This window comes from Neoarius graeffei, chromosome 26, assembly GCF_027579695.1.
Source record: "Neoarius graeffei isolate fNeoGra1 chromosome 26, fNeoGra1.pri, whole genome shotgun sequence".
Taxonomy (NCBI): domain Eukaryota; kingdom Metazoa; phylum Chordata; class Actinopteri; order Siluriformes; family Ariidae; genus Neoarius; species Neoarius graeffei.
This window is the reverse complement of record NC_083594.1, coordinates 32,191,105-32,252,052: the sequence shown is the minus strand read 5'-3', so window position 1 is coordinate 32,252,052 and position 60,948 is coordinate 32,191,105. Positions and strand designations below refer to the sequence as shown.

At 39.9% G+C, this 60,948-nt stretch overlaps 2 protein-coding genes across 6 annotated transcripts; both read right to left on the bottom strand.

Annotated features, from left to right (window-relative positions):
- Window positions 1-1,295: 1,295 nt before the first annotated feature.
- On the bottom strand, window positions 1,296-50,415 carry cpne1 (copine I). Of its 5 annotated transcripts, none has more exons than XM_060909936.1 (16): window positions 50,330-50,415; window positions 25,105-25,236; window positions 24,787-24,966; window positions 24,570-24,644; window positions 21,270-21,341; window positions 21,079-21,162; window positions 20,883-20,972; window positions 18,398-18,496; window positions 18,217-18,303; window positions 17,908-17,967; window positions 12,140-12,273; window positions 11,988-12,042; window positions 11,855-11,906; window positions 11,629-11,762; window positions 2,907-3,143; window positions 1,296-2,748 (listed from the first exon to the last, which is right to left on the bottom strand). In XM_060909936.1, exons 2-16 carry the CDS (start codon window positions 25,234-25,236, stop codon window positions 2,635-2,637), a joined length of 1,605 nt encoding a protein of 534 aa, XP_060765919.1. In that variant the 5' UTR covers window positions 50,330-50,415; the 3' UTR covers window positions 1,296-2,634. The 5 variants fall into 5 exon arrangements, with proteins under 5 accessions (XP_060765919.1, XP_060765918.1, XP_060765921.1 ...); XM_060909935.1 differs by lacking the exon at window positions 50,330-50,415 and adding an exon at window positions 42,843-42,926; XM_060909938.1 differs by lacking the exons at window positions 18,398-18,496; window positions 50,330-50,415 and adding exons at window positions 18,553-18,648; window positions 31,351-31,460.
- rbm12 (RNA binding motif protein 12) lies at window positions 38,217-42,926 on the bottom strand. Its single transcript, XM_060909933.1, has 2 exons — window positions 42,843-42,926; window positions 38,217-41,931 (listed from the first exon to the last, which is right to left on the bottom strand). Exon 2 carries the CDS (start codon window positions 41,907-41,909, stop codon window positions 39,246-39,248), a length of 2,664 nt encoding a protein of 887 aa, XP_060765916.1. The 5' UTR covers window positions 41,910-41,931; window positions 42,843-42,926; the 3' UTR covers window positions 38,217-39,245.
- Window positions 50,416-60,948: the final 10,533 nt, after the last annotated feature.

Here is a 60,948-nt window from a genome sequence, read left to right as displayed (position 1 = left end):
GGCCTGTTTTGCTGCATCTGGGCCAGGATGGCTTGCCATCATTGATGGAACAATGAATTCTGAATTACACTATATTGCCAAAAGTATTTGCTCACCTGCCTTGACTCACATATGAGCTTAAGTGACATCCCATTCCTAATCCATAGGGTTCAATATGACGTCAGTCCACCCTTTGCAGCTAGAACAGCTTCAACTCTTCTGGGAAGGCTGTCCACAAGGTTTAGGAGTGTGTTTATGGGAATTTTTGACCATTCTTCCAGAAGCGCATTTGTAAGGTCACACACTTGGACGAGAAGACCTGGCTCTCAGTCTCTGCTCTAATTCATCCCAAAGATGTTCTATCGGGTTGAGGACTGGCCTGCACAGAGTCCTGACAAGTTCATCCACACCAGACTTTGTCATCCATGTCTTTATGGACCTTGCTTTGTGCACTGGTGCACAGTCATGTTGGAAAAGGAAGGGGCCAGCTCCAAACTGTAAAAACAGTCTGCATGCCTAGGTGCTTGATTTTATACACCTGTGGCCATGGAAGTGATTGGAACACCTGATTCCGATAATTTGGATGGGTGAGTAAATACTTTTGGCAATATAGTGTATACCAGCAAATTCTAAAGGAAAATGTCAGGACATCTGTCCATAAACTGAATCTCAAGAGAAAGTGGGTCATGCAGCAAGACAACGACCCTAAGCACACAAGTCGTTCTACCAAAGGATGGTTAAAGAAGAATAAAGTTAATGTTTTGGAATGGCCAAGTCAAAGTCCTCACCTTAATCCAATCGAAATGTTGTGGAAGGACCTGAAGCGAGCAGTTCATGTGAGGAAACCCACCAACATCCCAGAGTTGAAGCTGTTCTGTACGGAGGAATGGGCTAAAATTCCTCCAAGCCGGTGTGCAGGACTGATCAACAGTTACCAGAAACGTTTAGTTGCAGTTTTTGCTGCACAAGGGGGTCACACCAGATACTGAAAGCAAAGGTTCACATACTTTTGCCACTCAAGATATGTAAAATTGGATCGTTTTCCTCAATAAATAAATGACCAAGTATAATATTTTTTTTTGTCTCATTTGCTTAACTGGGTTCACTTTATCTACTTTTAGGACTTGTGTGAAAATCTGATGTTTTAGGTCATATTTATGCAGAAATATAGAAAATTCTAAAGGGTTCACAAACTTTCAAGCACTACTGTCAATGAAATTTGTAAATAACATTAATTAGCTATTGAGAGAAGTTATGCAAAGTCAAAAAGAAAAATTTGCACTTAAACACACACACAATGATTACATTCCACAAAGCTGCGACAATTTATTTTATTTGTAAAAAAAAAAAAAGGGAAAAGGCACAAAGCTGACAGCTGTGTAAGCAAAAAGAGATGCAGATGATAACTGTTGAGTGGCATTTTTCCACACAAAAAAAATGGCACATAAGAGAAAATGTCTGAAAAATACTGTCAAACCATCATTGCTCACACCAAATCTAGACAGAACACCACTAACAGCAATTCTGATCTCTAGTCATACTATTTAAGGCAATAAGCAGAGGTACAAGTGTAAATATATTGAGTAGAATATGTGATACTTTAATTAAGGCATGTCAAGGTGCAAGCATTTGCATATATGTTGGTGGCAGGGACTAACATACTTCCTGATCTACACAACTGCACTCATTATGCATAGTAATGGTGTTTCAGTTCTGGTGACTTTTTAATAAAGTTCAGAACACAAGCTATATAACTGCATGCCATTTATAAACATTTTGCTTTAGATAGGGTAGACAGGGTCATTATTAAAGTAAGCATATTAGCAATATTGCAGAATCTATAGTGATTGAGAAGTGCAACAATTATTATTTAAGGCTCCAAGACCTAAAGCTGATCTGCTATGATCATGATCTGCTATGATCATGATCTGCTAAACATCAAATGAACACAACAAAATATTACCAAATATTTTCCATTTCAGATTAAACTTAAGTGGTTGTTTATCATGTAAAACCAAGTGCATTACTGTAACAGAAGGAATTTTCATAAGCTCTAATTTGGCTCTAGGTTCCAATAAACATTGAAACATGGTTGGTGTACATGGTCAGTTAATGTGTTATAAATGAGCTATAAAGTGCAATTACTTTTAAGCCAGCATCCAAGATTTCTGTATCTTTGGGAAGGCCTACTGCTACACAAGATGAAACATTTCATTCCAACATTGACCAACATACTTTGTGGCATGCCAAATCACTGTCATTTAATACAAAGGTGACAAATTCTACTTGGCTCTTTTTGTAGAACTCACTATTTATTATAAAAAATATATATATTTAAAAAAAAAAAAAAGGCATTGCTGTTCCCTTTAAAATGCATTTGTTGAGCAGTACAGCATGTACAATGTAGTAATTGCTTTTTACACAAGTCTATAATCCAGAACTCAAAAATCATCATGGATGACCGTTTAAACATTTGACGAAAGTTCAATTGGAAAAAGTGTAATTACAGTGAAAAAGCAGAAAAGGTTTGCAGAAAGTAAGACTAACGAAGGCTATTGTGCGGTGGTTTACTTTCATTGCCTTATATAAAAAGGTCTTCGTAATGATTTTTTCCCCTGAACTTGGTGGTCCTACTGAACCTGCAAACACCTGCCTCTATTTTTTTGGAGCAGGAGGATTGACAGGCATCAGATTCCTCATCTTGAAGTAAGACACCAGCTGATTGGGCACTTCAGCAAGAACACTTTTGGCCAGAGCTTCTTTGGGACCCTGAAGCCAGAGAGAGAGAGAATGTTTTTTAAAAATTGCAGAATTTATCATGCTTTAAAGTTGGTCAATTTCAAGCACTCATGCATCTGTCTGCATTACATTATTTTATATTAACAAGCAATTAGTAGCCAAATTAAGGGATGCTACGAGAGACATACCTTGACAAAGTCTTTGAAAGGGACAAACTGTACTATATCTCTTGCCACTGGTTCTCCCGTGGGAGATTTAAGGACACCGTTATCTCCATCAAGTACCTCCATGGCCTTAAAGTCTGCCTCACCGACACCCACGATAATGATGGACATGGGGAGCTTGGAGCTGTTCACTATGGCCTGCTTGGTCTGGTCCAGATCAGTAATCTCTCCATCCGTTATGATCAACAGCACAAAATATTGCTGAGGATGAGAGCAGTAAAAGATTATTAGATGTGAAGACAGGCTAAGAATAAGCTTTGAAATAAATCCATGTTTGGTCATATGATGCGGAAGGAGTTCCACAAAAAAGCTGAAAAAAAAAATCTTTACAACAGGTTTGTGTGTTAACGATCTGTAAACTGCTGTTTTATTTGCTAAAATAAGCTTACCTGGTACAGACCAGAGGTTGCCAATGTAAGGGTTGTGACCATGTGGGGTCACCTGATTTACCAATGGGATCATGAGAAAAATACCCATTTTAATTCATTTATTTTACAGATCAAAATAAGAAATATTGTTCCAACAAAGATGACTGATTTTGTGCTACTATCTATTAAAAAAAAAAGTGTTACCAGGAGTAGCATATATACAAGCTGTACAAAATATAGTTTGGTCTAAAACTATCAAAGGTAAGGTGGAATTGAGATTTATTTTATCTATTTCAAAACAAAGTATTTTATGTATAGATGGGTGACAAGTCTGCACTGTGCCATTATTACATTTGCATGCCATTTGTGAGGTTTGAAATAAATTATTTTTACTATGATTTTTAAAAATAATCACCTGTGTAATTTAAATGGGGGGGGAGAACAGCTTCCACCCATCAATTTCAGTTAAGCACTGTAAGGTGGGCCCATGCTGTACAATGGTAGTCGCTACCCTACAGATCTGCTGTGAATGGTGGGTCATGTGAAAATGTTGAACAGTAGTGTTCCACACATCATTTCAGTATTATTGTTTCTCCAAGTTCACATGAACCAAATAAAACGAGGCTGCAGTTTAGATGACAAAACAACTTCTGACCGTTAACTGTGGTTCGTCTTTCACACATCATTAGCCACGCATGCTAGCTCGTACCTAAACGAATGGACACGTGTTGATGCGTGATGTAATCATGTAGGCAGGTCCTGGCAGATAGCTATACATGTCCTTGTAGATATATAGCCTTCATTTGCAAGGAGTAAAGGGTTATCACAGAACCAAATTTTTTTTTTTTAAATGAGTATCCAGTACCTGGCGTTTTGGATTCGGTTCCAATGTGGAACGGAGTTTCCGTTCCCAACCCTAAACTTGACCCGACGCTTTTGGCAGCCATCAACAAGCTTCTGGCAGACTTCTGTTTGGATATTTGACCACTGTTCTTCACAGAGTCGGTAGAGTTCAATTAAATGTACATTTCTTGGAATGGACCCTTTGAAAGCACAGTCCACATATTATCGATAGGGTTGAAGTCAGGACCTGTTTTAAAGTTCATGTTAACCTGCTTTATCCATTCCACATCCATCTCTGATGTGTGGTGGGGGGTTGGTTTCTGTCCTGTTGGAACACCCAATTGCATCACAGTTTGGGATGGTTTGAGGTTATGCTAAAGAACTCTGAGATAGTCCTCCTTCATAATTCCATCCACTTTGTACAATGGACCAGTTCCACTGGCAGCAAAACTGCACCAAAGCATAATGTTACCACCATCATGCTTAACAGCTAGTACGGTGTTCCTCTGTACATCTGGTCATTGTGGCCAAAAACTCATTGTGACTCAAAAACTCGTCTCATCGGACCATAAAACTTTCCTCCAGAAGACTTGTTCTTTGTTCATGTGGTCAGCTACAAACTTTAAGCTTGAATGTGTCAGTATAGATAGTTTTCACAAGACGTCAGAGTCGGGGATTCCCTAGTGGCGGCCATCTTGGGGGTCCAGCTTACCATACGGGTGACTGAGCACACATTGTAACACGCGAGTACAAAGTCTTCAAAAGAACCCAAGCAGGCTATTTAAAGCTAGCAATGGTGCACACCTGTTGTATTCACGGCTGTCGTAATAGGTCAGATGATGAAGTCAAGCGGAGCTTTTATGGAATTCCCACTGTACGGGAGCACGAAGGCGAGCAAACAAACTCAGCAGACAAAGGAGAAATCTATGGCTTGCGAGAATCAACCGCAAGGATTATCAGCCTTCCAAACACAGCAAAGTCTGCTCTGATCATTTTATAAGTGCTAAGTTGTTTAAATAAACAATCAATTGTGTTTACGTTTGTTTTTGGAAACCAAAACATCATGTGAACAATCTCTGGAGAATGCCTAACTGGAACCGCTGAGTGTACGTTTACATTGTAATGTACACTTAATATCGCTTGTCTGTCACGTTTCTATTTGAAACTTGTCACTTCACTCACGCAAGCGTCATTTTTGAAAAACATTTTAGGTCTATTCTGTATGATTTGATTTGTGTTTGGGATGCAAACAGCGCGCCTTTTAGCGGATGCCGCCTGAATCGCGCAGATCCGATTTTTTTTTGGGGGGGGGGGGGTTGGAGGGTCTGATTATAATTTCAAAGTAAATTCTGTATTAAAATTACTAAATAAGCAAATCCATTACAGTCCATGAAACAGGAAGTATAAGGATGAGAAAAAAACAGTTTAAATAGGAAAGCTGCGCACATTTGCGCAGCCCGAGCGGTGTGCAGGACTGCGCAAATGTGCGCAGCTTTCCGATTTAAACTGTTTTTTTTTCCCTCATCCTTATACTTCCTGTTTCATGGACTGTAACGGATTTGCTTATTTAGTAATTTTAATACAGAGTTTACTTTGAAATTATAATCAGACACTCCAACGCCCCCCCTAAAAAAAATAATCGGATCTGCGCGATTCAGGCGGCATCCGCCAAAAGGCGCGCTGCGAATATATAAAGTTGTATATATCAGACAGCCTTTAAAGTTTGATGAAGTCAGTTTCAGGCTTTGGAGCAGGCTTTGGCAGTTTCAGGCTTTGGCAGCCCTGCATAGTCACTTGAAAATGCATCTTTGTCCACTTCGTAGGGGTCAATTCCCCCAATCAAGGCCAGTTTGGCTGCATACCGTTGTCGTGAGATGTCGTCTAATGTATCTATATACTTCTGTTTGCTTGATTTTGCCAACATTGATCTTTATTTTAGAAAACTGACTATATAACTTCATAAATTCGCCCGAGATAACATAGCCGGTAGTGGCGATGGTCCGTTTTGTTTGCCCCCCAAGATGGCAGCTGGGGGGCGTTCCCCGGAATGTCGTGACATCAGTGAAAACTATCTATTGTAGCAGGGGCTTCTTTCTTGGACCGTGGCCTCGCAGTCCATGGTGATGTAAAATTCGCTTGACTGTCGACAATGTTCCAGCAGCTTCTAGTTGATGGTAGGCCTATGCCTTGATGGTTCCTAACCGTGTAAACCAATTTCCTCTCAGCTGAGGAAGACCGTTTGGGTCTTCTTCCAGCAAAGTGGTTTGGCAAAGTGGCTACATCTCCCAATAAATTACACTTCCATACAACAGTATGAACTGAATGATCTTGGAATCTGCAACTGTTTATAAAATACCTGCAAGAGACCTCTTGGAGTTGTCTAAATCTATGATCCTCTTCCTCAGATCGGCACGGAGATCTTTGGACTTTGACCATTACACCATGTATTGGTCACTCCAATGAGTGCTCAGACTCACTCCTTGTGTTAGCAGATAGACACTATCAGCTGGAGTCAATCACCAACAGGATGTCAAAAGGTCTCAGCAAGTTAAGATATTTAAGAACTTTCAGCACCACTGAATTAATCCAAATGGGTGTATTATACTTTTGATCCTGCATGTATAAATTAACCATGTGTTTTCAGAAAGCCCAAAATAAATTAAGGCCGCAAGCGGCCTCGACGGGCCCTCGCGCCAGCGGCCAAGGGGGGCGGGGGCATGCGTCCCCGCGAAATACCTTCCACAGCGTCCTCGGCAAGAGACATTACTCCCACAATGGCGACAAAGCACAGAATTGGACACATGGCAACAATAGGGTCTCGCACTGTACGGTGCTCGGGGCCTAATAATAATAGCGAAAGTGCACAAAATTTGGCGTAAATGTCAGGTGAGCTATGAAGAGTTTGCGTATGAAGTTTGATGACAATTGAGTAAATAGAAGATGAGATATAGATTTTTGAAGAATAATTTTTTTGGTTTTTCCCATGTCAGTAGGTGGCGCTATGCTGTACATGAGCGATAATGAGTTGGAGAAATAAGTGTCTACAACAGCAACGTACTATCACAAGGTAGTGGTGTGAAGGAAAAGCATTATGGAATTATTTCCCAAAAACCCGTTTTGGAGCAATTGCATCGGCCAATAACAGCGCCCCCCATGGACGAAAATTCCCAAAATGTGGTATACATGACATGGGAGGTAGTAAGAGGGTGGTCGTGAAGATCGACCAAATTTGAGGAAAGATTGGATTTTTTGCCCAAAAATAGCGCCCCCAGTGGCAAAAGTGCACAAAATTTGGCGTATATGTCAGGTGAGCTATGAAGAGTTTGCGTATGAAGTTTGATGACAATTGAGTAAATAGAAGATGAGATGGAAAAGCATCATGCAATTATTAACCAAAAACCCGTTTTGGAGCAATTGCGTCGGCCAAAAACAGCGCCCCCCATGGACGAAAATTCCCAAAATGTGGTATACATGACATGGGAGGTAGAAAGAGGATGGCCATGAAGTTTGACCAAATTTGAGGAAAGATTGGAATTTTTGCCCAAAAATAGCGCCCCCAGTGGCGAAATATCACAGAAATTGGGTAACATGTCAGAAGCCCAATGAGTGATTTGCGTTTGAAGTATGAGCAGTTTTGAGCAATCAGAAGATTTGTTATGAATTTTTAAGCATGTAAAATTTTGCATCGAAAATTGATTGACGTATAACTTCTGAACGCTTTATCCTACATGAAACGTATTTAGTAACTTTTGTCAGCCATGTCTGTAGATGATGTGTATCAATTTTGGTGACATTCCTATGAACGGTCTAGGAGGAGTTGCGCCGTCTTCGTGGCCATGCATTTCGCACAAAAGTGAAATTACCTCACTTCCTGTTGGGCGTGGCTAATGCATTGGCATTACATTTTTGTCCGGCTTAGTGAGACACATATGCGTACCAAATGGCATGCCACTACTACAAACTACATGGCACCCAGGCACCTTAAAGCGGGAGGCCAAAATCACAACAACTTAGGGGGCGCTATAGAGGCCCTGAGCCCCGGCCAAGTTTGGGCTTCTGGTTCTGAGTAGCGGTGGCAATTCTCGGAAGTGGCGCCAAATTTCGTGCGTTTTCGCCCATGGCAAGTGCCCCGAAAATGGCCCAACAGCGGAGAAAAATAAAGAAGAAGAAGAAGACGGAAGAAGAAGAAGAAGAAGACGGAAGAATAATTAAAGCCGCAAGCGGCCTCGACGGGCCCTCGCGCCAGCGGCCAAGGGGGGCGGGGGCATGCGTCCCCGCGAAATACCTTCCACAGCTTCTTCGGCAAGAGACATAACCACAAGGTAGTGGTGTGAAGGAAAAGCATTATGGAATTATTTACCAAAAAACCGTGTTGGAGCAAATGCGTCGGCCAAAAACAGCGCCCCCCATGGACGAAAATTCCCAAAATGTGGTATACATGACATGGGAGGTAGTAAGAGGGTGGCCGTGAAGTTTGACCAAATTTGAGGAAAGATTGGGTTTTTTGCCCAAAAATAGCACCCCCAGTGGCGAAATATCACAGAAATTGGGTAACATGTCAGAAGCCCAATGAGTGATTTGCGTGTGAAGAATGAGCAGTTTTGAGCAATTAGAAGATTTGTTAGGAATTTTTAAGCATGTAAAATTTTGCAGTGAAAATTGATTGACGTATAACTTCTGAACGGTTTATGCTACGTGAAACGTATTTAGAAACTTTTGTCAGCCATGTGCGTAGATCATGTGTATCAATTTTGGTGACATTCCTATGAACGGTCTAGGAGGAGTTGCGCCGTCTTCGTGGCCATGCATTTCGCACAAAAGTGAAATTACCTCACTTCCTGCTGGGCGTGGCTAATGCATTGGCATTACATTGTTGTCCGGCTTAGTGAGATACATATGCGTACCAAATGGCATGCCACTACTACAAACTACATGGCAACCAGGCACCTTATTGCGGGAGGCCAAAATCACAACGAGTTAGGGGGCGCTATAGAGGCCCTGAGGCCCGCCTGGATCTGGGCTTCTGGTTCTCAGTAGCGGTGGCAGTCTAAGAAAAAGGAGCCAAATTTCGTGCGTTGTCGACCGTGGCAAGCGCCCCAATAAGGGTCTTGTAAAGAGTTTGCTTGGCAAGTTTGACAGATCAGAAGCTGCAATATAAGTTTTGCCATAACCAGCACCCCCAGGGGCGAAAGTGCACAAAATTTGGTGTAGATGTCAGGTGAGCTATGAAGAGTTTGCGTATGAAGTTTGATGACAATTGAGTAAATAGAAGATGAGATATAGAGTTTTGAAGAATAAATTTTTTGGTTTTTCCCATGTCAGTAGGTGGCGCTATGCTGTACATGAGCGATTATGAGTTGGAAAAATAAGTGTATACAACAGCAACGTACTATCACAAGGTAGTGGTGTGAAGGAAAAGCATAATGGAATAATTTACCAAAAACCCGTTTTGGAGCACTTGCGTCGGCCAAAAACAGCGCCCCCCATGGACGAAAATTTCCAAAATGTGGTATACATGACATGGGAGGTAGTAAGAGGGTGGCCGTGAAGTTTGACCGAATTTTAGGAAAGATTGGAAATTTTGCCCAAAAATAGCACCCCCAGTGGCGAAATATCACAGAAATTGGGTAACATGTCAGAAGCCCAATGAGTGATTTGCGTGTGAAGTATGAGCAGTTTTGAGCAATCAGAAGATTTGTTATGAATTTTTAAGCATGTAAAATTTTGCATCGAAAATTGATTGACGTATAACTTCTGAACGGTTAATCCTACGTGAAACGTATTTAGTAACTTTTGTCAGCCATGTCTGTAGATGATGTGTATCAATTTTGGTGACATTCCTATGAACGGTCTAGGAGGAGTTGCGCCGTCTTCGTGGCCATGCATTTCGCACAAAAGTGAAATTACCTCACTTCCTGTAGGGCGTGGCTAATGCATTGGCATTACATTTTTGTCTGGCTTAGTGAGATACATATGCCTACCAAATGGCATGCCACGACTACAAACTACATGGCACGCAGGCACCTTAATGCGGGAGGCCAAAATCACAACGACTTAGGGGGCGCTATAGAGGCCCGGAGCCCCGGCCAAGTTTGGGCTTCTGGTTCTGAGTAGCGGTGGCAATTCTCGGAACTGGTGCCAAATTTCGTGCGTTTTCGCCCATGGCAAGCGCCCCGAAAATGGCCCAACAGCGGAGAAAAATAAAGAAGAAGAAGAAGACGGAAGAAGAAGAAGACAGAAGAAATAAATAATAGTGAACTCTTACAAGAACAATAGGGCCTTCGCCCTATAGGGCTCGGGCCCTAATAATAGTGAACTCTTACAAGAACAATAGGGCCTTCGCCCATAGGGCTCGGGCCCTAATTAACTTGTACACAAAATTCTTAGTGTATTTTTTCCTATTAAAGATGCAGGTTATATAATCATTCTGCTACAGAAAAAGAATGGCTCAATCATTGAAATCCCAATATTGCCATGATATTCAGGTCCATAAACTTTTGACTGCAACTTCACCCTTCCCACAGTCAGTGCAAGGAATATATCCAATTTTAGTCACTTATGATGCACATATAACTGACAATGAAATGTTTAGATACAGAAATGTTCAGTTAAAGTAGTCCTAAATTATACAAATGTGGGCTTTAAAAACTGGAGCGTGGTCAAGGGCAAGGTTTGGGGTTACAAAACATTGTCATTTTCACAATTTGGGGTCATTTGGTCATAAAGAAAGAACCAAAATGTGTGGTGCAAGGAAACTTCCAACATTGGGAAATACAGGCAGAGACTGTCACAATTTGGTAATTGCATTAGACTGTTTTCATAAGGATGTTACACCTCTTGCCACTGACTTCAAGAGTTTCCAAGTCAGCAGTGTTTTTTGGACAGACTATAACTTGAGATAACCAATCAGCCAGTCTGAGACTGTTTGGCACACTTTCAGTCACAAGCATCCAGGCTGACCAAGGTGGAGGAAAAGAATTGCTTTTGACAACTCGCATCCATAGCTGTATAACTAGCCTCATTTCAGCACACTGCCACACAATGTGTGCACAGGAATTCATACCTTTTACGTTTGGATTCAGATCACAAGCGTGTTAATAGCTAACAAATAAAATGCTAAAAGTGGTCTTACAAATGAAAGATTAGCGCAAAAAAAAAACCAAAAAAAACCAGTAATGGATAAAACTAATACATAACGGACCCACAAATATACAATGTGAAACAGTGTACAATTATAGGTCTGTACTTATTCAGAGCCCAAATTCTAAAATGTGATTAAAAGCCATTCTAAATGTTATCAGGCTTGCACAGAAAGCATTATTAATAAATAATCCGCAGTAATTTTCTTTCGACAGTTTCTCAGTCATGTGGGGAAAAATTATTTCTGTCTACAGACACAGCTACAACAAACCAGTAATACTCATTGCTTATGCTGAAACATCCTTGTGAAAGCAGCTTTACAGGTTTGAACTTACCGCTGCAGTTGGCTGTTGAGCTGCTGTTGCAGCAATACGAGCCACATGGTTGATGATGGGGGAAAAGTTAGTTGGGCCATACAGACGCAGCTGTGGCAGAATAGCGCGATACGCCTGGACAATGCCCTCCACTCCTGCACGTGCACAAAGAATGGAATAAGCCTCAACAAAATGATAAAGATCACCATTCATATAAACACAGTTAGCCAAGACTAATGACTCGTACCTCTGCAGTAAGGATTACTGGGATCGAAATTCAGAGGAAACTCATGCGACACCTGTAGGACAAGATCATATTTATCTGTGCGTGTCTAAGAAAAGTATATTTAGTGAGATGAGAACAAGGGAGCACAACTAACCTCAAACTTTGGAGGCACCTGAGCACCAAACCCAAAAGCAGGAAACAATTTATCCCTATGGAAAGGAAGAAAATCACATTAAATAAGTTGTACTGCCCTCAAATGGTGCCAAAGCAGAAACACAAATATAGAAGCTAAAGTCCTGCTCTTACATGTCATAATCTTGGATGACAAGGCCCACAGACCAGACTGCTTCAAGGTACTGGTTTATCCCTTGAGGACTGAGGTAGTGCAGAGAGTCTGGGGAGCGAGGGTCTCCGTTAGAGCCGGTGAAATCGATACCCACCTATATGCAAAACAAGTCTGAGATTTTCCCGATAGAACTGGACTACTGTCACAATGGGTTAAATTTTAGCAGGGCAGTTGGAGCTTGACAACACAATACACTGCACACTATACAGTGAAGACATGTGGGTTTAAGATCAAAAGATAAATGAGAGATGATGGATCAGAATTTCAACTTTCATTTACTGATACTTACATTGAGATGTTTAAAATGGCACCTTTGGAAGCAGACTACCCAATATTTAAGTGAGCAAAAGTATAGGAACATAGCTTTCAAAGGAATTAAAGGAAATTACGTTTAATATTTGGTTGCACATCCCTTGCTTGCAATAACTTCATGAAGCCAGCAACCCACTGACATCACCAAACTGGTGCCAAGTTTCCCAAAAGCATTCCAGCACAAAGATCACCATTAAATGGTAGCACGAGCAGCTCTCTCCCTCTCTCCCCAAGTTAAGATGCTCTTAGCCTTAAGAGGCTTTTGGGAAACCCACCACTGTCCTTCTATTCTGCTGCTACCATCAGAAGTTACATTGAGCCCATTCCTGAAGCAGCAATGCAAATCCGAGCCATGAGACGACCTCCAACGTGCTCGACCAATGAACTGATGTTTCAAATCATGAGCAAATCCTTTCTTTCTCCACAGCAAATGCAGTCTTCACAGGCAAAACCCAGGGCTCAAACCAAGAGTAGACATTCAGAACTATTAACTGTTAAACAAAATCAGTCTAACAGGGCACACCTGGGCAGCAACAAAAAAAAAAAAAAAAACCCTGACAGTCACATGTTCCAAAATTTTTGATCACTAGAAAAATGGGTGAGTTCAAACAAATAGTGTCTTGTTAAGTTGTTTAACACATCTGGATGTAAACATCAGGTAATGAAAGCTGAAATTTGAGCCATCACCTCATTCATCTTTTGATCTCAAACCCAAAACGTCTTCAGTGTACAGCAAAAACGAAAGCATTGACCATGCCTTTCCAATACTTTTGGAGAGAATTGTAAATTCTCAACTCCACACTTGTATGTACTCAATGAATATTCTATGTTGCATCAGTGGATGTGAGGACCTTCTTGCAATACCAATAAGTACCAGTCAAAAGCTGGGATACACATTCTAATTCAGTGAGTTCTCTTTATTTTTATTAATTAAAAACACTTCATGTCTTAAAGTAATGATGGACGTGGTTTCTCTTCGTTGAGCAGTTTTTGACAAATGGATTACTACAATTGTGGAATAGAGCTATTTACTGCACGGCTCGAAATTCGTGGTGGTCCGGTCGCCCGAGGCGACTTAATTTGTCATTTGGCAGGTAATTCCTGTCACAAGCCAGCCCAGCTGGCTAGTTGAAAAGAAAAAAAAAAAAATTATATATGAAACAAAGATTCAGACTAGGGATGCAACGGTTCACTATTCCCACGGTTCGGTTCATACCTCGGTTTTTGGGTCACGGTTTCGGTTCGGTTTCGATATGATTTGAATACTAGAAAAGCAAGAAAACCTGAAAATTTCTTTTATTTAAACAAAGAATTCAAACTTATTCAAGTAAGCCAGGTATACTTTGTGTAGTGTAAAAATAAAATATTTTCAGCTATAAAAGAAACTGCATGATAAAGTGCATGATATTCATCCAGTGCATTACACTAAATAATTTGGAACTTAGTCTTCAATACTGAAACAGTCTATAAAAAAACAAAAGTTAAACTAAAGACTGTCAGAAGTGCACTGGTATCAACATCAGCCAGGATTTTTTTTTTTTTTTTAAACAAGAAACTTTTTTTTTTTTTAAGATATAACAACAGAAACTCATTCTGAGAGTTAACTCCCTGTTGCCCGGGATGTCCAGCTATCAGTGGTCAGCACGAGGCTTTGTGTATTAGCCAAGTCTTGCTCAATACATTTGCGCGCTGTTTCATAAAGGCCAGGCATTATTATAGTGTTGGTGAAATGCGTGCGGGAGAGCAGCGTGTAACGTGAATCAACAGTTTATCAGGTACCGAAATCCCACGCCTCCAACAGTAGAAAATGGCTGCAGATCTTTACAGATATATACGCCAACCGCATGGCTTGTGTGTTTGTGTTTTTCTGAGCTGCTGTATACTTTTGTTGAATGGCATTTGAGAGAGACTGCTGTTTTTTTTATTGGGGTTACCTGCTCGAATGCTCTGCTTCCAGAAAGCGATATACTGGGGTGGTGGCGTCTGAGGTGACTAGCCATGTTAGACGTGTTTCCCGTGGAGTATGGGAGGTGGGTCAAACAATGCTTGCAGACAGTCTTACTTCTGTTTACCGTTTTCACTCCGTCCTCATTATAGTCAGCTGCAAATCTGAAATGTTGCCACACCGCAGATTTGTGTGAAGCCGGAGCATCTTCATAACTCTTCCTCTCGTCAGCAGTCGCCATGACTGAGTTTCTCGCCGTAGCAAACTTTTGGCTTAGCTCAGTATCACAGCGGAGGGGGCGGGATAAACCTATGATTGGCTATTAATTGTAGCGGGGAAGGGTTCTCTGCTGTGAGTAGCTTGTTATGCTGGAGCAGGCACATGGAGTGAGACGTATTCTAACGCAAAAATATTAATAAGAATAGTAATAAAAAATAAAAAAACCCCGCAGTTTAAAGGCATACTGAACCGTGTAGGGCGTACCGTACAGTTCGGTTTTAAACCGAGTATTGTTGCATCCCTAATTCAGACACACCGTTAACTAAAGCCGCCACATATTAAGCGTGTGCCGTGTCTGTGTTCATCGATGTGTTTATCGGCAGGACGGTAAATATCGAAGAACTCCGAATCAGGCTGTTGGTTTTTTCACTACTGCGCATGCATATAACGCATCTCGTTGAATATCGCGGTAATCACGTTATCAAATTCAATAGATGTGGCCACATTATTGCCCATTTAAACACGTGTTTTTGTTTACATCTACACCTGCCAAGGCTACGTTGCGATGTGGAATTTTCTGAAAGGTGTACAGAAACCGCCAGAGACAAAGCGACCTCAGTCTGAAGAGGAGAAAAAGGCCGCCAATAAAGCGTACGAGGAGAAACGACAAAGGACTTTTAAGCAAACGTGGGAGCAGGGTAGGCCTTGGCTGGGATACGATTTTTATGGAATAATTAATTTTTTTCAAGTTGCTTCCTAGTCAATATGAAGCTCCTAATGCTTTCTCTCTCAAATGGTTAAATACAGAAAGCATGTTGGACATATTTTGGGTGCTATAGTCATGATAGCAAGTATATTTGTTTTCAATACTCATACACCAAGTTGCCAAGTTTTCCAATATATTATTTTTTGATATTATATTATGGTGCTCCGTGTTGTTCTCATTTATGTATTTAACAACATTATCAAAATACTCAGGTCTTGAAATAAATGCACATTAGTCATGAACAATGGTAACTACTCTCTTTGGTGTTATTTTTGACAGAAGTAGTAAAATTCATACATGAACAAATTTTGGCTAGTTAACCCCGCTGACAGTAGTCGGAGGGGTTATTATTTTCATCTGCGTCAGTCTGTGTGTGTGTGTGTGTGTGTGTGTGTGTATCTGTCTGTCTGTGTGTCTGCAAGATATCTCAAGAACCAATGGATCGATTTGGACCAAATTTTGTACGTGTTGCCAATCACCCAGGAAGGAAACCATTAAATTTTGGAGGTCAAAGGTCAAGGTCGTGGCAGAACTTCGAAATTTTCGCCCAATGTATTTTAATAGGGAAAAGGCGGGGTTTGCACTCGTTAGTGTCCCTGTCTAGTTGATTTTCTGTTTGGCTAGTTACTTTGGAGGGTAACTAGTCCGGCTGGCTGGTGAAAAAAAAAAAAAAAAAAATTTTTTTAATATATATATGAATATGAATTTCTAGGCCTGTACTGTATTATTTACTGTTTGATCTTAAAACACATTAAGAATGCAAGAAACTCCACGAATTCACTTTTGACAAGGCACACCTGTTAATTGAAAAGTTTTCCAGGTAACTCCCTCATGAAGCTAGTTAAAATAATGTCAATAGTGCACAAAGCATCAAGGTACAGTGGTGCTTGAAAGTTTGTGAACCCTTTAGAATTTTCTATATTTCTGCATAAATGACCTAAAACATCAGATTTTCACACAAGTCCTAAAAGTAGATAAAGAGAACCCAGTTAAGCAAATGAGACAAAAAAAAATTATAATACTTGGTCATTTATTTATTGAGGAAAATGATCCAATTTTACATATCTTGAGTGGCAAAAGTATGTGAACCTTTGCTTTCAGTATCTGGTGTGACCCCCTTGTGCAGTAAAAACTGTAACTAAACGTTTCTGGTAACTGTTGATCAGTCCTGCACACCGGCTTGGAGGAATTTTAGCCCATTCCTCCGTACAGAACAGCTTCAACTCTGGGATGTTGGTGGGTTTCCTCACATGAACTGCTCGCTTCAGGTCCTTCCACATTTCAATTGGATTAAGGTCAGGACTTTGACTTGGCCATTCCAAAACATTCACTTTATTCTTCTTTAACCGTTCTTTGGTAGAACAACTTGTGTGCTTAAGGTCGTTGTCTTGCTACATGACCCACCTTCTCTTGAGATTCAGTTCATGAACAGATGTCCTGACATTTTCCTTTAGAATTCGCTGGTATAATTCAGAATTCATTCTTCCATCAATGGTGGCAAGCCGTCCTGGCCCAGATGCAGCAAAACAGACCCAAATCATGATACTACCACCACATTTCACAGATGGGATAAGGTTCTTGTGCTGGAATGCAGCATTTTCCTTTCTCCAAACATAACGCTTCTCATTTAAACCAAAAAGTTCTATTTTGGTCTCATCCGTCCACAAAACGTTTTTCCAACAGCCTTTTGGCTTGTCCACATGATCTTTAGCAAACTGCAGATGAGCAGCAATGTTCTTTTTGGAGTGCAGTGGCTTTCTCCTTGCAACCCTGCCATGCACACCATTGTTGTTCAGTGTTCTGCTGATGGTGGACTCATGAACATTAGCCAATGTGAGAGAGGCCTTCAGTTGCTTAGAAGTTACCCTGGGGTCCTTTGTGACCTCGCCGACTATTACACACCTTGCTCTTGGAGTGATCTTTGTTGGTCAACCACTCCTGAGGAGGGTAACAGTGGTCTTGAATCTCCTCCATTTGTACACAATCTGTCTGACTGTGGATTGGTGGAGTTCACATAATTTTGCCACTCATATGTAATATTGGCTCATTTTCCTCAATAAATGACCAAGTGTAATATTTTTGTCTCATTTGTTTAACTGGGTTCTCTTTATCTACTTTTAGGACTTGTGTGAAAATCTGATGTTTTAGGTCGTATTTATGCAGAAATATAGAAAATTCTAAAGGGTTCACAAACTTTCAAGCACCACTGTAAATGCTGGCTACTCTAAAGAATCTAAAAGATGAAACATTTTGTTAACACTAACAGTTTTGAGGTCTTCAATATTGTTCTACAATGTAGAAAATGTTCAAAATACAGAGAAACCTGTATGAATGAGTAGGTGTCCAAATTTTTGACTGGTACTGTATTTGGTGTAGTACTGTTAAAGATTTATTGTATGACTTTGTAATCACAACAATATATTTGGCAATGATAGTCAAGTTTTTGGACTTTAAAAGCTGTATATAGAGGCAATAAATTTTCTTACTGTGAAATTAATTTGGCAACCTCCCATCACATAGTCCAAGAATGAATACTGTGCCTCTATCTGCAAGCAAATATAAAAAAGTTGGACATAATATACAAACATACACCAACTAAACAAACAAGCCTAATCTAAAGAGACACCTAGTGTGTGTGTGTGTGTTGGGGGGGGGGGGGTTGTCATAAATAGGGTTTGATAGACTGACTTCTAATTCGTAAGAACACTATAATGGTTTTGGAAGACATCTTGCTGAGCTGTGTTTTTGTCTGTGTGCAATATCATTTTGCTCCATATGTGGCAAAGCATACCCACCTTGCAATACTTGAAGCGGACAATGCCGGAATTCTTGTAGCTCTTTTTCTTCTTCTGCTTCTCTGGATGAATACACTCAAACTCCACCTAATAACATCACCACAATGTTCATAACAGACAACATGACCAAGGTTATGCTGCTGGAGAGATTAAAATAAGCTGTTATTGAAGACAGTCTCACCATAGAACCACTGTCTACTTTCAGAAGCTCAGCCACTTTAGTTTGAAAAACGCCAATGAGATCATGTGAGCCATCGCTATCATAATCAATGCAGTGGACCTAAGAGAAGCAAGTCAGAGACAAGATATTTAGACGGGAGTGATTAAGCTGCTCACCCCCTGGTCCTTAGCCTCCAACAGTCTGGCTGCAGTGCAAGTGAACTCTCCTATTAGGTCAGAGCTGGTGTCTTCATCCTTATCAGAACAAGCCACCTAGCAGTGAGACATACAGGGACTAACTTAATGCATTTAACATAAGTACACCTTCTGACTGAGAAAACTGGAGGCAAAATACATCACACACATGCAAATAGGGCTAAGCAATTTTCTTAAAGTTTCCAGATTGCCTCTTTCCTCTCTCTTTTTTTTGAAGTTTATTTATATTTGGAACCATGTACAAAACACGTCAATCTCAAACAACAAGAGATGTTTTCTACCAGATTTACCAACTAGCTAATTTCCATCTGTAGTCTCCGGGCAGGTGAAGGGAGAAATAAAACAGCACAAAGCCCAACATCAACACAAGTAGACCAACATCCGATTCATACCCATGCAGACACGTGCGTGCACACACACTAATATACCACATGGAAATAGACAAAACGAAAAATATACAACCAAAATCATTAAAACAGGCCATAGGCTGTTTAAGACTTAATATCAAGAATGTCATAAGGTTGGCTACTTCAAATCCAAATTTTAACTTCACAAGAGAAAATATGGAAGTCTGTGCAAATTTTCAAATTGACGGAGTTTATCTTAACCTTCATCTTCTCTTGGAGTGCAGCTATCTGTAGGCCTCTTTTTCTCCTCAGTGGACTACATTTTTATTGCTTTGAGACACATTCTGCAGAACTGCAATTATCTATTAGTAGGCATTTCAGGTGAAAATTCAAATTCAGTCCAAATTGTTTGAAACTGCTCTCACTGAACTCAGAATTGAATGGAGAATAACATACTTTTTACAGAATTAAAATGTGTTTATCCATTCTTGAGATATTACAAATCAAAAGACTGAAAAAATGGCTTAATTTTTAGAACGCTATTGTAATATAGGATCACATGGTCCAAAATGGGCCTCATTAATGAATGAGATAAAATGCTTTTTTCTTAATAATTCTTCTGTTTTTCCAAGATGTTTACATGGAAATTGGCAGGCACATAGATGGTTGTATACTGAATACAAAGTCTGAAAAATTAGTATAAACAAGTTCTGCAAATTAGTATTTAATTAGCGTTAATTCTAATTAGGTAAAAACATTAAAATCGGTACACAATACAAAAAATAAAAGATTATTTCTAATACCCTCTTTGCGCTCTGTTGGGCTTTGTATTTCTCAAAAGCAAGGCCTACTAGTGTTTATATTAAAGAATATAAATGATATTCACAGCTTTCAAGGCCAACCTCGAGAGGAAGGAAAGAGGAAGAAAAAAAAAAAAAAAAAAACTTGACCCACATCCAATAAACAATTCCAATTAATTGAATTGAAATTGACACTTGCGTTTCTGACTTACGGTTTTTTAAAATACCATCCTGACCACTAAGATCTCAATATTTTTCATCAAAACAACTAGTTATATTCTAAAATAGCGATTTACATGAATCAGTTTTATTAAAAAAAAAAAAAAAGCAGATAAAGCTATGAAAACTCACTTCAAAGTCTCCCATGAAGTATATCAAAGCAAGCTGATGAAAAATTTTGCTGAACACTTCATCAGAAACCGTGAGAGCGAGAGAACATCCCTATAAAAGTTATGATTGATATTCATGAGTAATCCAGTTGGAAACTGATCAGAAGAAAGCCTGATCACTTTCCCATGACTCAAAAAGCACTGGCAGTTTCCTGACGTCACGCGAGCAGAGTGTGTACCCTGTTGTACCAACTTCAACTTGCAGTTACTCCCAAAGTACTGAACATATCTTAATGAGATAAACTTCTTTGGAAAGCAGAGAAGCTTTTTAATGACAGTCTTCACGATAGAAGATATTCAAGAGTTAAACAGTGACAGTTTTGGAAACTTTGATGAGCGTCTGCACGCACAATTTTCACAGCACGGCCAGCAAGCGTCTGATATGCCTACTATTACGAAAAGGAAAAAAAAAAAAAAAAAAACCTGCAATATCACAAGTGTACTGACTGCACTAATGCTACTATATTTTCAGCATCTACAAATAGTTCAGTAGCCATGTAATATGCTTGTAATTTTTTTTTTTTTTACTGCAACACATTCCCATTTTCCATTGAGCATGGTGTCCGTTATACTGAATGTACTGGTTTTACAGCATGAAATAAACCAAGAGTCACATGAATAGGTTCTGAATAACTGGACTTTGAATACAAGGGTTTGCGTGTAAATAATACTCTTTACATTCTGGCTCACACCATGCTTTATGAGTAACAATGTAGGATGTGTATTGGAACAAGGCCTGTTGTTGGACCTCATACCTTAATTGGCTTGTTCAGGTCTCCATTACAGAATGCATGTAAAGAAACTAGGAATTTTTTCCAAGATGGGTTTAAATTATTCTTAACGACCTGAAAGAAGTGTGAGAGAGAGAGAAAGAAAGAAAAGACATTATTCAAAGCCAAAAAGGCAGTAAAATTCATAGATTTTTGATAACAATGGGAAGTGAGTCTGCACCTCAGTCCTGTGGACTAGCTGCCACGAGCCATCATCAGTCTGCTTAAAGAACTCCAGGAAAGGATCCGATTTGCCAAACACATCCTACAAAATTATAGGAAAAAACAGAGGGAGAAAAAATATTTCAAAAGTCAATGACTGACTTTATAAGGCGGCAGTACTGAGTAAAGAGATGTGAATAATCCACTTACCTTCTTGTCCAGGTTTTTGGCTTCTATTTCCAGCACAATGGCTCGGTTATCCTTCACTTCTTCTGCAGCAACCTACAAAACAAATCTTCAGCTTCATGGTGAGGCTAAACGAGTTAAGTGTCTGTCAGTTAAATTTATTCAGGTATGTTTTGTGTCCCCAGATTCAGCTCTTGGTTGGACACATGGACAGTAAGCTAATATCACTAACTGCTAAATTATTAATAACTCTGGAGTCTGCGAGTACATTTTAAACAACATAGCACCGCAGTTTCAGAGTAAATATTAAATTATTTAGTTTGGTAAGCTGTTGTAGAGGTTTCAAAAGTAGCCAGATGGCGGCGGCAAATTGCCGTCTGTAGTAGGATTTGCTGCTGTCTATTTTTCACTGAGTAATAAAAAAAATAATAATTTGTTTACATATCTGTACAAAACTGAGCAGCGTGTGATGTGAAACTAAGTTTTATTCAACTAAATAAGGCCACACCAATTTAATTAATTGGTTCTCGGATTTTTTCAGGAAAAATATGAAGCGAGCGGGCGAAATTAAAAAAAAAAAAAAATGCTCTGATGGTAAAATTAGCGGTGGAAATAGACCAAACAATACAGGCAAACCAGTAAACAGAGAGGCTAAATAAATGATTGAATTACAGTCAATTGAACATCTACAATGCACAGAAAAAAAAAAAAAAAAAGATCTGACCAGGAGTAGGCTACTTCACAAGTCTTTAACGAAAGTGAAAGGGGTGATTTGATTGGTTTTCGACGTCATGTGGCCTTTTCTATTTCCGGGAGTTTGATTTCGATTTTTTTTTTCATTTTGCATTTTCTTCAAGCAGCGATTCCGAGAACCAACTAATTGAATTGGTGTGGCCTAATGACCATATACTAACACGTCCGTAGGAAATAGAGGCAGCCATGTGCTGTAACTAAGATGTAATCTGATTGGCTGACAAGGTGTTGACAATCCTTCATATGCTGTAATTGAGACGCGCTACCACATGGCTAGAAATGGCTACTAAGAAGCGGAGTGGCACATTAGATGCCTGGTTTTCAAAAAGGCCTCGAACCATGGGTAAGTCTGTAATTTTAGCCATCACTATGATTAACGAGTGAAATGTGTCCATGTATAAATGCTGGTAGGCTAAATATTAAATTAATATCGATCGCTATCCCATTATTGTATACGGCCCGTTTTGGGTCAAACCCGCCCACTCGGCATGCTTGGCACATTGACACTTTATATTTTGACTTGCAACAGAATGCAATGTATCTTTGTAGGGGAGTCACATAGAGACTTAACATTAACTGCATGACCGATGCCAATGGTAATAGTTAAAATTATAAATGAGTTTATATGTATTTATTTTCATATAGCTGCAAGAACAGTCACTCGTTGCCAGGTGAACATAGATTCACTTATTATAACTTATATAGTGCAATGCCAAATGAAAATACTGTGATTAATTTTTTTTTCAAAATATCTGAAAAATCTTTTGAACTCAACCTCCTTAATATAAAGGGGATATCACATGCTTTTACACACTACCGTTCAAAAGTTTGGGGTCACCCAGACAATTTTGTGTTTTCCATGAAAAGTCACACTTTTATTTACCACCATAAGTTGTAAAATGAATAGAAAATATAGTCGAGACATTTTTCTGGCCATTTTGAGCATTTAATCGACCCCACAAATGTGATGCTCCAGAAACTCAATCTGCTCAAAGGAAGGTCAGTTTTATAGCTTCTCTAAAGAGCTCAACTGTTTTCAGCTGTGCTAACATGATTGTACAAGGGTTTTCTAATCATCCATTAGCCTTCTGAGGCAATGAGCAAACACATTGTACCATTAGAACACTGGAGTGAGAGTTGCTGGAAATGGGCCTCTATACAGATGGAGATATTGCACCAAAAACCAGACATTTGCAGCTAGAATAGTCATTTACCACATTAGCAATGTATAGAGTGGATTTCTGATTAGTTTAAAGTGATCTTCATTGAAAAGAACAGTGCTTTTCTTTCAAAAATAAGGAAATTTCAAAGTGACCCCAAACTTTTGAACGGTAGTATATAACACCTGATTTGAATTCATCTGAAGTGAATAGAATTGTGCAAAAGGTAACAGAGTGGCTCCTTTCAAAGAAAAGATAAAGGGGAAGACAGAACATGTAAAAAACCTGAATCAAGTTCAGTACCTGATATCACTACAGACACCGTTACAGAAGCTTTAGGATTAGATCAATACTCAGATTGTTCAGAAATTGAATAATGAATCAAAAAGAAATCTGACTATACAAAACATTTTATGTTTACAAAATCAAGTTATTGTAACTGTTACCTGATTTTGTAAACATTAAAAATATATTTAAAAAAAAAAAGTTTTGTATTGTCAAATTTCTTTTTAATTCATTACTGTATGGTAGTTCTATTAAAATTTTTAGTATTGATTACCATCACTTCAAACTCAGTTTTGCTGTTTACAGTAAATTGGAAATTCCTCCCCAAATGCCTTGAAACTGTGTCTCAGATAACCCCAGTTTTCCATTTTCCTCACCTATGGTTCATGGTGAAGAGCTTCAGCTTTTTTAATTGTACCCTCCTATTCTCTGCCTCGTACCCTTTTACTCCCTTAAACTTTGAGACCACTACTGTTGATAAAGCAGTTAAGAAATGGCTCCATTTTAAGTGTGCAATAGTTTATCAAAACAACGCATAAATACATTGTACAAATAATCTTGCATCATTAAAAACCATGCTGCGTTTATTTTTATGAACGTGCATCTCAAATTATTTTGTGACACCATCATCCCCAAGACAGAGGATCACGTAACAGCACACCAGATTTTATCGCCAATTCTAAGAAATCATACTGATGGTACACAGTCACACTAATGAAACACTCACACCAAAGCTGTCCATAAAAAGCACTGCACACTAGGGGTGAAAGAGTAAAGAACTGTGCTGAACAACAGGAAAAGTGACTGTGTACTCTTCAGCAATACATACATTTCCCTTTAGATTGACATCAACAGACATACTACTTGGCTTGTAAAAGTTAAAAAAAAAAAAACAGGCTACAATACAGAACCTGTAAAGTGAAACAGATCAAGATTTCACACAAACATGCAAATGCTGTGAGAATTACCAGTGTATGTGTTTGGAGTGAAAGGCCTGCAAAACATCACCATTAAAATGTTTCAATGATTACAAAACACGTATAAAATAAAAAAAAAAAAAAAAGTGTTGAATGAATTATTAAATGCTACTTATCAAATTAAAGAAGGGAAAAGCATCAAGACATACAGTTATTGTGCCTTTGCCTGCTGGTTTGCCTGGTTTGAGCTGAAGGGGGTTGGTAATCTTCTTACTTGACACAACCTATGGCAGAAATTAGCACAAGCAGATTGTAAACATTCCATCAAACACCTTTACAGACAAATATTTTCACATGGTGCACCAAGAGTTAGCGTATACATCATCTCAAAGCTTTTAAACATGTGCCGTGTTAAACTGCCGATACCTGACCAAGGGTACACTCAAAACCTCCCAAGTAGTCGTCATCTTTCAGGTCAACAGATTTGTTGTCAATGTCGTAGACACCTAGTTTTAGTTTTTGGACCCTCTCAAAATAGTAGTCAATACAGAGTCTCTTAGAAAACTCTGGGTCCTGGCAGTTCTTCACTCTCTCTGTGCGGTCCACCTACAATTCACAAAAGATAAACAAACAGATAAATAAATAAAAACTGCATCACCAAGATACCATTCCCCAACTAAAACCTATTAAACCCCACAAGCCCAATGACAGTAATAACAGACTCGGGGGAGGGGATGTTTATACCTCAGTCCATTTACCATCGTCCACACTCTCCAGAAGAACACACAGCGGGTCCGATTTTGAGCCAATATCTTTGTCTAGAAGGTTTTTGCAGGATATGCAAAGTTCAATCTTGGTCACATACTGGTTCGCCATCTATTTAAAAAAAACAAAAAAAAGAGGGCGGTGGAAAAACTTACTGCATGTGGAAATACAACCATCAATAACACACAGATTTCAGTAGATCGATCGATCAATAAATAAAAATACATTCGATTTCCTGAAGAAAACTGAGTGACTGCGCAACTTGAGCATGTTTCAAGGGTTTTAGGGCATCACAGGTGGGTGGTAGGTATTTGACCTTAACCCTTACTCCTAAGGGCGCCCACAATCCAACTTCAGCAAACCATCTCTAGATGTAGTCCTGAATATGCTTTTCAGGCTGTGTGTGAATCAATCAATCAAATATTTCGTGTCCAATACCTGAGTAAATCAAGTTCTGCATCTCAATTACTGGGAGGTTTTTATAATAATTGAGGGGAAGATGCTTGAGAAATTTGGCACCATAGTTTTGAAAATATGGCCATTATTACATTTTTTGGTGACATAAATTAATGAAAGAATCATCTCTGTACATATTATTTTACATAAGATATGCTTGTTTATTCGTGAAAAGAATACTGCCCCCAGTGACCAATGTGAGTGGCAACATACTTTTTAGTGGGTCCCCTAGATGGAGCAATCATTCAAGGTTTGAGAAGATTGAGCATTAACCCGAACAAATGCCAGAGAAAGCTGATTGATAAGAACCATGTTTTAAAGCCAAACAAAACCCCAAAAATAAACTGTTTGCTCATCACAGAAAGTGCCCTGGTGTGCTCCCTGCATGCTTTAGTTAAAAATAATACTTTACAACAATAATTTACCCATTTAAAAAAAAAAAAGTTATAATATTGTTAAGAATAGGCCCTGGGCGCAGCCCTTTGCACTGAAACCAGATATCCGCTTGTAACATAGCTGGCACGCTAATACACCGTTTACCTTAGTAACAGAGCCACCAAATAAAGGAAAAAGAAAAACCACCACAGGCACTGTACCACAGCTGCTCAATGCTCGAGCTGTGTGCACGCATGTTCACTGCTTCGGATGAGTGAAATACAGAGAATTTAACTGTGCTGTAATGTATGTGAGAAATAAAAGGCTTCCAAGTCTAAAAATCTAAAACAAAATTCTGTAACCATGTGATTAACTGGCAACAAAATCCATGAAATCAACAGATTTCACTTTTATGAAATATTAATCTCAGCTAGATAACACATACACAGTACTGACAGATATGATTAAACAATTGACACTTGCCATAGCAACGCACTTCTTGCCATCTAAAAAGATCGCTTTTCTCACTGAAAAAAAAACAACTTTCAAATAAAAATACAGGGAAAAATTAAAATTTTCTTCAATTAAAAGTTCCCCACACCCCACTGCAAGTTGCCGGTGATGGAATATGCTTGATCACTGCTTCAACAATTGGGTGCCTTTTTTTTTTTTTTTTTAAAGACACACCTACATGCTTGACACTCGGGTATCTTTACAACAATTTAGAAGCGATGTATCCACTAGATCTCAGCCTTTGTAAGTCATGTGGCAGGTAAATTAAACCATAATCTCAGATTCTCTCAGATTTGTACTCTGAGCACATTATTTGAACCTCAGACAGAGTAAGATGGCAGCGCCCAGGGACATTGTTTTTCCTTTTAAAATAAAATCTGTACACAGTATGCAAGTACAAATATGAACAAATGAAGATTGAACATGTATAGATATTATCTCTCAGTATAAGAGAGTTTATTTTTTTGGGGTTTTGTTTGGTTTTAAGCAAAATCAGGCTGGCATTAAGAAAACCTTTACAAATTAGCAGTGTGAAGCAGAATGCCACATTTCAGTTCAATCCAACATAGCTCCTGAAAAACAGTTTTCTGAAATTTTGTGAGGAGAACAGCATTCCTAGATACAGCTCATTCACACATTCAGAGCACTGTCGCCTCACAGCAAGAAGGTTCCGGGTTCAAACCTCACAGCTGACAGGAGCCTTTGTGTGGAGTTTGCATGTTCTCCCCATGTCTGAGTGGGTGCTCAGGTTTCTTCCCACACTTCAAAGACAAGCTGATTAGGTAAAAATACCCAGCCACTTGGGTTGCACAAGCTAGCGCATACCTGGTGCCGGGTCCAGGTCCAGATAGACTGGGGGATATATATATATATATATATATATATATATATATATATATATATATATATATATATATATATTCGAAATCAAATATGTAGATCATAAATTGAGAAGGATGCAGTCAAAAAAAAAAAAAAAAAGGAGCTATATAGTCCAATTAAGAGGATTCAGAGAAAAAAAAATACTTCTAGGCCACATGGTTCGAGATACGAGTTAAAACATAAAATGCAAACAATCAGTTCCATCATTTCTCTTGCCGGAATAGAGGGAGAAAGTGCTTTATAATGGTCAAGTTGGGTGTGTGTAGCACCTATTGTTTGGTCCCTAGAGAAAAACAATTCACTTTTGAACACTACTACTACTACACGGGACTATTCCTTTATACAATCTATGATTGTGCTAAATTTTATGGCTCTATATTTAAAAAAAAAAAAAACAACGTGACCCACTGTAAAGTCAAGATAATCGCAACTGAGTGTTTAATATAATGCTCCCAAACATTTCACAGTAACCTTTGTTCCCCTAAAACAAGCATTAAAATAAATGTACGTAAAATGACAATTTAAGAAGACATGCTTAAACCAGTCAAACTTGAAAACCACACCCTACTCACTGTACAGAGGGCTATTACAGGAGATTCTGTGACTATTCTACAATCGAGCCTGCAAGCTGGACAAAAGTCCCTCAAAAGCACAAACAACTGCTTCATCTCCAAAATGATATACCTTACAGGTGTCCAATATTATCTACCAAAGGCCACATGGCAGCAGGTCTTCATTCAGCCAGGTAGGATGATTCAAACCTGATTGTACCTGTCTAGTCAGTTGCTCATGGCTTTCATTCAACTACTAGGTGTGGTTCCCGCTCCGATAGAAAATGAGCAGCCACACATCAGCAGTCTGCTTAACGTTCGACCCCTCTGCTCTACACCACGCTGCCAGAATACACAATAATACAAGACATTTGTGCTTGCCGAGAAAAAAAAAATTTTCAAACAAAAGATCATATTTATTAATTGTTTTTTCATTACAATATACACCACAAAACATGTAAAGCTTTATTTTCTACCTGAACAACCCTGCATGACTTGTACAGAGCGTGGTCCGAGTCAGCTAATTATCACTTATCTGGCAGTGGTCAAACCCGCTCCAACTGAGGATACTGAACAGACATGATTTAAACTAAATTGTATTCCTAATGAAGTGTCTCCTAAAGAGCTGCGTGCTAAAACATCACCATCCAGTCCAAGTCGTGACACTGAACTCCTTTATGCTGATGAAGTTGTATTTGCCAACTCAGCAGAAGAACTTCAGTCTATACTTACCATCTACGACAACACATTTAAACGGTTTGGAATGCAAATGTCGTATGACAAGACAAACAATGGTGTTCAATGCCGATGAAGAGCTAACGAACCAGGAAAGTTTGATCAGTCTTGGAGAAAGTAAGAAATTATGTCAGGAGTTTCAAATACTTGGGATACACCATCAGCAACTCTGAAGACATCATCAATTCATGCTAGAATAGGTGCAGTGTTTGAGAAGTGGAATGAGTTAAAACACGTCCTCATGGATAAGCGGATCCGACCGTCAACTGGGGTGAAATTTTGAACCGTGTGTGTACGATCACGCCTTCTCTATAGCATCCAAGCTTGGGAGCTCACAGAATATGAATTCAGCAAGGTGGAGGTCATCTGGCACGATTTTCTACGGAAAATGGTGAGCGGTGGCTATGAACGTAAGCATAGCAAAGGCAAAACGTTAACTCGGAAACTCAGGCTGAGAAAGAACTTGACTGGAGCTATAAGATCTGCAATGAACAGCTTCGTGAGATAACTAACAAAAACTCTCCCCCTATACGTGACTTCTGCTACTTCCGACATCTAAAACATTTGGGTCAGGTATGCAGAATGGACAATAGCGAGCTCCAGAAACAAAGTACTATTCGACCAGCGAGTTCCAGGAAGGCTTTGGAATAGGGTTGAAAGGCTGCTTGATGTCGATGTGTCGCAGGCTAGGAGAACGATGATGAGAACAGACTATATGCAACTGCTTGAGCAGAGGTTTAAGCAGGAGTGCCCCAAGGCCAATACTGAGCCATGTGGGAATATATGAGGATTACGATGAACACACCCATGAAGATGATCATCATACCGGAGTGAGAGGGCATTAAACAAAAAAAAGACACAAAACACAGGGGGAGGGGGAAAAAAAGTGACACTAAATTGCACCACTGTTAATCACTGGGGTGTTTCTTCATTCATGTCTCTTGAACTTTTTATGTGCCTCTTTTAAGGGTTGTTTTACAATCAGGGTACGCAAGCTAAAAATCACATTTAACACTTATCTTCAATATCAAAAGGCTTGACTAAAACTTGGTTGTTTATTGTAGCCCTGTGATAGCTCTATTAACCATGCAAAAAAAAAATTTGGTGACATTATTTTTGGTGAATGTATGGCAATATGTGTCATATTTAGCAAAATTACTCATGTCATTTAGAAAAAGTGCTTTTTTTGACCACAGGTAGCTCCAAAATGCACTTAAATCATTCTTTATACCGTAAAACAAATATTTGGTTCCATATCATTGGAAACATAGTTAAGTTTTAATGTTGAATGCCAGTAAGTTTTCAGACTATTTTGATCAAATTAGTATGTAATTGTGTCCAAAAAAAAAAAAAAAGTCCTCTCTGAGACAGCTAATTTTTCAATATAAAACATATCTAAAATGATTTTCATCCTAAAATGTGGGCGGCACGGTGGTGTAGTGGTTAGCGCTGTCGCCTCACAGCAAGAAGGTCCTGGGTTCGAGCCCCGGGGCCGGCGAGGACCTTTCTGTGTGGAGTTTGCATGTTCTCCCCGTGTCCGCGTGGGTTTCCTCCGGGTGCTCCGGTTTCCCCCACAGTCCAAAGACATGCAGGTTAGGTTAACTGGTGACTCTAAATTGACCGTAGGTGTGAATGTGAGTGTGAATGGTTGTCTGTGTCTATGTGTCAGCCCTGTGATGACCTGGCGACTTGTCCAGGGTGTAGATACCCCGCCTTTCGCCCATAGTCAGCTGGGATAGGCTCCAGCTTGCCTGCGACCCTGTAGAAGGATAAAGCGGCTAGAGATAATGAGATGAGATCCTAAAATGTGGTCAAGATATTGGGACATAAATATTAGAGACAACTAACAAAGCTTACAGCCTTATATTTAAAAGCACTATGGAAGTAGTGGATTCTGAATTGTCAAAAAAAAAAGTCCTCTCCGAGAATCACTTCATTTGTTTCTCCCATCTTATAGCAGATTACACACAACTACCATACACACGTCAAAAAATGACCTGAAATCTGTTCTTCAACTCGTCCTTCACTTAAAAACTGGTACAAGAACCAGTTTGAAACAATTTCAATTTTGGACCCCTGTGACACAAACTTTGTACCCTGATTGTAAAACAACCCTTTAAAAAAAAAAAAGGTACCCTGAATTCATTTACTTTTACAAATTATAATCATAAAGTGTACATCAGGTTAACGCTCCTGATACTTTGCTTTACTAGATACAAAAATAAAAATGCACATAATTAATACTGTACACCCTTGAAGCAAAAACGCCAGTGACCGGTAGGTGCAGAAATTACTTCCTTAAAGTTCATATCACATTTCTTTTCCAAAACAACTTGATTAATGTTCAGCAAAGTCTCTTCACTCCTCACGGATTCACAACCAGACGCCATTTTACTCTATCTTCATTATAAATGCATTAAATACACGGCGCCACACATGAACATAGCAAAACGCTCAATGACTGTAGCTCCCACAGACCACAGCTGCTCAGCTCCCCTCTTCATCCGGCCCTGACTTCCGGTTCAAAATCCACTCAAAACCGTCAACCTGCGCGTTTTGCAAGCAAAAACAACAACATTATAAAACTAGTTTCGGTAAACATGAAGCCATGGTGATGGTAGTATTTCCGAACTGGCGTAAACGTACAGTATTGTTAAACCCACACGCCTGACGAAGCAAAGCAATAAATAAGACTGAAAATCACAAACCTAACCTTGATTATTTGCTAAAAACGCACTGTCCTCTCCGCAGTAGCAGTCCAAAGTCTTTCTGTGCCCAAAGCTGCTGTGGTAAAACGAAGGTGTGGCCCAGAGTCCCGTGATGCACACAAGCATGATGTTACTGGTCGGGCTGGCACCACTGAACAAACCGAGCCTTCCTATTGGACAAACCAGCTGTCAATCACGCCTCTGTGCAGCGCCACACTCGAGCACAGTTACAGTCCAGACAGCTTCATGCACATACGGGTATACCAGCCACAGTAGGGTGCATCAGCTGCCCCCTCAAAATGAAAAGTTCCTCCGATCATGATGCATTTTTGTTTTTATGTTCCTTTTGGTAAGAAAACACACTGGGTGAAATATTTTGACAAAATTCAAAAAAGTTTAATGGTGGCACCAGGAGCTCAAAGTTATGGAAAAAGCTGCTATGACAAAATTTCCATCACTTTTCATGAAACATTATGGCACCTTATAGAGTATACCAAATATCTTAGATACACATTTTTAGTACATATTCTAAATATATCATCAAGCGCAGTTTGAGTTTTAGCTGTTCATTGAATAATTGCTCAACTACTTTTAAACAATACAAATGTATTATGAATCACATTAATGCTTCTCAATCCCTTGCAAAGGTTCTTAACATGATCTCTGGGCCACAAGAAATCAATAAATGGAGTCCAACATTGTGATTCAAACCTTACGCGAAAACTGTTTTTTGGCAAAAAATGAACCTCATGGTGCCACCATTAGACTTTTGAATATGGTCAAAAAATTTTACAGGATGTCTTTATTGGTGAAAAGGAACACCCAAACAAAAATGCATCAGATTTTACGTATGAAAGTGAGGGCAACTGATGCACCCTAAGCCACAGCTGTCGTCTTCTCCTCTCCACCACACATCACACGCAAAGCAACAATCACATACTTGCCAACTTTTCAAAATTCTCATGCGGGAGAAAAAAAGTGCGTGAACGACGTTTTCAATTAGACGAGGCTATGATGCACGGTTGAAACGATCAAAACAGTGGATCCCAATTAATTCCAAACCATCTGAAACGTATACAATTAAAGGAGTTTTTGAATTGTTGATATTGTTCTATCAATTACTCTAGGTTATGGGATTCATGTATCAGGCATGAGAGAGCTCAGAGTGAAACATCTGAAATAATACTCGTCTTGAATTTTAATATCATAACAATGAAAGGGAAGTCTGCTTAAATCAGATTTTTAGCTGAAAAATCTCATGCCTGAATATTGCATCCATACAGAGATCCACAGAAAAGAACACAAGTGATGCTTTAGAAGAAATGTTTATCATTTCTTAAAATAGTCACAGTGAATGAAAGTATTATTGGATTGCATCAAATGTGTTTTCCTTCTGGAAGCTCATGCAAAAATACAAAGAACTATATCATATTAAAATTTAATTTATATAAGATTTAACCAAAATAGTAACAATTAAATAAATACCGCACTGTCTTAGCACTACTAAAATGCATCTCTCTCACTAAACACTTTCCAACAGAATTTTTAAAAAGCACTAGACATATTATCCAAATCCTATCGGAATGCATCAAAGGAATTTGCTCATTTGCAAACTTTGAAAGTTTTCAAACAAAATTTTAAAATGGCACTATAAATACTACCATACTATCAAAACATACTCCACAAAGAAATTCACTCGAATGCAAAATTTTAGTACTACCAAAATACACTCACTAGTAATATTTCACTTAAAACTCTATCAAAATCACTTTCCAGATAATTCACTTGTAAACTTTCACACAAATTCAAGATGGCGCTAAGACACGACCACACTATTCAAATACACTCGCCAAACAAATTCTCAGTCATGCAAAATTTCACTAAACACTTTAGAAGTTGTCAATGTGTTTCTGAAATGGTATGGAAGACTAGTTTAATTTCACACTCAAATGTCCATTATATTCTGATTTAAGGTATCTTTACCTTAAAATGTGTAACTGGCTGGTCGAACATTTGCTTATCCATGGAAATTCATTCTCCCATGCAACCTGGTATTTGCATTCATATTTTTGCCGCTTGGTATTGGGTTTAGTGGCCATGATGAATGGCTGCTTGTAAAAAAAAAAAATGTCAGACAGCCTGGGTGAATCCTACATTACGGAAGTGACTGTCGTTCTGTTCGTTGATTGGTTAAAAATCAGTTGATGTCAGCAGTGTTTCTCATACGATTCTGATTGGACATAATCGGGAGTATTTTAACTTGGCGGTAGGGATTTCCCAAAACCGGGAGATTATCCAGTTTTTAACAAATACGATCAGGAGGCGGGAGATGGAGGCTAAAATCGGGAGCCTCCCGCCGAAATCGGGAGGGTTGGCAAGTATGCAATCATATAAAAGAAAACAAAAAGCACAGAGAATGGAACCATGGACATCCAAAACCGTAAGCAGGCTTAAATGGAGTCCACCCAAGTCCAGAAGCAGCAGTGTGTAAAGCGGTGGTTAAACTGGACTGAGGGAGGTGAAGGAACTCAGTATTATCAGTATTTATCACTGGGGGGGGGGGGAAACAGTGCTCATGTTTGAGCTCCCTGGATTCATACAAGTACAATGTGGATTAACATCAGTTTTCCCATGTCCGTTTATGTTCTGAGACCGAAATTTAACTACAGTAAATACGTTTTAGTCGTCATCTCTCACCCCAACACCGTCCACTTTAATAGGAGCACTGCTCATTTGTACAGTTATCCAATCAATCCATATGGCAGCACCAGCACAATGCATTAAATAATGCAGACACAAGTGAAAAAGCTGCAGTTAACGTTCACATCAAACATCAGAATGGGGAAAAGTGTAAATCACTGTGGTGCGAGTACCAGATGGCCTGGTTTGAGCATTTCATCAACTGCTGATCTAGGATTTGCCTTACTGATAAGAGGTCAGAGCAAAATTGCCAGAAAGCATACAGTGACCCATACAAATCACTCTTTACAACCATGTTGAGCAGAAAATCATCTCAGCATGCACAAAACATCAATATTTGACCTAGATCTGACCATTTTCTGCTGACCTCTCTTATCAATAAGGCATTTCCACCCAGAAAACGGTTGCTCACTCAGGGTTCCCACCCCACCCCATTTTGTGCAAACTTAAGACTGCTGTGTGTGAAAACCCCATGAGATCAGTAGTTTCTGAAATACTCAAACCAGCCTATCTGGCACCAACAACCACGACACAGTTCAAGTCAGAGAGATCACAATTTTTCTTCATTCTGATGTTTGATGTGAACATTTACTGAAGCTCTTGACCTGTATCTGCAAGATTTTATGCACAGGCAAGCATTTTTCTTCATCCATGTGTCATATGTGGAAGTTTTGAACACAATATATCCGATATTTTCTTTCCTTCATGGCCACCCACAAGACAGCCAAGGCTGGTTGTGGTCCATTACAACAGAATAACCAAACGAAAATGGAATGAATTGGTCAACAGGATTTAAAATAGAACTACTTTGACAAAAATACCATCTCACATTACAATTTATGATCTGTGGCCTAGGAGGTCGCTGCACTGTTGCAGATTTGTTTTTCAAAAAAGTTAACACAATGGAATATAGACAGCATCGAAATTGGCGACTATTTAGCCCAGAGGCTTCTGGGTGAACTGGCCCTTTAAATTAAAACATTTGAAAATCTGATCATTAAAAGAAGAATCCACCCTAATCAACTTGCGATCTTCTATGGGCTCAGAAATTTATTTTGGAATGAAATTGAGTTGATTTTTCTCAGTTTAATCATCTTTCCATGGACATGTTTCATTTTCACTTTGGTTGATGGTTTCTTACATTGCCCACGTTTTCCGACTACCCACAGACAATAGTGCAGTGGGATTAGTGCTGCATGCAAGATGCCTTGTAAATGGTATTTTACAAGTTATAACAAATTTTCCACTTCAGCCTGTACATTGTGCTGGGGGATAGGGTATAACACTTCGAAGAAAGTATGCCTTTTGTTTATTCAAGGCTTGAGTGATTATTAATAATGTATTACTATAATGAACTTCAAACATTCATGTAACATGCTGGACTGAAATGGAAGCAACAGCAGCAGACATGACCAAGTAGTTTTTCCAACAAGCTAGCCAACTAACGTTAATCATGCTGATTACCTTTTTAAAACAATTGTTAGTATGGTGAATATTACAGATTTAACCAAGTACTATTTCTATATCTGTACTGATCTAAAGCCAATACTGCTATAAATTGAGGGAAAAAAATAAAGAAAGGGTTCTGTACAATGTTCACAGTATGAGCGGCCATTTTCATTTAACACTGTATCTGTGCTAGCAATAACAACGTAGCCCATGTCATCAGAGCAGGACAAGGCCATTTATTCCACAAGGGAATAATGAAAATACAGCACCAAACTAACAAATTAGTGCCCAAAATGCTAAGCACATCAGAAATATTTAATTACAAGTCATATCTACATGTCTTTCAGGGTGGAATTCTCCTTTAAGGGAAAGTGTTGCTAATTTTACAATTAAATATTTTACGCTATCACATTTAAGAAAAAAAAAAGAGGGTATTTTGATATTTCAATAAAAATCACACAAACCAGTGGTGTTGGGTCTCTGTTTCCACACACTCCACACCAATTTTACCCTTTTCCTAAACATGTTTTGGCTTGGTATTGGCCTTGTACTCCAATCCATTAATCTACTGGCTAAAAACACACAAGTTAATAACTATAGCTGTATAGCCAACAAAGAAAAAAATTATATATATTACATTAGGACAGTTCAAATAAATCCACTTGCAATTCTCAGCCACACTACTGATCAACTGAAACTTAGAAACAAGTGGTTTAATTTATTTACAATTAAATCCTTCCAGTAAAGTAACAGCCACACGACATTAGCTCTAGAAATGAGCCTCAAACATAAGCTTAACAATTCATAGTGTAGGGCTGCAGGCTAAAATAATACAATCGGACAACAGGGCAGTCTCGTTTAACGTCTGCACATCATGACTTTAAAAGGCTCCATCAGCTATCCAGTGCAACTATCCAACAGTGAAACACTATCAATACACAGTGTTCAACTTCAGCTACTATGTACGCTTATACACCATTCAACTGTGGCAAACAAACACAAATGACAAAAGCAATGCGCAGGTAAAATCCAGAGCTCCAGCAGCCAGCAATAATAAATAATTTTGGTGTCAACTTATAAAATATTAATCTTATCCTCATGCCTGGCCATTTTAAAAATTAAATAACTCTACAACCTTATATTTATAATAAGGGAAACACTCAGCATATGAACATAACACAGACATTACAAATAATTCGTTAAAATGCCATAAATGCGCACATTGGGATTTCAGAACATAAGCTGCCACTTTGAGCCGGAGGTCACTGGGCACCAAGAAGCTATTAGTTGCATGACATTTAAAAGCTTTAGTGGATGTTTAGAAGACTATAGCACAAAAACCAATACTAGGATGATGATATTTGACAGCAGTGAGAATAAAAGTGTTTTTATATTTATATAAAATCACTGATGGTAATTTCAATCAGTCAACTTTGTGAGTAGCTTTCATTTACTCAGTTACGCATCACTCCAAAAAAAGCATGGGCACAATAGCTGGAGCAGAAGAGCTGTCCTGAACAGCAACACTTTACTATATTACACATGTTTACGCAGTGAAGACAGTCAGAGGGTAACCACTCTTTAGCTTTTAGTTCAGAAATTCCACAAAAATTCAGCTTCAACTTCAGCTTAGTTAACAACGCATGAATGTAGCCCACAAGATTGTAAAATGTGTCAGAAGTGACTTGAAAACATTAAAGGAATTCAACGAACAAAACACAAAATTGCCTGATAGCAGCTCCAGACTGTACATCATGAACATGGCAAAGATACATTTCCAGGTCTATAGCAACAGGCCAAAGCAGGGGGAATTCATAAGATTATAGATGTCCATCATATTAAAGGAATGCAAAACAGCCAACTGAGTAAATGACCATATCATGTTTAGGCACAAAAAAAGTGACATCTTTTGTCACTTTAAATAAATGTATATCCAGATATTCAGTTGTATAAAAGACAAAAACAGTGCTAACTTTCAAAGCTGTATTTTGGTGAAAACTTACCTTCAGTGACACCAAGATGACTCAAGCAGATCATAAAAATCACAATTGTCAAAGGGCAAATAGTAATACACCGACACGTACAAAAATAATTTTCACTCGGTGTAAAATATGAATCATCATCAGTAGCTGTTAATATTGCATCTTGTATTACGAATTATTGTCTCTGGATGCAACTCTCAAGAGGCATTAACAATAAAAGAGGTGATCCTGGACCAGTACATTTAGTCAGATGCTTTATGAAATGAGCCAAAAGAAGTCTTTCTCCCAAATCAGTAAACGCATACAGACCCATTCCAGGTGGTTCCAGGGCTTGGTTCAACATTGAACAATCATATATTAAATCCAACTTGAAACTCAGAAATAAACAGAAAAGTTCTCTGAAAAAAAAAAAAAGTGGTTCGATAGCATGAAATCCACAGCATCATTGTCCATAGCCAAGTCTACCACAAAACTACAACCAAAAAAAGCAAATGCATGTTGCTTAAATTTTTCAGCTCGTGTTGCACATGAACTTTAGCAAAACTTATTTCATCATCGTTGAAGCCCAAGCAAGAATCTTCCCAAATGAATAAATAGTTATTTACAAAATGTGATGCACTCCATAACAACATTACCTCAGAAAGCCAGCAGGACACTTTTCAAGAAACAACTTTTCGATTCAGAACAAGTCATGAAAATGTCCATTTCATACAATTTTGGGGTACACATGTGAAACAAAGTCAGCAGAGGAAAAACAATCTTTATTGTTTATTTGTAGAGTGAAACAGGGAAAGGGGGACAGGAGAAAAAAAAATACAATGCCTTGCAAATTCAAAAATTCAGGAATGTCATTTTATTGACAAAATAGATACGCTGGAAGATATGTACAACAGCAAATAAACTTGAACACCAAAATAACTGTAAAGCTGGCATCTTGAAAAAAATATATAATAAAAAAAATCGCTACCATATGTCACAGCAAAATAGGGGGGTAAAATACACATACACATTGTGGAGAGCAGTTAAAAGGAAGAGTGTAAAGCTTTTTTTTTTTTTTAAACACAAAACATTACACTGCCGCATTTATTAAACAGTGCTGCTTATCCATGTACAGTGAATAAAGTCATCGCATTCCTCATCTTGTGTTTCTCACAAGGAAATTTCATCCTATAGACCTTGCATTCAAAGTCGAGCATCAACTGTCAAAACACTTTCATGCATTTACTGCCTATTGTGAATATAAAACTAAACAGAAAGGGTAAGAGTTGTATTTAAGAGCATAAACACCATGCATGGCAGCATTAGGTGTACACCCCATTTGAGAGCATAAACCACAAAATATACAGCACAAGTAGTAGCGCTAATGGTCAAAAACTGGAATTGGATCGAGACTATGAAGAGAGCAAGAATTAGAGAAAGAGAAAACATTTGCCAATAAAAAGACATTGCAACATAGCCATCAGCCTACACTTGCAAAATGCAGCAATTAAGTGTTCTTACACCTCTTCATGAATTGTACCAAGCATCAGATCTCACACGACTGGAAGCCAGTCTCAAGCACATCAGACAAAGACAAACAATAAGCCACCTCTTAATCAGTTTGCCTTCACAAATCACACAAAGGGTCAACATCTATTTTTTCTCTTGGATCTACTTTACTGATTAATCTACCATATCCTCTAATAAGAAGGGAGGGGGGGAATTATACCACTCCAAGCTCTGCGAATAGAAAAAGCTCAGTGCTGTCCATTTTTTTGTCATTATTTCCTTTATCCCATAGTGATTTTTACTTTTCTTGCACCAATAGGCCTATCATTCAGGTCCATAACAGCAGACATTGCTTCATCATGGGAATCAAAAGCAACCATTGCCTCCCCTGTAGGCAGTCCCTTCTCACTAAACTGCAGGCACACAGAGCCAGGCAACACCTTATAACCATAGAAGAAATCTAATATTTCATCAACTGTAACAGTAAAAGGCATATTTTGAATTTTGACAATGGTGGGCCGTGGGTTGCCCGCACCACCAGTGGTTGATGCCCTTGGATTTTCAGAAGCTGGACCAAAAGCAGGTTGAGAGCCTGTTGAACGATTTTGGTTTCCACCACGGTTTTGACCCACACCTTTCCTTGAAGATCCATTATCAAATGACTGCATGCTCCGTAAGTTCTCTGGAGCTCCAACAAAACCAGGGGGTGCACTGTTGCCACCAGGTCGGAAACCAGGGGGCTCCAGAACAGGCCCTGGTAAGTGCCCCCCAACAATAGGTGGAGGAACAGGAAGTGAAACGTCACCCAAAGTTGTACCTAATGGAGGTAGAGGTGGTGGGCCTGCTAAGCCATTACCTGGGGCAGCAAATGGGTTGACGAATGGAGGGCCATTACCAAGGTTCCCCACAGCATTTCGGAGAAAACTGAACTCCTCCCCGGTCATTCCAGGGAAAGCATGTTGTGCTTGAGCTTGGATTTGGGCTTGCACTTGAGCCTGAGCTTGGGCCTGCGCATGTGCAAGGGAACTGTTTTGAGCCTTTTGTCCCCGCTTTGACTGTGGGGGAGGGTTTCTCTCAACCTCCTTCATCTGCTCATATGTCACCAAGTGGACAAAAGCATCCCTGCCATTTAACTTTTGCCTATGTAATCGTTCAGCTTTATGGGCATCATCCTCAGATTTAAACTGCACCACAGCTTGGCCAAGGCCATTTCCATTGCCATCAACTAGAACTTTGAGGCTGTCTTCAAACAACTGAATCCCATCCAAAAACAGGCGTACGTCTTTCTTAGACACATTATATGGGATATTTGTTATATGACCACAAATTCGAGCACCCTTTCCACCCTCCAATGAGCTACCTTTATGATCACCCTGGGAGCCCTGCATTCTTTTGCGAATTGCATCAATCTTTTCAAACATATTTTTCTTTGTGATGGGGTGCACTTGTATAAATCGACTTCCCATGTACTGCATGTGGCATCCAAGAGCAACTTTGTAGTCCATTTCATTTCTAAACTCAACAAAACCCTCTCCTGTTGCTCTACCATTGGGTCCATATGCAATGTAAATGCTGTCTTCAACAATGTCCAGGTTTTTGAAAAATTCAAATATCTGTTTATTTTCCGCTTCATATGGGAGCCCCTTTAAATACACACAGAACTCCTGTTTATGAGGTGATCGAGACCTAGCACGTTCTCGACCAGAAGGGGAAGCGGAGGGCGCACTTCCACGATGATGCCGACTCTGTTCTGAGTCACTACCCATTTTAAGCTGCTCTGTACATGATCCCTGGATATCTCTCCATTGCCTCTCTGAAGCAGGAGATATTTCAATATACCTTTGGCCTATCATACCAGTGTTTCGTTTAAGAGCTTCAAATGAATCTTGGTGAGTAAAAAATTTAACCAAAGCCCTGCCACAGCTCCTGCCAAGACCATCTCTCAGTATCCGAATAGAGTCAACCCCTAATCCATGGAAAAATTCTCCAATTTCAATTTCAGATGTATTGTAAGGAAGGCCTTGAATCTGTATATATAATTCATCAGGGTTGATTAAAGCTGATTTCAAATGAGCCTGGAGACTGAGTGGATTTAGAGGGTTTAGGGGGTTAAGAAACATTGGATTTGGGTTTCCAAGAGACAAAGGTGGTCCTGAGGCAGCAAGACCACCAGCCACAGGTCCAACTGGCGGGGGAACACCAGGATTAAAAGGAGGAAGTGCAGAGATGTGTGGCATATGCGCCATGGGAGGGACTGGTGGCACTGAAGTTAAAGGGTTTACGGCTGGTACTGGGGGTAATGTGGACACTGGTGGTGGTACTGGCATGGGTGGCATAGGTGGTAAGGTGGGCATCGTAGGCAAAGGGGGTATTGGAGGAGGCACACTACTTAAGGAGGACATGGCAGTAGTCATGGTGGACCCCATGCTAAGATTTGGACTGCTGAAATTATTAAAGTTTGGAGGCATGTTACCTATGGTTGTAGAGGCAAAGGTTGGGCCACTTTTGTTGCTTACAGGCTCATTAACAGAAACAGCTGTGGTTGCTGTAGTTGAAGTAGTATTACTAAAACCTGGTGCAGTGGTTAGCAAGCTAACCCTTTCAGTTCCTCCAGCAATAGTGGGAGGCCCTGGCCTATTACTATTTCCTGAAGCTCCATCTGCATTACCAGTTTCGAAACGCCTGCGGCTCAACTCAATCATGTTTTGCATCTCAGTTTTGCTGCTAAGTAACAGTGACACTTTGGAACCTTTGATTGTTCCCCCTGTGCGCATCATTCCGAGCCTTGCATCTTCATCTGTTGCAAACACGATAAAAGCTTCACCATGGTCACCCCCTACAATATGCACACCACCATCCGGGATTGTCAGACCAGAGAAGAAATGACGAATGTCCATGGTGCCCGCCACAATGGGAAGGCCCTGCAAACGGATGACCACAGCCATGCTGAGGTGCTATAACGCACACCTGTAGATGAAAGAAGGCAACGACCATCAGGCTAGGGTGAAGGAAAGGTTAGTAGGACAAAGTCACACAAAGCAGCCTAAAACCATAGAATAGGGAGGATGCAATTTGTTTTGACACAAAGCATTTGAGCATTCACAGTGAAAACAGCAAAAACAAATGCAGTCATCTTTCCATAACCAAAGGTAATCAAACAATCATTTGTCATCACTAAGCTCACATCAGGAAAAAAAATGTGTATCATGGCTCATGCCAAAATGCTCCAATCTTTCCACATGTAGTTCCCCCAAGAATAACCACTGTGTGCAAAAAGCCAATTTCAACCAAGGACGAGCATAGTTTGAAATCATTTTTAACATAGTGTCCACAATTTTTTTTTACTTAAAATATTGTAATTTTTTTCTTCCTTTCATCAGTTTACTGAAGTACAAAAACCTCTACAATTCTTTATCAATCATGTCACATCTGTATTAAGTAACTTGATATCCACAAAATCATAAAGTGGAACAGCCCAGGAAGTTTTTCAATTGGTCTGCATAAACACAAGCCAGGTTTGATGCTCACAAACAAATATGATCCATAAAGAATAGCAGATAAAATCTTAAAACCATCTTTATTCAGATAAAAGTGAACATGAACAGTGAAATTCTATGGCTAATACGAGTTTTAAAATAAATAAATAAGATAGAAATGCAGACAGCAACTCAGGAAACATTACTACAGGGCTTCCAATTCAGGTATTTCTCAGAATATAGCAGCATAATGTTATCTGTACATATCATAACAAGCAACATTGCTTTTTGTGCTGAATTAATCTTAATTAGCATGAATATGACTCATCAATTAAAACATAGACATGTACAAGAAAAATCATAAATGTGTCTAATGAACATACAGGCTACGCAAATTCTTACCTGTATAATTAGCGGTGGTTCGTTATTAGTTGTGGACGAAACCCAAGCCAATCTTGTCGTCAATCATTTAAAATCAACTCTCGACTGTAATAAAAGAATAAACGGAGGCAAAAACATCAATGCAAACAGCAATGTAACCAACAACGCCCAGTATGCATGTTCTAGTACACCATTCTGCACCAGCCATTTCAAACTATTAGCATATTATAGTTCAAACCCAGCGCTTGAATTATTTAGTTCACCATTCACAACAGAGGTCTGGCTAGCTGCAAAAGCCCTTGCCAGGTTTTCAGGTTATTAAACTATATTATACTTCATAATGAACTCAGCAGAAAATCATGCAGAAGAGCAAACACAAAATTAACATTTTCAAATATGAAGATTCCCAATGATGAAGAAAGAGGGGGAAAAAACCCACACGGAAAAAAATATTTATTAAGATGCTATTTCAAGCATTTTCTCCGTTTCTTTCATATTTGAGTCTAACACATGGATATAGTGAAATAAAATTACGAAACAATAACAACGGGTCTCTATAATAGTCTGACACAATATCAGATTTAAAAAAAATAAATAAATAAATTTTAAAAAAGTGTACAGGAAGGATAGACTGACTACCACTACTTTGCTAAAACCTTAAAAAGGCATGAATGCAAATTTCAAATAAAGCAACTTAAAAATGTGCACCAAAAACATACCACTGTATACTATTTTTGAGCCTGCTGTGTAACTGAGACTCCACTGAATGGAAACTGTAACTGTATTTATGCTCATACCACACTATTGAACCAGAGCCCTTAAAGGAACAGTCCACCGTACTTCCATAATGAAATATGCTCTTATCTGAATTGAGACGAGCTGCTCCGTACCTCTCCGAGCTTTGCGCGACCTCCCAGTCAGTCAGACGCAGTCAGACGCGCTGTCACTCCTGTTAGCAATGTAGCTAGGCTCAGTATGGCCAATGGTATTTTTTGGGGCTGTAGTTAGATGCGACCAAACTCTTCCGCGTTTTTCCTGTTTACATAGGTTTATATGACCAGTGACATGAAACAAGTTCAGTTACACAAATTGAAACGTAGTGATTTTCTATGCTATGGAAAGTCCGCACTATAATGACAGGCGTACTAACACCTTCTGCGCGCTTCGGCAGCGCATTGATATCTGAGCTCCGTATCAATGCGCTGTCGAAGCGCGCAGAAGGTGTTAGTACGCCTGTCATTATAGTGCGGACTTTCCATAGCATAGAAAATCACTACGTTTCAATTTGTGTAACTGAACTTGTTTCATGTCACTGGTCATATAAACCTATATAAACAGGAAAAACGCGGAAGAGTTTGGTCGCATCTAACTACAGCCCCAAAAAATACCATTGGCCATACTGAGCCTAGCTACATTGCTAACAGGAGTGACAGCACGTCTGACTGCGTCTGACTGACTGGGAGGTCACGCAAAGCTCGGAGAGGTACGGAGCAGCTCGTCTCAATTCAGATAAGAGCATATTTCATTATGGAAGTACGGTGGACTGTTCCTTTAAAACTGCTGATTAACACTATATGGAGTTATTTTGTACTAAAATGACTGACAAATTACAAGACCCACAAGCAGCATACTAAAGTATGAAAATGTAAAAGCAAAAAGAGTGCAAATACAAATTGAAAATATATAATGTTAAATTATATTACACACACCTCTTCCACATGGTTGGGTATTTTACATACGCTGCCTGGCCAAAAAGTCCACATCTGGATTTTAAATAAGCAAATACTTAGGAACCTTTGATTTGATAATTACTGCAGTGATTAATGTCAGCTAGCAACAATTATTTTAACCCAAACTCATGCAGTGAGTAGCTTCTCATTTCTTATACGCTGATGTCGGAAGACGTATCCCATAGGTTTTGGAAAAGATGTTACTGTGTTTCAGAAGGGCCTGCAATAAGCAAACAAAACAACTAAGGAGATTGCTGAAACGACTGGAATTGGGTTAAGAACTGCCCAACGCATTATTAAAATACGGAAGGATAGTGAACCGTCAACTTTGTGGAATAAATATGGTCAAAAAAAATCCTCACTGATCGTGATCATTTAAACACTTGGTAAAGGCAAATTATATATTTATTATTATTAATAATAATAATAATAATAATAATAATAATAATAATAAGTAGTCACAGCTATGAAAATAATGCCGCTTTTCCACTACCAACGCGGCTGAGTCGGGCTGAGCGGGGCTGTTGGAGTTGCATTTCGACTACAACCGCGCTGAACCGTGCTGGCTGGAAGTGGGGGGACACATTGGGTGGAGTTAGCGAAAGTGGGTGGACGTCACGTGACGTCGTTAGGCGGCGCAAACAGTGACATCAGTGACCTTTTAAGCGGTAGTCTCACGACCCGGATAGTAAACAATAAACATGGAGGACATGGAGTCGTTAATGTTGCTGGTCTTGGTGCTGTGGCTTGTTGTCACTGACAACGCCAACAGATACTGGCAAGAGCGTATAGATGAGGCGAGGCGCATAAGGCTTCAGAAATTCTCGTAATTCGTAATTCTTCTTCTTCCGGGTTTACGGTGTTTACAGATCCCAGCGTGCTCGCGGGGCGTGTGTGGACACTCCTCCTCACCAATCAGTGCACAGGGGAGTGTCTCCTCACGCCCCTAGCCCCACTCGGCTCGGTTTGGCTCGCTTCAGCCCCACTCCAAAACCGTGCGAGTTTTGGGTGCTGAGTAGGGCTGAAGCGAGCTGAGTCATGCTGCTCAGAGGTAGTCGAAACGCGAGCCATGTCGGGCTGAAGTGAGCTGAAAAAGGGTAGTGGAAAAGGGCCATAAGATTGTTTCCACAATGTGATGAGAACTCACAGGATTGGGACTAAACAGCTGTGTGGCCATAAAAAAAAACACACTTGGTGACACTAATCAGGAGAAAAGGCTTCAATTTGTTCGGGAGCATAAAGATTGGACTCTGGAGTAATGGAAAAAGGTCATGTGGTCTTAAGAGTCCAGATTTACCCGTTTCATTTGCGTCCTCCATTTTTCTCTCCTGTTTCAAATTTGTATTCCACAATGCCTTGCGCGAACAGGGAAAGCCCACCACGTGATGCATGACGTACTATCTTTAATTGGGTCATGGTGAAGCAAGAAAAAAAACAGCAAAGAATTTAGGGCCACATAACCCTAAATTCATTAACTGTTTAAAAAAAAAAGCCTAATAAAACTGGAAGTCTGTGATTCAAATTCAGTAGCTTTCAGTCCACTCAAAAATAAGTGGGTGTCAGGGAAGATTCTTTTCATGACCTACACTTAAAATCTGAAAGGCAGTCTACCTTTAAAGCTATTGAAAGTCTTTGGGATTGTGCTGGAGAAAACTTTATGGAATGGTTCGACTCTCCAGTCAGCAAAACAAGATCTCTGTGAAAAAATAAACGTGACTCTGGATGGAAACGAACGTTGTGGTGTTGCAGAAGGCTGCTGTAACAGTGCCATGGTGAACATGCACCGTAATCAAAGCTAAAGGTGGCCCAACCAAATAGTGTGTGTGCCTTTTTTTTTTGGCCAGGCAGTGCGTTTAGATGTGAAGTTTGGGAAATGCATTTTTCTTGAATTTTTGCTCTGCTTTTGTCTCTCCATCAGCTGAATTGAGTGTGGCCTGCCAAGTGACCACCACAAATAATGATGATATTTTACCAAACACAATGATAGCTCTAACAGCAAATTAGTCGTTCGTGATCAGCAAACTATAACTAACCTGGAGTTATAGGTACCCATCTATGTAATTACCATACATAAGCACTGTTAAGTAAGGATTAAAGCACAAAGGGTATTTTATAAATAAAATAATCTGCAGTGAAGTGGTGTGGTACATTGACAACGTAGTGGGCTGTTACCACCTAAAGTTTATGTTCTTATCACAGCATGTCCACAAGTACCTATTTTATTCACTTTATACTAAAGCAATTTGCCAATTATAAACAAATAAAGAATTGTAATATTAAATTTAAATGTTAAACACCTGTGAAGCACGTTCACACTTGTTATTACATGTTATAGCAACAATACTCACTCTCTAGCTTGTCATACAAAAAAAAAAAAAGGAAGTGTACTCATCTGAGGACTTTCCCATATCAGAAGAAAATTAAAGGAACAGATTTACCCGAATGTTACAAAAGCACCGTCACTGGAGACTACTTCCAAAAGAAAAAAAAAAAGTCAATAAACTCCTTACTGAACTCTCCTTAATCCGTGAACATCCAGCACACAAGCTCCTCTGTACGTTTTTACAAAAATAAATGGCAACCTAGTGAATCGAGTACATTAATATAAACCCGTGATATGAAGTAAATCCATCACGACTGTCAGGGCTGCTGTTACAGACAATTAAAGTGTATGTAATACCTTATTGTAATGCTTTAAAATGAATATATATCATTAATAACGACCAAAATGAAGAATAAAGCAGGGGAAAATATTAATTCTCTGTTATTTTATTATCAAAACTATTGATAAATCACGACTTCCGGATCCTGGAAAAAGGCAGCCTTGCCTCAGGGCTAATCTCGCATGATGTCACGCGTGGAACCCCAGTTATCTGGGTCATTTCAGTTCATCTGTCTCCATGTTTGTTTACTCAATGAAATTGGATATTATTGTTGGAATCTTACAAAAAATAATGATGGGAAAGTGCCGAGTTGCACTTGGATGTTCAAATTCATATACAACAGGACATTCAGTTCACAAATTTCCAAGAAATGACACTAATCTAAAGCGGCAGTGGGTGAGGTTTGTGCAAACGAAGCAGACAGATGTCACGTCACCTACTAATAAACCTGATTCATCAAGTGTTCACCACCACCACAACTACATGGGCATTGTTGGAGTTAAAAAGAAACCACTTTATTTAATAAATGACATTTGAGCTGACATTTGCACAGTTCATCGATTCTGCTATTATCGCCCACTTCATATTTTCTTTCAGTAATTACACTGAATAAGTGTACGTTTCAAAGACTATACATTAATGCAATTATTGAGGTACATGTAAATATTTTCCCTACATTTTGCAGTGGCCAGCTTAGAATAAAAATCCACAAACCAATCAGCGTTTCCAATTCTCTCTGGCTGGTGGTGCGCTATCAGCAGTGAGCAGGACTGCCGTGAACTGACAGTTTCTCGTCTTGGGGGCTCGAAAGATAACTATTTACTCTGGAATAGCCTTGGATAATCATGTGCCCCTTCATCCAACATATAAGAATCCCAATCACTATCAGAATTCTCTCCAAAACGCGATTCCATATTGAGACTGGTCTACCCACTGCTGTGCACATGAACGAAATTGATACCTGGATTGTTACACGTGTGATGTCATGCACGCCTTCTGGATCTTCCGGTTCAGTCTAGGCAGAGTCAGTGAAAATCAGCTGATCTTATTGATTTTACATTAAATTTATGGCCTTCCTTTTGGATCAGCTATGGTTTGAAAACACATGTACCCCTTTTCCACCAAATCAGTTCCAGGGGTGGTTCGGGGCCAGTGCTTAGTTTGGAACCGGGTTTTCTGTTTCCACTGACAAAGAACTGGCTCTGGGCCAGAAAAACCGGTTCCAGGGTAGCACCAGCTCTTTGCTGGGCTAGAGGAAAGAACTGCTTACGTCAGCCGGGGGGGGAGGCCGAGTTGTTAAGACCAACAACAATAGCAAGACCGCGAGAGGGCGCCATTTTGAATGAAGCACTGTAAAGCCAGAAGCAGCAGCTGTACAAACGCGAGTCATCCATTATTGTTGTTGCTGCTGCTTCTTCTCCGTGTTGTTGTTGCTTCGATGCTCGCGCCAAGGTTTATGCAAACGCAGCGACGTAACTGACGTATACAGTGACATAATGATGTGGCTCCCCTTAGCACCCCGAGCTATGGAAAAACAAACTGGTTCTCAGCTGGTTTGCAAGTTGAACGAGTTGTGAACCAGCCCTGGAACTGATTTGGTGGAAAAGGGGTAATAGTCAAATCAACATAACGATTGTTGCTTTGTACAAGGAAAAAAGTGTGGTTTAGGAACATTAAATTCACTTTAAGAAAGTAAAACACCACAATATTTTTCCTGGTTATAACTGCTTGTGTTTTTAAATGTGGCGAAGAGTCAGATGAAACGTGCCTCCAAACTGTACATCACTAACTTCAACAAAAGAAAAGAGAAAGAGTAGACTCATCTCATCATCTCTAGCCGCTTTATCCTGTTCTACAGGGTCGCAGGCAAGCTGCAGCCTATCAGCCGACTACGGGCGAAAGGCGGGGTACACCCTGGACAAGTCGCCAGGTCATCACAGGGCTGACACATAGACACAGACAACCATTCACACTCACGGTCAATTTAGAGTCACCAGTTAACCTAACCTGCATGTCTTTGGACTGTGGGGGAAACCGGAGCACCCGGAGGAAACCCACGCGAACACGGGGAGAACATGCAAACTCCACACAGAAAGGCCCTCGCCGGCCCCGGGGCTCGAACCCGGACCTTCTTGCTGTGAGGCGACAGCGCTAACCACTACACCACCCAAAGAGTAGACTATTTATTCCTTTTTTTTTTTTTTGAAAATCTAATTTGAAATCTTGTTTGTATCTACATTTCGCCTATGTACCTTACAAATTTGTTTGCTACTTTTGCACAAAATTAGAAACTTTACTCACGAAAACCAAAATCAACAAATATCTTTCACTATCACATTGGCAGGAGCAGGTCATCAGAAATTATCCCCAAGTCCCAGTCAGTCTGCATGTGGCAGGAGAGTTGGATTGTGTTCTCTGGCGCTATGTGGGCAGTAGGAAAATATTAACAGATTTATTAAATAACTCGAGGAAAACAGGTTAAATGTTTTTTTTGTTGTTGTAACAAAATGACTAACCACACAAATCTGTGAAACCTTTTAAAAATGAAAAGTAGAGTGGAATGAAGGATAAAGGCAGCACTGAGGACCAGAGCAGTGGACTCGCTGAGCCCTGCAACAACACAGCCACAAACAGGAAAGATGGAGATGAGGCGAAACAGTGCTCATACCTGTTTAAAAGGGGAAAGCAATATCAAGACACACTGATGTGGAGAAATACTGACATTTGGAGAACAATTTCATATTTTAAAAAAAAATTTAAAATATCACATGGCACAGTGAGTGGCCAGTCAGAGCGGAGAAACACACCGAAGATGACAAAATGGCGCAGCAGTCAGTCGCCACAAACAACAGCTAATGCTAATGCTAATGTCACCAAGCCAAGCACAGGCTCTGGGTTCATTCTGCACAAAACGCTCAAACACAAACAACTGGACCAGACAGAGAAAGAAATACACCGTCAACCTGGCTTCAAAACCAAACGCTTCAGTTTTTCTAACAGTCTGACCTGCAACACCGGACATGTTTAGACTCACTTCAGTCTGCAAATGGCGTCAACGTTATGTTCAGCTACAGAGCAAGAGTTTTACAAACTGCTGTCCTCAGAACATCCTTACCGAAAATATCTGCTTTAACAGATTTGTATTAGTTGCTTTGGATTTGTCACTAAAACACGATGTCTCCTCTGCGCATGCACACTTTCGCCGCTTGTAGAATCATCTTTGTATAGAAAGCATTCAGGAAGGACTACAAAGACCAAGGGCCAACCTGCGCAGTGGGCAGAGCCCTGAAGCCACGCCCTTCCGCTCTCCGCCGTCAAAAATCATTTGCTCATCTCAGTGAGCTCCAGACAGACGTGAGGGTTTGTCAAGGTAGGCGAGGAAAAACTCAGTGTCCTTCACAGAACCGAACGCTTTTGGACAGAACTGAAGCTCTCTCATACCCCTTTCCGACCAACAGGGAACGAGTTCTTCAACCAGTTCCGTTCACGGGTCAGCCACAATCAGATGTACCTACTTGTTTGAGATCATGTAACACTATGTAATAGCCTTCTCATCTCATTATCTCTAGCCGCTTTATCCTGTTCTACAGGGTCGCAGGCAAGCTGGAGCCTATCCCAGCTGACTACGGGCGAAAGGCGGGGTACAGGTCATTACAGGGCTGACACAGACAACCATTCACACCTACGGTCAATTTAGAGTCACCAGTTAACCTAACCTGCATGTCTTTGGACTGTGGGGGAAACCGGAGCACCCGGAGGAAACCCACACGGACACGGGGAGAACATGCAAACTCCGCACAGAAAGGCCCTCGCCGGCCCCGGGGCTCGAACCCAGGACCTTCTTGCTGTGAGGCGACAGCGCTAACCACTACACCACCGTGCCGCCCGTAATAGCCTTCTATTTATGTTTATTAAACTATTTCATATGTTGTAATGGTAGACTATCATTGCCAATGTATGACGTTTCAAAGCCAGATCATAATTTACCACCACTGAATCCATGTTTCAGGTTTTTTTTTATCAGACAAACTCTTCATATTGCACATTTTCACCATGTAACGCATGTTCATTTGATTTAATACCCCAGAATGCATCATTGCTGCTTAAACTTGGCAATAATTTGTCAAACACTAACTGTTTTAGTAAATCAGCAGATTTTTGAGGAACAAATTGATAACTGAATCACGGAATTCCGATAAAAATGAAATCTTTCACAATAGTTTTGTCAATGGGGGGGTGCTGAACCTAATTTGTTTTCTTTGTCACTGCAAAGTTGAAAATGGCCTGAGAAATCTTATTTAATGCATTTTAATAAGCACTTTAAATTAAATACAGACATTTTATGTAGTATGTGATATGATTTGATACAAAAACCTTGTTGTTGGGGGCATATGTTTGCAAAATTCACATGCCAAAGACTTTGCGTGTCATTTCCGTTGTTTTCTGTAGTGTCCGTAACGGTCTTGCTGTAACAGAATGCTGCAGAATTTTTTACCATTTTTGGTGATTATGATATGCATTGGTCCTGTTGGCCTCATGTAGGGCTCTAGTTACATATTCATACGTCTTTAGTTGTTATATTAATAGATATATTTGCAATATGTAGTGTCTGTAACGGGTGTAGTGTCCGGAACGCCAAATTGATATTTTGGTAAAGCCAGTTAATTGAGACTTCTTGACAAATTTAAATGAAACCTTCATGTGAGAATGACGCAAATTAATCATATTCTTCTCTCAAAGTTGTAATTGATTGAATTAAGACCCCACAGGCCAACTATTTGAACACTAAATTATTATAATCAAGATGTTACCAAGACATATTTTGACCATTCAAGATACAGCCCTGGCTTGTTAATAACATATATTTTTACATAATGTGTTTTATAACACTTTTTTGTTTTTGAGACGGCTATTCATGTACAGTTGAACCTCGTTTGAGTGGCCTCCCCTATTGCCGGCCAAAAGTGGCCTTATAAATGAGGTGGTTGTTCATGAGAGGTCCAAATGCATCTGTGAGACAGCCAAATGTGGCCTTTCATAAGAGGTGGCTGCTCACATAAGTGACCTCTCTAGAGAGGTATTACAATTACTAGTATTTTCCAAAAGCGTGTTTAAGTATGTATAACATGTGGTGTTGATCCTGTGTTGATATTGATATACTAGTATTACCCGGTAGGTTTCGCCCTGCTGCATGATGCAATGTTCGAGTAGTCACCCTTGTTTTTTAATAATTCGTTAAGGTGTAATGTGTAGTAGATGCAGTGTGTCATGACTAATTGTACTAAAAACATTTCTCTGAAACACGTCCCATGTTGTGACTTTGGGAATAACCCAAGACACATTGTGTAGTGTCCGTAACGTTATGTGTAACGTTGTTCAACAAGTATATAAGCTATGTAATCTTTGATGGAAAGGACAACCAACTGTCAATTAATTAAGGAACTAGTATAATAAGCCGATACTATGCATAAAATGATGTTTTGTGAGCCCAATAATTGGAGCTTTAATAAAGTGTTGTGAAATTTTGTGTTTCTCTGTCTAATATCGGGGTCCCTGATAATGTGTCACATAACTAGAAGACCCAGCAAATATATGTAACTATACTCAATTGTAACATTCGACAGGGCACTTTATGGCATAACAGTTCGTTGCCCCATCAACATTTGCTTTTGAGGTGTTTTAAGTGGATCTATCCCGTTATATCTTTTAATGTAGTGTCCGTAACGTCAACAGCCTAGCAGAATGGGGCATGTATAAAATGAGGTATATTTTCAAAACGGAAAGAGAATGCTACATGAAATTTTAGGTATGGGACCCCAATATGTTCAAGCCCATAATATCACAGTTTTGACCATTTTGGGTAACCTTGGGTTTTTTGCTATTTTGGAACCTATAAGGTCCATCTGATCTTGGCTGACCCATTCAGGATTTTTTGAACTTTGGTGCCAGACCATCCCAACCCACATTTTCACTAGTTTTGAGTGGAACCTTTGTAATCAAGGATGGGTCATGAACGGAGGGCATTGCACAACAGGAGTAAACAGTGGCACAGCACACTGATTACCTTCAAGCTTTTGTTCTGTTCATTCATCTCATCTCATTATCTCTAGCTGCTTTATCCTGTTCTACAGGGTCGCAGGCAAGCTGGAGCCTATCCCAGCTGACTACTTGCAAAAGGCGGGGTACACCCTGGACAAGTCGCCAGGTCACCACAGGGCTGACACATAGACACACAACCATTCACACCTACGGTCAATTTAGAGTCACCAGTTAACCTAACCTGCATGTCTTTGGACTGTGGGGGAAACCGGAGCACCCGGAGGAAACCCACGTGGACACCGGGAGAACATGCAAACCCCGCACAGAAAGGCCCTCGTCGGCCACGGGGCTCGAACCCGGACCTTCTTGCTGTGAGGCGACAGCGCTAACCACTACACCACCGTGCCGCCCCCTTTTGTTCTGTTATTACAGATTTTTTTTCTGAAGATTTATCCTTTTCCTTTGTGTTTTCCATTGCTGTGCTCCACTTCCTCTCTGACACACCCACTGATGTCATGGTTTGCGCTGGAAAAAACAGCTTTATTTTGGTTCCAGCTGGGAACCAACTTTTCAGGTTCTGAACCAATTTATTTTTGGTTGAAATGCTCTGGCCTGAGTTTCCCAAAAGCATCGCAGCATAAAGATCATCGTTAAATGGTAGCGCGAGCATCACAATGAACGTTCTCCCTCCTAGTTAAGATGCTCTTAGTGTTAAGAGCCTTTTGGGAAACCCAACCTTTAACAGTTCAAAATTTGGTGTGTGAAAAAGAATGGAACCTGTTCCCTTTTGGTCAAAGTGGGGTATAAGCAAGGTCCAGAGAGACATAAGGGTTTACCAAGGTAGGCGACAAAGAAATCAGTGTCCTCCACGGAGCCCTGACTTCCACAGAGTCCTGACCTCAACCCAGCTGAATACTTTGGGGGAAAACTGGAACTATGAACTGGAATTTCTCTCATACCCCTTTTTGACCAACAGGGAACAGGTTCTTCAACTAGTTCTGTTCAGGGTTCCAGCTAGCAAACCAGCCCACATTTTCACTTGTTTTGAGTGGAACCAAAATTATTTTTTGGTTGAAATGCTCCGTGCCAAGTTTTTCAAAAGCCTTGTAGCACAAAGATCATCATTAAATGGTCAAGTGAGCAGCACAATGAACTCTCTCTGTCCTAGTTAAGGTCCTCTTAGTGTTAAGAGGCTTTTGGGAAACCCACCACTGAACGGTTCAAAATTTGAGGAGCATAAATCCCCACAGCACATTACAAATTCTAGTGGAAAGCTTTCCCAAAAGAGTGGCTATTAGAGCAGTAAACAGGGGTCCATGTTCATATTAATGCCCATGATTTTGGACTGGGATATTCAAGGAAAGATTGGGGGGTGATTGTCAAATATCTACAAATTTTTGGCCCGACACTCTCAGAAAATAAAGTACATTATTGTACCTTTAGGGGTACAACAGCTTGTCACTGGGGCACTTCCCTCTAAAGTACTTATTTGTACCCATTATATACTGCTTGGTCAAGGTCAAGGCTTTTTGTCATTTCCATCATATACAGTTGGTACAGTACACAGTTAAAATGAAACAGCATTTCTCCAGGACCATGGTACGACATTAAACAAATATCACAGGACTACAAATAAAGTGCAAGAGTGCAGCAAGTGCAAACATTGCAGACAATAAACTACACAGACAACATAAAGTGCAGAGTTGAGTGTGCATATTGTCATCGTCTGTCCATCGCTAGCAATGGTGGCTGCTTCATTAGGATGTGCAGAAATGCAGATGGACCACAAGGCCCGCAACAGAGTCGTCTGCAGTGGTGGCACGAATGGCCTGGCTGAGCTGCCATGGAATGTCTGGCTTTGTGAGCCCTCGTATACTCCCTTTGATGCTTGTCTTCAGTTGTAGACACTGAGCTTTTAACTATGCTTCACCATGTTACTCTATCCGAGGCATCCCTTTCCCACATCTAATTGATAATTCCGGCATTCTTTGTGTTCCTCTTCAAGACGTCTTTGTACTTCAGTTTCTGTCCTCCTTGTCTCCTCTTTCCTCAGCTCAGTTCTCCATAGAAAACGGCTTTGAGTAGTCATGTGTCAGGCATGTGCCAGATGTGTCCAGCCCAACAAAGTTGGGAGGCTATGATCAGGGCTTCCACACTTACTGTATTGGCTCACCTGAGGACTTCTACATCGGGGACCTTATTTTGAGGATTTGACGCAGGTGTCGGAGTTGTAGTCTGGTCAGATTCTTGAATGTTTACGGTAGAGCATCATGCATTCAGTGGCATAAAGCAGAGATGGTAAGACTGCGGCATTGTATACTTTCAACTTAGTGGTTCTGTTGATGTCATGGCGAGACTGTAGTTGCTTTTGTAATGCATCGAAGGCTTTGGTGGCAGCTTGAATCCGGCGGTCTACCTCCAAGTCTGATGAGTTTGTATTGGTAACTGCACTGCCTAAGTAGATGAAACTCTCAGAACTCCTAAGAGGCTTTCCATTGACCAAAACAATGTTGTTTAACATTGCCTGTAGCTCAGGTGAGGACTGGTATAGGAGTTCTGTTTTCGTGGTATTGATTTTCAATCCAAAGAGGGTTGCAGCTGTGGCAAAGCGATCAACGATTTCCTGCATGTCATCGAAATCTGCTGCTACAAATGCAGAGTCCTCTGCATACAGCAGTTCTCGCAGGCAAATTTGCTGAGTTTTGGTTGGAGACTTGAGTCTGGCAAGATTGAAGAGTTCTGATGTAGACTCCTTTATCTAGGTTAGTGCCCATAGTCTCTCAGACTACTGTAAGGTATAAACAATGTTGGGGCAAGAACACATCCCTGTTTGACACCATGATTGACAGGAAAAGCTTCATTAATATCTCCTCTGATCGAAACCTTCCCAGACATGTTCTCATGGAAGAGCTTAATGAGCCGTATCAGTCTTTCCGGGCATCCATACACTTCTGGTATCTTCCAAAGCGTCTCTGTCAACTGTGCCAAAGGCCTTTGAGAAGTCTACAAAAACCATGTACAGAGGTTGACGTTGCTCGATGGCTTTCTCTTGGAGTTGTCTCAGAGTAAAGACCATATCTGAGGTAGATCTGCCAGCCCTGAAATCACACTGACTTTCTGGAAGTACATCATCTGAGAAATTTTTAATTCGGATTAGTCTTGACAAGAATCTTGCCTGCAATGGAAAGCAAAGCTATGCCACGGTAGTTTTCACATTCGCTCCTTTCTTTTTGTAGATGGTCACGATTCGTGTATCTTTGAAGTCTTGGGGAAGACACATGTTCTCCTAACATGCATTGTACAGTTTCAAGAGTGTAGCTGTTAGGCTGGGGCCGCCTCGCTTCAGCACATCAGTTGGGATGCTGTCTTGGCCGGGTACTTTGCCACATCTAGTATCCTTGAGTACTTTCTGAAGCTCATCTGATGTGATGGGTACACACAGATCTTCTCTTGTTGGTCTCCTCTCAAGCCAGCGACATGCTTCAGGATCGGCTGACCCTTGCTGGTTTAGGAGATTGGAGAAATGCTCCTTCCACCTTTTTATGTTTTCCAGATTTGTGTGGAGTATACTTCCATCAGCACTTTTCACTGGTGCCACTACATTGTTTCTTGGTCCATGGAGAGTCTTCAGTCTGGTGAATAATCCATGGTAGTCCTACCTGTCTGCCAGTTCCTGTAGTTCCTCAGCTTTTTTGCACCACCATCTGTCTTTCATAGCTCTGATTTCTCATTGCACTTTCGCTTTAATATCTTTGAAAGCTTTCATCGGAATTCTCTTTTAGATAAAGTTTGTAAATTTTGTATTTTTCTTCTAACAAAGCTTGGATAGAATCGGCCTGTTCTTGAAACCAGTCTGGTGTACTTTTCTTCTGCTGTCCAAGAACAGTGGTGCTTGAAAGTTTGTGAACCCCTTAGAATTTTCTATATTTCTACATAAATATGATCTAAAACATCATCAGATTTTTACACAAGTCCTAAAAGTAGATAAAGAGAACCCAGTGAAACAAATGAGGCAAAAATATTATACTTGATCATTTATTTATTGAGGAAAATGATCCAATATTGCATATCTGTGAGTGGCAAAAGTATGCAAACCTTTGCTTTCAGTATCTGGTGTGACCCCCTTGTGCAGCAATAACTGCAACTAAACATTTCCGGTAACTGTTGATCAGTCCTACACACCAGCTTGGAGGAATTTTAGCCCATTCCTCCGTACAGAACAGCTTCAACTCTGGGATGTTGGTGGGTTTCCTCACATGAACTGCTCGCTTCAGGTCTTTCCACAACATTTTGATTAGATTCATTAGGTCAGGATTTTGATGGCCATTCCAAAACATTAACTTTATTATTCTTTAACCATTCTTTGGTAGAACGACTTGTGTGCTTAGGGTTGTTGTCTTGCTGCATGACCCACCTTCTCTTGAGATTCAGTTCATGGACAGATGTCTTGACATTTTCCTTTTGAATTCGCTGGTATAATTCAGAATTCATTGTTCCATCAATGATGGCAAGCTGTCCTGGCCCAGATGCAGTAAAACAGGCCCAAACCATAATACTACCACCACCATGTTCTGTTGCCTAATATTGCTGAATATTAGGTCTAATGCCTAATATTCAGCACGGTGGTGTAGTGGTTAACACTGTCGCCTCACAGCAAGAAGGTTCTGTGTTCGAGCCCAGTGGCCGACAGGGGCCTTTCTGTGTGGAGTTTGCATGTTCTCCCCGTGTCTGCATGAGTTTTCTCCGGGTGCTCTGGTTTCCCCCACAGTTCAAAGACATGCAGGTTAGGCTAATTGGTGGCTCTAAATTGACCGTGAGTGTGAATGGTCAGTTGTCTCTGTGTGTCAGCCCTGCAGTGATCTGGCGATTTGTCCAGGGTGTACCCCGTCTCTCGCCCATAGTCAGCTGGGATAGGCTCCAGCTTGCCCACACAGGATAAGCGCTTATGGATAATGGATGGATGGAAATATGTGATCATTGATATTGTTAAAACGTGAAAAATTTCCCATGATAACTTTAAACTCATGTTTGAATGAGGTGTGTGGAGAATAAACTGGGTAATATGGAGAATAAACTGGGTAATATGGCTCATTTACATGATTTAATCAATTTCTATTTCATGTTTGGGTCGAACTGCAGTAAAGTTGGAAATATAGTCACAGGTTCAAATTTCCTGGATCAATAACTCTTCAGCGAAACATTGTTAAAACACAATTGATGCCTCTTTCCTACTGTACCAAGGTAGACAATGAGTTACAACCAATTTTAATCAAAACAAGTCTTTCTACGAGCTGGACAAATAACACTGTTCTCTGTTTGCAGCCGACTGAGAGACGAGTGCGCAGGGACCATCTAAAAAGTGCAAGACTGAAAAGAGATGCTTTGAAAATATTCAGTAACGTCACCCTTATTCACTGTAGTGTCACCAAAATCATTGCACACATCAACAGTCTCCTGTTAATTATACTATGTAGTAAGCCCTGATGTGGGTGGAGTACTGAAGCATGGCAGGCAGGAGATGATACCTCACACACACTTTATTTTTATGATTGTCACTTTTCAGCTGCATTTGTTTGCTCACTCACTCGTTCACTACTCAGACACACACATATTCTAATTGGGAGAGTTCCCTTCTCTTCACTCTCTCCCTCCTTTTCTACACCCTGCTGTCACTGCAACAAATGCACACACATTAATTAACAACAGGTGCATTGACTTTGCCACTCACCTTCCCTGACCTCGCTCTCCATTCACAAACTGATACTAGCCCATGCCCCCACTGCCACATACCCCCACTGACTGACTCAGGATGGGGAGCCGTCTGGCTGACGGGACAGGAAGTCCACCACTACCATCTGTGCCCCCAGCCTGTGGACCACCTCAAATTTAAACAGCTGGAGGGCGAGATACCAACGGGTGATCCGCGCATTGGCATCTTTCATGCAGTGGAGTCACTGAAGGGGCGCGTGGGCCGAACAGAGGGTGAAAGGCTAAACCGACTGTCTGCTAGCTGCACAGAGTCGTCACTCAGGGTCCACTACATCGAGACTGTGTCTGTTCCCCGAGCTAAACAAAAAGGTAGAAATATTCAGTTTGTTCCAGTAACCTAATCAATATAAAATTAGATCATACTGACTGTACAGTCGCTACCAGCACCTTTGATCTAAAGGTGGGGCTATTAAATATTAGATCTCTTACATCTAAAGTGCTAATGGTTAATGAACTCATTACTGATCAGTAGTTTAATGTACTTTGTTTAACTGAAACATGGATTAAGCCAAATTAATATATAGCATTAAATGAAGAGAATCCTCCTGGATACAATTACATACACCAGCCTCGTCTAATTGGCAGAGGAGGTGGTGTTGTGGTTATTTATAATGATTATCTAGGTGTAACACAAAAACCTGGTTATAAATTTAATAAATTTGAAGTTCTTCATACAAATATAATGTATGTAGCCTCGAAAAATAGGTCTACCCAGTTAATTCCGTTGCTTATTATTTACAGGCCCCCGGGGCCATATTCTGAGTTTCTTTCTGAATTTGCAGATTTTATCTCAGATCTGGTTATTTCCGGAGACAAAACTTTAGTTGTTGGAGATTTTAATATTCACTTCGATAACCCAGAAGACCCTTTGAAAACAGCGTTTGTGCCCATTTTAGATTCAGTAGGGATTAATCAGAATGTCATAGGACCGACCCATAATTGTGGTCACACCCTCGATCTAATACTAACATTCGGGTTAAACATAGAAAATATAGTCACACTTCCACAGTCTGAAGTTATCTCAGATAATTATCTCATCTCATTCAAAATATGTCTGAGTAATAATATATGCACCTCACCACGCTACTGTATTAAAGGTACATTCACGTCAACTACTGCACAGAGCTTTATAAATGATCTCCCAGTGTTATCAACTTTGATTGGGTCACTGTCAGCCCCTGCAGAACTTGATCAGGCAACTGAATGCTTAGAGTCAACATTCCGCCATACCTTAGATAATGTACAGTAGCTCCTCTTAAAAGGAAAATGGTCAGAGACAAAAAATTAGCACCCTGGTATAATGATGACACTCGCACATTAAAACAGACAACTCGAAAATTGGAATGTAAATGGCGTCAAACAAAATTGGTAGTGTTCAAATTAGCGTGGAAGGAGAGCTTCCTGAAGTATAGAAAATCTCTTAGTGCTGGGAGATCAACATATCTCTCCTCCCTAATAGAAGATAACAAAAATAATCATAGATTCCTATTTAATACTGTAGCAAAATTAACCAGGAATGAGTCCACTATAGACACATGCACACCTGTAGTATGTAGTAGCAACAATTTCATGAATTTTTTTAATGGCAAAATTGAGAATATCCGACAGAAAATTCAAACTACTCATTTAAGGTCAGACAATGTAAGTGACCCTGTAGTTAACAATATAACTGGATCAGATCATCAATTAGAATGTTTTACTCCCCTAAAAGCAACTGAATTACTTTCATTAATCTCGGCATCAAAAGTCTCAACTTGTGTACTAGATCCCTTACCTACACATCTATTCAAACAGATAATACTTGAAGTAATTGAACCGCTCCTAAAAATAATAAATTCTTCTCTTAGTATTGGCTATGTACTCAAATCCTTTAAACTAGCAGTTATCAAACCCCTGATTAAAAAACCTGACCTTGATCCCTGCCAG

Excerpts from the sequence above, each read along its gene's own strand:
- cpne1 (XM_060909936.1), bottom strand. The coding sequence starts at position 25,236 with ATGGCGAACCAGTATGTGACCAAGATTGAACTTTGCATATCCTGCAAA. Across the intron at positions 12,274-17,907 it reads GTTGCCAAATTAATTTCACA|GTGGGTATCGATTTCACCGG; the intron begins GTAAGAAAATTT and ends TTTTGCATATAG. Across the intron at positions 11,907-11,987 it reads AGGTGCCTCCAAAGTTTGAG|GTGTCGCATGAGTTTCCTCT; the intron begins GTTAGTTGTGCT and ends CTTGTCCTACAG.
- rbm12 (XM_060909933.1), bottom strand. The coding sequence starts at position 41,909 with ATGGCTGTGGTCATCCGTTTGCAGGGCCTTCCCATTGTGGCGGGCACC.